At 41.4% G+C, this 71,663-nt stretch overlaps 7 protein-coding genes across 7 annotated transcripts; 1 reads left to right on the top strand and 6 right to left on the bottom strand.

Moving 5' to 3' along the window:
• Positions 1 to 1,634: 1,634 nt before the first annotated feature.
• Positions 1,635 to 2,630, bottom strand: LOC116221751 (P2Y purinoceptor 13-like). The gene has a single exon (XM_031572888.1). It carries the CDS (start codon positions 2,628 to 2,630, stop codon positions 1,635 to 1,637), a length of 996 nt encoding a protein of 331 aa, XP_031428748.1.
• Positions 2,631 to 11,795: 9,165 nt separating this feature from the next.
• LOC116221948 (hydroperoxide isomerase ALOXE3-like) lies at positions 11,796 to 22,893 on the bottom strand. Its single transcript, XM_031574175.2, has 15 exons — positions 22,768 to 22,893; positions 22,366 to 22,517; positions 21,203 to 21,404; positions 20,505 to 20,586; positions 19,684 to 19,806; positions 19,242 to 19,345; positions 18,958 to 19,127; positions 18,417 to 18,560; positions 16,630 to 16,833; positions 15,802 to 15,888; positions 15,419 to 15,588; positions 14,638 to 14,759; positions 13,416 to 13,516; positions 13,163 to 13,333; positions 11,796 to 12,129 (listed from the first exon to the last, which is right to left on the bottom strand). The coding sequence occupies exons 2-15, from the start codon at positions 22,504 to 22,506 to the stop codon at positions 11,950 to 11,952; spliced, it is 2,001 nt and encodes a 666-aa protein (XP_031430035.1). The 5' UTR covers positions 22,507 to 22,517; positions 22,768 to 22,893; the 3' UTR covers positions 11,796 to 11,949.
• Positions 22,894 to 34,129: 11,236 nt separating this feature from the next.
• LOC116221752 (P2Y purinoceptor 13-like) lies at positions 34,130 to 35,131 on the bottom strand. Its single transcript, XM_031572889.1, has one exon. The coding sequence runs from the start codon at positions 35,129 to 35,131 to the stop codon at positions 34,130 to 34,132; it is 1,002 nt and encodes a 333-aa protein (XP_031428749.1).
• Positions 35,132 to 37,276: 2,145 nt separating this feature from the next.
• Positions 37,277 to 38,254, top strand: LOC105909706 (P2Y purinoceptor 13-like). The gene has a single exon (XM_031572890.1). The coding sequence runs from the start codon at positions 37,277 to 37,279 to the stop codon at positions 38,252 to 38,254; it is 978 nt and encodes a 325-aa protein (XP_031428750.1).
• A 13,097-nt stretch (positions 38,255 to 51,351) lies between these two features.
• LOC116221753 (P2Y purinoceptor 13-like) lies at positions 51,352 to 51,891 on the bottom strand. The gene has a single exon (XM_031572891.1). It carries the CDS (start codon positions 51,889 to 51,891, stop codon positions 51,352 to 51,354), a length of 540 nt encoding a protein of 179 aa, XP_031428751.1.
• An 8,167-nt stretch (positions 51,892 to 60,058) lies between these two features.
• On the bottom strand, positions 60,059 to 60,523 carry LOC116221754 (P2Y purinoceptor 14-like). Its single transcript, XM_031572892.1, has one exon. The coding sequence runs from the start codon at positions 60,521 to 60,523 to the stop codon at positions 60,059 to 60,061; it is 465 nt and encodes a 154-aa protein (XP_031428752.1).
• A 4,056-nt stretch (positions 60,524 to 64,579) lies between these two features.
• Positions 64,580 to 70,956, bottom strand: LOC116221755 (hydroperoxide isomerase ALOXE3-like). The gene is made up of 10 exons (XM_031572893.2): positions 70,917 to 70,956; positions 70,633 to 70,802; positions 70,095 to 70,238; positions 69,705 to 69,908; positions 68,854 to 68,940; positions 68,467 to 68,636; positions 67,686 to 67,807; positions 66,459 to 66,559; positions 66,206 to 66,376; positions 64,580 to 65,125 (listed from the first exon to the last, which is right to left on the bottom strand). Exons 1-10 carry the CDS (start codon positions 70,954 to 70,956, stop codon positions 64,946 to 64,948), a joined length of 1,389 nt encoding a protein of 462 aa, XP_031428753.2. The 3' UTR covers positions 64,580 to 64,945.
• Between the last annotated feature and the right edge of the window lie 707 nt (positions 70,957 to 71,663).

Below are 71,663 nucleotides of genomic sequence, written 5' to 3' on the forward strand. Positions count from 1 at the left end.
ACCTGGCTATTAACTATCCTAGCTATCTCTAGCTTAGGGAACCATCTTAACAGTTTGCAGTTGCTTGTGTGTGATTAACTCATGTTAATATGTGTGAATATGAACTTGTTAACATAAACTCGTTAATATGAAGCTGCACAGGCACCCTGAGGGGTAACCATAGCAACCCAGAAACTAAATGTTCGCTGAAAAGTTTAATTTCCCAGCTCACCAGTAAAAGACTTGAATTCAAAGTGATCACAACTTTTAGTGTGGACGGAAGGGCTAAACGGAGAAATATTTATGAGTTTCTATATTTACCCGGGATAGTTTGCTGTAACCTCGTGAACCAAAAGCTCTAATTCTAATTTTAACTCATCATCCATGGTGGCAAGAACACGCAGGCTCTTTCTTCCCTATTTTAGCTGCGCGCTAAATAACACTAATGGGCGGGGTTAGGCGCTGATTACGCTGGTAAGGCATCGACACATTCAGATGAGGTTCTTGTTTGATAAATACGATGCAAAATACCGTGCGCTATGCGGGTTGGCAAAGGCGCAGATTTCGCTGCGGTCGCAATGTTAGTAAATGAGGCCCTCAGGGCGGTTGCAAGTGCTAGCCAAAATTAGGCTACTAGTGCCATAAAACGCATATTTTGCTTAAAGGGACAAATACTGTACTAACCAACACATGCTTGCGCAGATTTGAAGATTATTTTGTATAAGCAGAAAGTTCTGTCTGGCGGGGCAGGCACAGCTTACACAGCATTATAGCTGTTGCCTCTTTTACGTTGGAAGGCAAACTGCTTGCTGAGATGTGGCCAGGGGTTTTCTTCATCTTCTTTAATTTCAACTGGCGAAAAGTTCGGTGCTTCAGCTTTTTTGGTCATCCGCAGCTTGTTGGTAGTCCGCACATCTCTATCTCTCGTGACTCGGCACCGGCGGCTTGCATCGACTCCATCATCCACTCTATGCAGCATTCACCACTGCAGTGAGAATTGCCGTGCGCGATTCCCGCCTTTCGGTTTCCGGCCTTGAACTATGTTTTTTTTTTTTTACTCAGTAACTGATGTAATTTCCAATGTAGCGAAGTAGCATACTTCATTCAAAATCTACTTAAGTAAAAGTAAAATGACCGATTTCAAAAACTACTTAAAAAATTTAATTTGCCATTTTTCATATCACATTTTCATTTTGATTCTGAAATGCTTCCATATTACCCTTGCCTTCTGGATTTTCTTCCAACCTTTCAAGACTGCATATTTATAAAGCATGTCAAAGGCACATTTACTGAGCCCCAGTCAGTTTGAAAGATATTACTAGGTCTCTGAAGCATACTTCCATACATCCTATGAGCATGATCATGTTCTTTGAAGAGGATGCACAGCGTTCTGCCGGTTTGTCTATCACCTTCCATCTGACCACAGGTTTCCTCTCAAACTTTTCTGTTCACCATCTATGAGTCTGCATTACATCTCTTTAAATAAACAGAGGAAGCCCAAAATGGTCATTATTATCATTTTATTATGTTAAAAATACATTGCTTTTCTCTTTTGAATGAAGATGTTCAATTAAAAAAATGAATGAACATGAATAATGATTACTCAATAGCTATTTCATTTATTATGTAAAAGTTCAGTCTGCTTTTGCTCGTCTTCACTGATTGCTCAAGTCTTCATCGGTCCCTGAGCCAGAGCTTGAGAATCTCTTAAGAATGCCAAGGTCAGACAGCTTCTTTCGAAAGCTTTTGCACAGGAGGAAATAGATGAGTGGATCCAGGCAGATGTTTGTGGTTGAGAGCCAGAGGGAAAAGTCCTTAGCCACCTTCAGTATTTCCCATGCGCAACTGTGCTGGTTTTTTACCTGCAGCTGAGTGTAAGGGATCCGTATAATGTGGTAAGGGGCGAAACAGACCAGGAACACAGCAAGCACGATGAATACCTTTGCTTGGGTCTTATGCTTCCCTTTTGTGTTTGTGCTCCTGGAGTTGCGGTGCGACTGGACCACTGTCCTGGCTATGCATGTGTAGAAGAACCCATTCAGAACCAGAATGATCCAGAAGATCAAGTTAAAGGCCCAAACGACTGCCTTGTGGAAGTCCCTCCCCGCCTGGCTCTTCATTTCCATGCAGAGCTCGGGGGAGTTGTCCAAGGGCGTCCTGCTGGTCAGGACCATGGTGGGCAGGGTGGCGCTACCTAGCATGACCACCCAAGTGGCGACGGAGACTGCCCTGCCAAAGAGTAGGTTCTGGCCGGGCATGCTGCCGCAGGGCCGGACGATCTTGAAGAAGCGGTCCAGGCTGATGAGGCCCATGAGGATGATGCTGATGTTCATGCAGGTGTAGAAGATCACGCTGGAGAAACGACAGGTGAAGACCCGCAGCCCCAGAGCTGCGCCTGGTAGCTCGCTGGCCGCCTTCACCGGCACAGTCAGGGTCATGAGCAGATCGACCGCCACCAGGTTCTTCAGGTACACCATGAAGGTGGACTTGGTCTTGAGCCGCAGTTGGGCCCACATCACCGTGACATTCAACACGAGTGCCGGGACAAAGATGAGGAAGTAAAGACTCGACAGAACCACATCAACCACGCTATGACTGATGGTGCAGTTCTCCTGTCCTTGAGCTGACGAGTTGTACTCAGATGCATTCATCATATCTAGACAGCACAAGAGTCAAATAAAGCCAAATTGTATCTACAATAGTATGAGAAGTCGTATGACCTGATGAATACAGGTTGTATTTGTATAAAAATATTTGCAGATCTATGTACAGTTTAGTGTACTTACATGCCTTTCGTTAGCTGACGGAAATAAAAACAACCTGTCTCTTGTGAAATGAGCTGCTTGTGTATGTGTGTGGCTTTTTGTGTATGTGAGTCTTTGAGTGGGTGTGATTGCACACTTCCCGGAAATTCTTATCTGGGACAATAATCTACTTACACTTGCAATCAGTCTCTAAAATCTTCTATAAATAATTTACAACACTGTTTAGAAAATTGTTCATATCTTACTAAGGTCGATTTCTTGATCAAGTGCTGCATTTCAACTAAGGTAGTACACTTCTCTACAAAATCAAGATAACAAGCCTCTACCCTGAACATTTACGCAATGTTCTGTGAAGTCTTGTTGTTTGTGCATTGTCATCTGATGGAATATAATTTATACCATATATTGAAGATTCAGTCTTAGGTTTTAGTCAGTCAAGATCCAGGTTTTAATCTTATACAGTGGTGGCCACCAAGGGAGACAAAGCCTGAACGTCCACTCATAGCTTCACCTCAGACTCATCTGATTTATTCCTTGTAGGATTTGCTCTTAAAAGCTGGGTTTAGGGGTGTTACCGTCTATTCAAATGGGCCATGGGTGCAAGGGCTTTTTGTCTCGACCTGGGGGGGGAAGGTGAGTCTAATATCACACCTCACTCCCCAGGTCAGCCCAAGAGTATATTCACCCAGGAACTGTAAACATGCTAGTTAAATCCAAATAAAAGTAACAATTATAACTAGGTATAATATCATTGAATTATTGACTATGGCATATTCGTATGACCTATGCCGGTCCCTTCACATCTCACATTGCAAGAAAATGCTGTAGAGTGACAAAGACAAACCTGTACAGGATAAGTGACAGAAACATTCACAAGTTTATGTTCCAAATTTGCCTTTTGGCAAGCTCTGTGGCCAGGGACCTGAAAGGCCTTGCATGGTGTTGTGGAGGGACTAACTGCACAGGCAGGGATCTTGCAACCACACAGTGCAAACCCCCCCCATGCATTCCCAACTGAGGAAGAAGTCAGGCGGTGGTGATAGGAGAACCTTTTAGGGGTGCCATATATGAAGCAAGTGAACCTTTTCTTCAAAGAGTCTATGTGTGCATCAAAATCCAGATAACACAGCGGATGAGGAAATCAATATAAAAATATGAAAATGTAATATATGAAAATATTGGATGAGTCGTGTTGTTGCAAACTCACTGATGTAGGGAGGCATTTTGCTTGCTGAGTAACAAGCAAGTTCTGAATGCATGACGTCGTATTTTGTTACCTCGGATAATTGAGTTGTTGTGTTAAGTTGGGGGTTGGCAGTGACCCAGAAAAACAAGGATATTTCAGTCCACCGATTTTGCTCCACTCTCGGACCACCATATTCTTTCATGTAACTGAAGAAGATATTAAGAAAGTAACATGAAATGTTAGCAGGAATTTCTATTTAAAACATCAGTCACTAAACAGAAGTTCATGGTACTTGTGTTATGCACTGGTTAAACATGTTTTGAAAGTGAGACGAAGTGAGATGAAGCGTGGGCTGTTTGTCTGACACTCACCAGCAGACAACCCTAAATATGCTGAGCTAAAGGCTAGCGGACTGCCAGCTCTGCTCCCAGTGGCTGACAATGGTCCACTGGCCTTTAGCTATCAGGGAATGAAGGCTGATGAACTGTCCCAATACAAGAATATTGGACAAGGTGCAGGAAAACTCCACAAACTATGTGTCACTATGCATTTAAAGTTAAACATATGCATTGGGATACCAAGATGGCGCATTGGGATACCAAGATGGCGCCGCGGATGGTCGACACGGTGGTGCGCTCTCTTGTGCTTTTTATGTTTTTGTTTATTTGTACGGCCTTCAGTAATCCTTCTACGATTACTTTTTCAAGAGAAGAACTCATGAATGTTCGACATTCCTTTCCTCATACCCTTTCACCGGACTTTACAGACCCAGAAACTTTTTGGGAGATTTTGGTTGGTGGAGCAGCAGCTCTCTTTGGAGCTTGGAGGAGACGCAGGCGAGGGAAGCGCGCCGGAGCGCTGGTTAGACTGCGAGAGCGGGGGTTCCGAACTCCGCTCCCCTCGTTACATCTGGCAAATGTCCGCTCTCTGCCCAACAAAATGGAAGAACTGCTGCTCCTCAACAAAATAAACAGGGATATATCAGGATCTTCCGCCCTGTGTTTCACTGAAACATGGCTTGGTGAGTACATCCCTGACAGCATCCTCCATCTGCCGGGAGGAATCTGCTTTTATATCAATGGTGTACTGATGCCACCAGGGCCGGCTTTAGCCCTTTGGTTGCCCTAGGCGAGATTGAGTTTTGCGCCCCCCCCCCCCCAAACATCACTTTACTTTGCATAGCAGTTTTTTCACCCACTTATAATTCTACTATTCTACATTGCAGTTCAACAATAAATGTTGCATGGACAACAAACACCAGAATAGTTTCAGAACATTTTCTTTTTTATTATTTTTAATAATTTATTACACACTCAAAGTTTTGATTAAATTAACTCCATAAACTGTGCAAAACCATAAACTGTGCAAAACACTCTTAAGCACCTGTAAGGACATTTAAGCAAATTATGACCCTCTATACCCTAACTATACCCTCTACAAACAAAAGTGATTTTATGGATACTGTACGTACCACTACAAAATATCTCAAATACCTCACTACAATTCTTCCAGTCATTTAGGCCACTACTAATGAGGTGGTCATTTTTCTGTGAAAAGGGCTTGCAGCAGAAGCAATACAGAGTATTGTTTTCCCTTGAATATACAAGCCAGCTTCTCTTGATTTTCTCCCCATTTACTAATTTCCTGTAGAAGTGGTTGTGGTGGCAGCTTCTCCCATCATCTCTTTTTGGAAATGTAAAGTCTGGACTGGTCTGGTATGGTACTCTGCAAACTAACTCTGCCCTTACCGGATCACAGAGGGCTGGCCAGTCAGCAGGATCTATAGGTTCTCCCTGAATATCAGGAATTGTGGAGGGTGAGGTGTCTGCAGTGTAGTTTCACTGGTGCCCTGAGTGCTTGATGTGGTCCTGGATGTCCCTTCACCTTCACCTGTATTCAAGCATATTGTATAGCCAGACAAGCAGTTTAATATAATAAGTGAAATGATCATGAATGTGGTTGAACTTCTTTAAGAAAACAAGCTATTGTATTTAATCCATGCTAACATGTTTCTATTGTACTTTAAAGTATGGATGTGGCTTGAAAAAATACTATTAAATAGACTCACCTGATGCAGGCTGTGTGTTCCTGGCCTGTGTGTTACTGGCCCCTTGAGTACTACTGGATGTCCCTTCTCCTGAAGCTGTATTTAAACACAGAGTTCATCCATGCTGTTCCTTACACAGTTGCATTTGGTCATTTCTATCATCCCACCACATAGTTGCATTGTACAAATACATTTTATCTGACCATGTAACTTGTAGTAGATCAATTACAATTACTGCCACAAGGCTAAATAATACTAGGCTACTGATTACAATTAGTAGTATTAATGTGATGTGATTATGAAAGTAATAATTGCTAATACTAATAACAAAAACAGCAACAGTAGTACTATCTAGTTGTGTAGGCTACTTGCAAAGTTCAGAGGTAGGCGAATCAGGCGTCCTTTCTCCAGCAGGTGCCGGCCTCTGCAAAAATTGCCTGAGTGCATCTGGCCAATTTAAAACAAAAATAAACAAAAAATGTAGTATATTCCTGGGGAGGAACTGTACAGAAGGGTGAACACCACCACTATCCCCAAAATGGTTACTGTGTGTGTATGCACCTGCTAGTTGTGAATTCACTAAACAGAACTTATGCCATTTATAATGAATCTAGACAGCAACTGCACTTTCAATAACTAGCATACGTTATCCAGATACTGGTCTTTTGACATTTACATCCATGTAGGTTATCAGTGAAGTTACGTTTGCTAGTAATAGCCTACGTAGCAAATTAGCAAAGTAACAGTCGCTAGCTAGCTATAGCTAGCCTAAGTGACAGCAATGAAACGTGATGCACAATACTACATTTGTTTCATTTGACACCTTGATGGCTGAGATGAGAAGACTTACCTCTATACTTGGATTTCTTTTCCGTTTTCGTCCCTGTGCTCCAGGTGGTTTAGACCGCTTCATTTTTGCGAATGTCACGTAGCGGACACGCCCACCCCACCCTGGGCAGTGTGCAGGAGCCCTCGCGTAACTAACGTAACGTAACTTAACGCAACCGCGACAAATGATCGACAATAACCATCAATTCAATCTAAAAATCAGGTTGACAAGTAAACGTGTGGCTGAAGGGGCGCCCTACGATGATCATGATTAATAAACATGTTTTAATTTGCTTGTTATTCTAACTATGATTAATGGGAAGTAGGTCCAAGGGCGACACTAGGGCGCCCCCAACCCATTTGTCGCCCTAGGCAGTCGCCGGCCCTGGATGCCACAGTGCTATGGAAAATATGCACTCCTCACCTAGAATCCATATTCATTAACTGCAAGCCATTTTATTCACCGCGGGAGTTTTCCTCTTTCATTCTGGTCGGTGTCTACATACCACCTCAAGCCTGCGTTAGCGAGGCACTACGGCACCTGGCTGACCAGATAACCAGCACGGAGCGAAAATACCCAGACTCTCTTCTGATTATACTTGGGGATTTCAACCAAGCAAAACTCAGCCGCGAACTTCCGAAATACAGGCAGCACATTAAGTGTCCCACCAGGGACAAAAACACACTCGACCATTGCTACACAACACTGAAGAATGCATACCGCTCTGTTTCGCGTGCAGCTTTGGGACTCTACGATCACTGCCTGGTTCATCTCCTCCCAAGCTACAGGCAGAAACTTAAATCTGCAAAGCCTGTGGTGAAAACTGTGAGGAAATCGACCAACGAGTCAAAGCTGGAGCTACAGGCCTGCTTTGACTGCACTGACTGGAGTGTTTTTGAGGCTGCATCTACATCACTAGACGAACTCACTGACACTGTGACGTCATACATTAGTTTCTGTGAAGACATGTGTGTACCCACCAAAACGTACCGCATCTTTAATAACAATAAACCGTGGTTCACAGCAAAGCTCAAGCAGCTTCGTCAAGCCAAAGAGGAGGCCTTCATGAGTGGGGACAGGATCCTGTACAACCAGGCCAGAAACACATTGACTAAGGAGATCAGAGTAGCAAAGAGAAGCTACTCTGAAAAGCAGGTTTTCAGCTAACGACCCTGCGTCAGTGTGGAGAGGCCTGCAGGACATCACCAACTACAGGAAATCCTCCCCCAACCCCATGGAGAACCCTCAACTGGCTGACGACCTGAATGTGTTTTACTGCAGGTTTGATCACCCCACATTCACACCCCTCACCCGCTCCAACTCAGACTTCACACAATCATCTGCACCCCCTGTTATCACCTCCCCTGACTCCCCACCGGCATTGACGGTCTGTGAAGAGGATGTGTGTCAGCTCTTTCAGAGACAGAAGACAAGGAAGGCAGCAGGCCCAGACGGTGTGTCACCCTCCTGCCTGAAAGCCTGCGCTGATCAGCTGGCTCCCATCTTCACACGGATCTTCAACAGATCTCTGGAGCTGTGTGAAGTCCCCTCCTGCTTCAAACGCTCCACCATCATCCCGGTTCCCAAGAAATCCTCAATCACTGGGCTGAATGACTACAGGCCCGTCGCCCTGACGTCTGTGGTCATGAAATCCTTTGAGAGACTGGTATTGACCCATCTGAAGGGCATCACAGGCCCCCTGCTGGACCCTCTGCAGTTTGCCTACAGAGCAAACAGGTCAGTGGATGATGCAGTCAACATGGGGCTGCACTACATCCTGCAACACCTCGACTCCCCAGGGACCTATGCAAGGATGCTGTTCGTGGACTTCAGCTCGGCGTTCAACACCATCATTCCAGAAGTCCTCCTCACCAAACTCACCCAGCTCACTGTGCCTGCCTCCACCTGTCAGTGGATCACAAACTTCCTGATTGACAGGAAGCAGCAGGTGAGGCTGGGTGAAACAACATCCAGCACCCGGTCAGTCATCACTGGTGCACCTCAGGGATGCGTGCTCTCCCCACTGCTCTTCTCCCTCTACACAAACGACTGCACCTCAGGAGACCCATCTGTTAAACTCCTAAAATTTGCAGACGACACATCAGTCATCGGCCTCATCCGTGATGATGATGAGTCTGCATATAGGCGGGAAGTTGAACAGCTGGTCCTGTGGTGCGGTCGCAACAACCTAGAGCTGAACATGCTTAAAACCGTGGAGATGACAGTGGACTTCAGGAGGAGCCCCCCAGCACTGCCCCCCCTCATCATACACAACAGTACTGTGTTGGCTGTGGAATCCTTCAGGTTTCTGGGATCCACAATCTCCCGGAATCTGAAGTGGGAACCCAACATCAACACCATCATCAAGAAGGCCCAGCAGAGGATGTACTTCCTGCGCCAGCTTAGGAAGTACAACCTGCCTCAGGATCTGCTGAGCATGTTCTACACCGCAGTCATAGAGTCTGTTCTGTGCACTTCAATCACTGTCTGGTTTGGATCGGCCACCAAACTGGACAAGAACAGACTCCAACGGTCAGTCAGGTCTGCAGAAAAGATCATTGGTGCCAACCAGCCCACCATCCAGGACCTGTACACCTCCAGAGTCAGGAAACGGGCAGGAAAAATCACTGCAGACCCCTCACACCCCGGACACAAATTATTCAAACTCCTCCCCTCTGGTAGACGCTACAGATCACTGTTCGCCAAAACCTCCAGACACAAAAACAGTTTCTTCCCCCTCGCCGTCTCAATACTGAACAACTAACCCACTGTAGCATATATATTTATATTTATATATTTATCCCTGCACTTCTCGCACTCTCCACTTCTTCTTTGCACTACTGTTGCGCAACATTTCACAGCTACTGTATATAGCCATTCCGCCTTGTACATACTTTTTTAAACTCCTTAGTCCATTGCACTGTTGCACTGTTTGTTTGTTTGTATTGTATTGTATTGTATTGTATTGTGTTGTATATTTTGTGTAAGCACACTGAGAGTCACTTTACCAAGTCAAATTCCTTGTTTGTGCAAACTTACTTGGCCAATAAAACCTGATTCTGATTCAAAGCTGCGGCTATGGCCATGTATCCTAATCTTAGCCTCAACAACACTGATGGCTCTAATCTCACCATATTGCACCACTAGCCAAAAGTAACACATTTTGTATGGATGTTTACTTACCAACAAATTCAGATTGGATGAACATGAATATTTTTTTTTAACTATTGCAAGGAACTAATTGCATGCTATGCTATCCAGGGTGTGTTTTACAGTGTTCCTGATCACACTTCCCACTGTCTCACACAGACCAAACATGTTTGTGTGGAAGTGTTATAAGTTGTGTTGTCTTCTCGGTGTGGTTACGAGGTGCAGTCCGTGGGGTGCTTTCAAAGGCAGATGGGTCAGGTGGACCTAGGGGTGGGCGATATGGCCAAAATCTTCTATCACGGTATTTGTAATTTTATATCACGGTTTCGGTATATATCTAGGTTTATTATATGTAGGGTGACCAGATTTGAGTTTGTGAAAAAGAGGACACTTCAGCGGAGGCGAAATGTGTCCACAGACATAGGCTATACAGTATGATCATTTGTTTATTGACCCTTAAGAACACTAAGGTACAGAATCAATACTGCCTCAATAGGCTATTGGCCTGAGCAATAGTGGCCAGTATAGGCCTACTTTGTACTGAACGTTTCCATTGAATCTTTAAGCCCAAATACAGTGTAATGGGACTATAGGCTTTTACAGACATACAGTATGTTACATGTTACTTCTCTCCTAGTTAGTTCATATAAACTTAACAACAAATTTGGCGAATTAATATGCAAGTACAATTCGGTCAAAAAACTGCCATTACGTCATAGGTATGCAAATATGTAAGGGACAATGTATAGTCCGGTGGTCATTATCTGAGCAAGAAAAATCCCGACGGGATGAACAGCGCAGCAAATTTCCGTGATTTCCGCTACGAAAAAATGTTTTTTTACGCAAATAGATATTTAAAGTTTCAGGTGTTGCGTATCAACCCATTACATGCTGACTTCATGTTACAATGACTTTCCGTTACGTTAAATGACCGGACTACTTGCGGAATGATATGAAAGATGTGAATTAGAACACAAAACCATTATATAGAAATTATAGACCTGCGAACATTGGGCTGGCCTATTCAAATCAACGGAACCTTTTGGAACATTCTGAAGAGCTGTATAATAATACAAATTAATTGACTTTCTAAAGAACGCAACGCAACAGGAAATTCGACCAAGTTGTTGTATGTATGCGAGAATGTAGTAATGGTAAACCAAAAATAGATAGGCCAGAAATAAACAAAATGATGTGATAGAATTATGAACCTGACAGAACATATCAAAACGACATCACATACTGTAACTATGAATACGAAAACACATTCAATATATTCGTTGGTGATTTTACATATTTAATGGCTTTGGTTCTGGTCTGATGTAAGACAACTATTTTCTCAAATTGTCATACCCCAGTCATTATTTAATTAAATTAGACTGAATTGATCATTTTGATTCACACAATGTGATACATCTCTTTTCCACTAAGAGCAGAAAGCATTGGTCTACTTCATATGGCCACAGTGTTGTTCACTTGTTTTTTTCTTTGATATACAAGATATACAGCAAAGTGAGACATTATCAATAGTATTGCACATTATTCAATATTTCAGAGGGAAAGCGATTGTTTGTGTTACGAACCAGCTAGGCTGAAACGCAACAAATGAAGAGAAAACAGAAGGGGCTCGTGTCTTGGGGGTTTTAATAACAAAAAGGCGAAATAGAACACAGGAAAATTTCAAAGTCAAAATAGGACAACGAGGAAGGCCCGGATAGCGTGGCTGCACGCAGTTGAATGAGACCGTTCTGGACGCCATCCCGGCCTTAAAACGTATCGGGCTTCGCCCCCGGCTGACAGGCAACACCTGCACACGAACAAAGCAGTAGGCGAAGCAACAGAAATAGGAACAAGGGAAAACAGTGACCCCTAGGGGCAGGAGGACGTAACATGGGGTAAAAAGACTTTAAATCAAATCCATCAAATCTAAACTGATGGTGATGAGCAGACACAACATGGCACAGCACTCTTCCCAGCAGCAGGGTGAATCATCTCAGATGGCCACACTGTTGTCCACATAATCAGGGTCCAGGAAGGTATAGGGCAGCTCAAGTTCGGCGTTCCTCTTCTTAATGAGGCCTGACAGTGACTTCAGGTCCTCCTTAAACTTCTTCATGAGCTTGCAAGGGACTTCCTCCTCAAACCATTCTTCATGGAAAGACCCCAGTGGATACTGTGGACAGTTCAATAGCATCTTTATATTAACATTAGAAAAGTATGTGTGTCTGGAATCATGTGTCACCAGCAATGATAATCATTGTGTGCTGTAATCACACAATACAAATACTGCATTATCAGACCTCAGAAACAATATGATAAGCCTACAGAATAAGCAGACCCATTGAGGTGTTCATCCAACAAAATCATCTGTCTCTGTATTCAGATAGAATACCGGATGTGGGCATGGTTAATACAGGAAGTTGCGTTAAATTAAACAAACATTGCATTTTCCATCCTAATACTTTCATCTCTCTCTCATTTTTATCTAAGCTAAGTGTCATGAAATGTCTGATTTGATATGTGTTTCACATTTCTTCCTCTGCCTATCGTGGCCTTGCACAATTTGCAGATCACATTAGTTGTGTCAGTTGGACTGATTGTAAAGTGCTCCCAGATAGCACTGGTTCTCCTGAGATTTTCTGCAGAGTCAGTTGCTACCTTCACAGATAACTCATTGCTGTCACATGAACTTGTTGCTGTCTGTTTAAGTAACCAGGGAAAAACTGAGGGGGAAGGAAAGGGGGGGCACAGGAGTAAGAGAGCAAGTGAGAGAGGGATGGAGAGGGTAGAGAAGAAAAACGGAGCGATAAAGTGTGTGTGTGTGTGTGTGTGGGGGGGGGGGGTTGTAGGAGAGCACAAGAAAGATAGTTTTCCTATTTGTACTCCTCTGTGTTTCTGTTAATGGACACTTAGACAGCCTTAGTCTGCACCCTGCTGTGTGCTAGGGGCGACTACAGAATATAGCCATCACTTATAAAATAATGTGTAGTGGCCTAAATGAAACAACTAGTTGGTGAAGTCTGATGCCAGAAACAGAATGGACATGTTTTTCATCTTCCACAATGGTATGAATTTACATGAGGAAACATAGTTGTTGAGGCAATAATAGCGCATATTTTCAGGTAGAGGAAATATCTGTTTCCATGGCATTATTCGTGCGTTCCTGAAAAATGTATTCAGATTCGGGAGCATCCCTACAGACTCACATGGTCGAAAGAATCCCCGGACAGCGTTTTCAAGACATTCACTGTGTTCACAGTGGTGCCCATATCAGGTAGGGTCTCCAGGATGATGTCCTCAGTGGTCTGGCCTTTGTGTTTGGGAGGGGGCTTTCTAAGGGCACTGGGGAAGTTGGGCATCCAGCCGCCAAAGTCAAACTGCATGGGGATATTTGACATAAGAATGTTAGACATGGGACAAAAGACCTGCATCATAAATGCGGTCATGTTGTTAAATTACCTGGCCAGTGTTGACAGAAGCATGCTGGCCTGACACAGTGAAAATCACCATGGTGACAAACTTGATGAGATCTTTCATTGTGTTAAAGGACTGTGGTATTCCTGAGAAAAAGAAAAACAACCACGTCAAATATTGAACAAGAAAGCACATAAAACCCATGCCACCCTGTATTACATTAGAGTGAATAGTGACTGGTTGATTAATTAACACTGTAGTTTAAAGGTGACTACATAAAGACTTTGTAATGTATTCATAAGCCCTGAATAACATATTTATGAAGCTATTCATATGCGTTTGTGAAGATTATGATACAATAATCATCCCTTGAGACAATGCAATATAATTTTATTTCATAAAAGATGTTCAGACATCATGCAAATACTGACATGAGCTCTTCGTAAGCACATGTGTCACTTTTTAAAACACATTTTTCAATGCTTCTGGATGTGATATAAAAGTTAATGTGTAGGCGCTCTTCAACTACTCTTGCTTTTGATTATGTTTCATTAAGGGCCACAGCTATAGTCACACAACCATTCTATAAACTTCTATTGGCAATAATACATTTTACAGTAAAACTATACTTGACCCCAATTGAACTCTGTCATAAGACATATCCAGGTCGTCAACATTAAGTGGCATGAAAATCACGACCGATGATATGACAATGTCGTTTTTCCATTATTGGTAATTGTTATGAACGTTCTCCAAATTCTGACCTAAAATACTGACCCAACACAGTGGTTTTGGTTGGTAATCAATTTAGAATACATTTTGATACTTTGGGGTATTTTGACGTATTCACAGCTAATAATGTGGTATATATATACATATACATATATATCAGACATTTTCCTTCCTCCCGGCTCCCTCTTTGCTCCCTGACAAAAACAGTGAGTGTCTTTTGACTATCCACAGAATAATAAACACTGGGCTAATGAAATGTTTGTCTAAATAATAACAAAGGATGTTAAATTATGTTATAATTAAACATTTAACTTAATTTAAATATAACTTAAATTATGTTATATTTCCACAGGGTGATAAACACCACTGGGCTAATATGAGTGCTATAGCAATGCTACTGTAAAGAGTCACACTCTGGCGTGCTTCGGTTTAAAGTCCACAGGAGCGTCTGAAGCTCATTTTAGGTTGTGTGTGGTTGCTGCTTTAAATAAGAGTCACTGTACAGTGTGCAAATTATCACTGCTTCAAAACAGACCTGTGCTTTTGTTTTCCAAGAATCCGTTGGCAAAAATCTCACGGATCCACTGCTGAAGCTCGTTGTCCCTCTGGACACAGTGATCAGATTTGTAGAAGTGCGTCAAGACCCCCTCAACGAATCTGTAAAAAGCCACATGGGCCGTTAGAGCTGCTTTGTGTTCATCCATTAAACAGACATTTTGATGAAAAGTGGCACAGATCATGGACCAAATCTGACCTTTATGACCTGTGACCTGTGACCTTACCTTTATGGGGCTTAGGCCTACTGAGTCAACTGTATCTGTGTAGGCTAATGCATAAGGTCACAAAGCTATCATGTTGCAAGTTGCAAACATCCTCAAATTCCTTTAGATTGTAGTGGATAAACTATAGCTGTGGCTCGCACAATTGTCACACAGTGGTGCAGGTGATGTTGTATTGTGGTCAGAGCAAGAACTGGGCTTTTGCATCACAATAGCAGTACATACATTGCCGAAATACATAATTTAGCAAGCTAGCTAGCTTTGACCTTTGCCAGTTGTGCTGCGTTTGCAGGGAAATCTAGTTAGGATGTTAGCTAGTTAGCATTAGCATAAACTGCTGAAATACATCAGTTAGCAAGCTAGCCAGCTTTTAGCTGTGGTTGGTGTTTGCAGAGTAAAAATCATGTGAGAATTTAGTAAAAATGTGAATCTTAAAAACAGTAGTATGAGTTTAGTCCTCAATTTCTAAATCACATGCAGGCATATACATTACATTAGAAAGCACTACAAAGCATGTTCATCATCACGTATTTGTACTTGTCTATGATGTTCCACAGTTTAGTGCCATCCTCTCTGTAGTAGTAGTTGGGAACGTCCCCCAGGCCCCTATCAGAGATGTTCTCAGGCAGACAGAGGGAGCTGTAGGTCAGGGAGGCAGTCGCAAGCCTCAGCAACTTTGGCAATGAATCTCCACCTACTGCTGTATACTAGAAGGAAGTCATGTAAACACAGAATGCGGTGAGTGCTTACATAATACTTACTTCCCTTATGTGACTGACACTCAAAGGGGGTGTAGTTTCAAATGACAATGATGTTAGGATTGCATTACTTGGTTGGTTAACCTTTTTCAAGTTCAAGTTCAAAGCATTAATGTTTTGTTTTTTGATGAGTGATTACATTACATTAGCAGTGTTACATACCTTTGAGAAGTGTCCTTCCTTGGATATCAGCTTATTCCGCGCCATGATGTTGATATGGAGTGTGTATCGAATATGGGGAAACAGGAGCTACAAAGGAAACAATCAATTAAAATGTAATGCATGTGCGTGTTTAGAAGTTCTTAAATCTCCAACAGCCTTTTAAAACTCTCTGCTCTTGCTGAGTAATAAGCTCATAGTGTCTTTGTCAGTGTGAATGTGTGTAAAAGAGAGAGTGTATGGTTTCGGGTATATAAATCCGGATGTTAAACCCTAATATGAAAATGACCCACTACGACTACAGACACATTCATCATTAATTAACTGTAAATATCTCATTAATCCTTTAAAATAGGTCCCTTGTAAAGTGAAGGCTATTTTCTAATGACTACGTAAAATGGATAAAATCCTTGTGTGTCTTTGAAATTTCTCAACACACATGACATGCGTCCAAAGTACCCTACCACACCCCTCCAAAGTAACCATCTTGTGTTTCCACATGAGAGACCTTTTCCAAAACCTTAAGCCTCCATCAGGCTCAGACAGATGTCTCTGTCTTATGTCTTGGTTATTATGGATGTACCAAGAATAAATTACCTAATCAATGAGTATACAAAACTAGTGAATACTGGCCTAATAAATGATTAATGTTGCTAAATACAGACCTTATTGGGCACTCATACGGACACCAATTAGTTATGTGTTAATGGCTAACATTTGTTCCCTAAATTAAAGTGTTACCATCACACTCTCTTTCACATGTGGAAACATATACTTAAATACACGCAAATTACTACACACACACACACAAACACAAATCAGTATTGATACCTTAAAGAGCGGGTGCATGGAGGGAAGGTTGCGTAATGTTGCCATGGTGAACACTTCTGCCAGCAGGTGAGTTCTCAGCAGGTGGAAGTGGACCTCGTGAAGGGCAAACTCCGCATTTCGGACAAAGATCTTGGCCAGAAGCCAGTCATGCTCCAAGTCAGTGGGGAGAAAGATGGGGTTCTCAGTTCCGGGCTTTTGCATTAACTGTACAGAGATGTAGAAGACACGCATGCTAATAGTGCGACTGAATGTTGAAACAACATTTAGTTGAGTCCAGACTAACAGTACCAGAGTTGGTTGGAACATCTTTGGAAAGAAAGATGATGAACTGATGGTCTTCCCAGCCAAACAGGTCATCCACCACAACATCAATATCAATACTGACTCTTTATCTCTTGTTCCGTCCAAAACAGCAAGAAACCTCGGGGTCATTATTGATGACCAACTGACCTTCACGGCCCACACCGCCTCTGTCTCCAGGTCGTGCAGCTTTGCGCTATACAACATCCGCAAAATCAGGCCGTACCTAACCCAGTATGCCACCCAGCTGCTGGTGCAAACCTTGGTGAGTTCCCGCCTTGACTACTGCAACGCCCTCCTAACGGGCCTGCCGGCTTGCGTGGTGAAACCACTACAGATGATCCAGAACGCGGCGGCGCGTCTGGTGTTCAACCAACCGAAAAGGGCACACGTCACCCCGCTACTCATTGAGCTCCACTGGCTGTCAGTAGCTGCTCGCATTAAGTTCAAGTCACTTATGCTTGCCTACAGAGTGCTTGCTGGTTCTGCTCCCACCTACCTAAATGCTCTTGTAAGGGCAAATGTTACACCCAGGACGCTGCGCTCATCTAGTAAGCGTCGTTTGGCACTGCCGTCTGTGCAAGCACGGCAATCCAGACTATTCTCATTTGTAGTTCCACGTTGGTGGAACGAACTGCCTAGTACTACCAGAGCAGGGGCGTCCCTCTCTACCTTCAAGAAGCTTTTGAAGACCCAACTCTTCAGAGAGCACCTCCCTTCCTAACTGGCACCTGACTAGCGCTTTACTTGCACTTCAGCAGTTACATTCCTGCACTTCTTTTTCCTTTTTTCTAGGTCTTTGTTTTCTAATTCTCATGTAAAGTAGTATTTATTGTTACACCATGCTTTTTATTGCTCTTAGCTTGACTGTTCTCTCCCTTGTACGTCGCTTTGGACAAAAGCATCTGCTAAATCAGGGGTTTTCAACCAGGGGTCCGCAGCCCCCTGGTGGTCCGCGACGGCATTGCAGGGGGTCTGCGACATGAGCCTCTGTTGATCAGTTCACCATTGACTTTTTTTATCTTCATAAATATACCTGGGCCTGTAGACATATTTATGTCAATCTAAATAGTCTGAATAGCCAAGGCGCATTGCCAAAAATACTGATGTTGACCCATATTCAGCGAGGAAATTACACTGACAAGTGCTATAGGCAGAATACGTGCGGGGGGGGGGGGGGGGGGGGGCGTGGCAGCGGCGGTTAGTTGTCTACCCTGATAATTTCACATATTTAAGTGTTATAGGCAGAATATGTGTGCAGGGGGAGGGGGCATGGCAGCGGCGGTTACAAACATGAAAAGAAGGGTACGGGACTGTAAAATGCTTTGAGAATCACTGGCACATCAGTACTTTCTAGTCAGAATGGTGGTCCATGGGACAAAACCAGTTGAAAACCCCTGTGCTAAATTACTAAATGTAAATGTAAAGCCAGGCCAAAAGGTAATCTACAAAAAATGGTTTATTACACTTGGTGGCCCATATTTTACCTGAATGGCGATGGGCAGCATCAATCCCTCTGGGATGTTGTAGAGTAAGACCAATGGAGCAGTGAGAAACTGCTGCCTGCCATGGACTTCATTTCCGATCAGTCCATCCAAGATCTTGTAGTCACACAGGAAGATATGCCCATTCTAGATGATTGTGTGGGGCAGGTTAGGATTAAAAAACATTATATTATTAAATATACGTATGAATCCATCCACTATCAATTCTCAGTCTAGTGCATCATTAATTCTGACGTCAATTTTTACATCTTACATTTTACGCTTTATACCCACAATCATAAACTCTATGAAAGTCAAATGAATCTGATAATTATAAACTGGTACGCGTTATCAGCACTAGAATACTGTGAAGACAATATTTTACTTGATATACTTTTCTTATTCTTTTTCAAGATACCTAAAACACAAACTATCATAGCAATCAACAACCGAATGAGGCCAGGTGTCCGATTTGCTGATTACATTTACTACCAGAACTCTGAAGCCTTTGGGGGTCATGGCCGTAGCCATCCTAGTTGCCTACCTGCATCTCCTGCTTCAAGGTGCTTCCTCTCAGGGAGTCTTTGACCATCTCCTCTGTGACGGGGAAGTTCTCTGGCAGCTTTGAGCAGCGCTCGATCATCATTGGGTTGATGCCATTCAGAAACTGGTAGCCAAAGAACTCGTCCTCTGCCCAGTGGTTCCGAACGTACTCTGCAAGACAAAACCAACAGAACTTGTGTCAGAACCAACAGAACACGAACAGAGTTTTTGATACACAGAAAATGTAATCTACTCAGTTGTCTTTCATCTTCTTAAGACAAGTACCGTAGGTGGGGCTTCTCGGTTCACAGAAGGCTTGATTCATGTCACTGTAGCTTTTCCACTGTTCTGTTGAATCACCTAAATGTTTTAGCATCAATGAAACTGATCTGTAGGAAGAATAACAAAATGAAAATGATGTAATGTCCACATATACTCTTCAAACACTAAATATGACACTGTACTGGTGGCCAAACCGAATGGTGAACAGCTTGTGTCACTGTTGCTTTAGTTATCCTGTCATTAGAAAATACTTTCGCTTGGAACCTAAAACTTGCCATTTCAGACTTCAATTCAGACTTTCAGACTGCATTCAATTATAATTATTATAACAAATATAACAATTATACCTATATTCATGTAGTTGTGGAAACAGCATGAATTAAATGTATGCTACATTACAGGTTTAGCTGCGGGTGTAAAATGCATGACTGAGGCAGTTTCTTACCCTTTAGCCACATTCCAAGAAGATTCAATGGGCTCGGAGAACGAGAACCGAACCTCTGCAGGAAGATCACTGGCTTCGTCAGCATCGACAGTTTGAGGCAAACCCTCAACGTACACCCTCCATCTGTGGGCATAGAGAAATATATAGAAATGTATAGAAAGATTTCATAGGACTGAACGTTGAACTCTCAAGACTACTGCATGAAACAAGCCATTTTTATGAATATAGTAGAAGTCCTTTATGGTATAAACTATTTAAACTGTGTATTCTCTATCTCCTTTAATGGCAGTGTAATGTAAAGAAAAAAAGCAATGATAAAGTTGTATTATATTATACATCCAACCTTAAAGAAGTTAAGGAAGGTTTGACATTATTAATGACTGTATGTGTCTTATGGAGGTTTAATATCCTTACTGAGTTGTAAAAAGTTGAATACAATTACACCTTTTCAATTACACCTTTTCCCTTAAAGTGGTCTCACCATTTAAACAATAATATTTTCAGGTAAGCAGTTTAGTTTTCCTCAATTTCTATGTAAACTCTACATAAATACATTTTTGACATTTTTCCAAATAAAAAAGCCTTTTCTGTTGTTGCTGTCATTGTTGTTTTTTTAGAACGCCGTCAGAATGATTATATTGGGCAAAAGATATTTGGCCCCTAAAATAGCAGATAGGCCTTACGTCACACAACCCTGAAATTTCCTTTGAAAGTTTTCCGTTTGCTAGTGTTAGTGTGCCCCGTGTACAGCTAAGGCAATACAGTAGCAAATGCATGATATGAAAAAGTGAAGCTCCCTGATGTAAACTTCAAGGACTGACCTGAAGTTCCTACGAGACTCCTCCAGCGCCCTCATCCTTTGTCTCTGGGCTATCGGATGAGTGTCCTGGAATTGGAATTTCGCTTTAAAGTGAAGAATACAGAAATAGATTCATGATTTTGGATTTCGTAGTTTGTTTGTTAAGTCATGAAAGGAAACATCAAAACCATGTGGCATTTGGTCTGTTTCAACGTGATGTTAATGGTCTCTATGTGTGCATCATTAATATGAACTCTGTGGACGACGCTGACTCGTGTCTAAAGATTCACTGTAGGCAGTCGTTCATTTTTAGCACAGTCCCGATATAAACAGGGTTTACACATTGAAATCATGGAAAAAGTCATGAAATTTAGCGAATTCTTTGAAAATCTTGGAAAAGGCATGAAATTTGATATTTTTTTTTTTTGCATGTAGGTCTAATGAAACCAATTACCATATGTTATTGTTCTTTTCCATTGATAATTATTCCATTGGAATTGATATAGCCTAACTAGCTTTTTAGAAATGGAATGAAAAAGGGTTTATCAATCAGAATCAGAATTGTTTTTCATTCAATAATTAGGCCCAACCCGTTGAGTAAACTAAACAAGTTTGTCAACTTGTAGGTTGTGAAAAAGTTAAGGACATTTAATTAAGGTTCTTGTAAAGTTTTGAAATCTCAGCAAAAAAGGGTTGCAACCCTATAACAAACACTCATACCTGTGGCAGGTCTTAAAAACACCCTTGTTTTGTCGTCAAGCCAGCGGTACATTGGAAACAAATGCGTATCACCCTCGGGGGTCATCACAGAGATCTTGTCACAGAACCAGTCGTTTTCAGGGATGAGGAATGTCTTGGAGTGCATCTCCATCGTGATGAGGTCTCCCAGTGATGCAGCACAATGGACGTCATACTGGTGCACCTGCAAATACATAGTTAATACAAACACACACATACAATTCTCCACATCCTTCAGTACATTTAGTCTCTTCTTTTAATGAACTATGTCATATAGGGATTGCATCGAAAATATTGACAGCTTTCGGGCAACTTGCTTTGTGTCAGAAACCAGAGAGAGAGAGAGGGTCTTCTGAATGCATGATGTGTCCATCAGGAAGCTATTGAAAACTGACAACATTTCCCATATCCTCATTTCTCAAAACTGAAATATGTCTTTATTTCCACTGTCTGGTGCTAACTGTTACTTTTGCATTTACTTAACAGAACGGAATGGAGTTTTTGGCGAAAACTGTCTAAAAGCTAAAGTATTTCCATTGACAACAGAAATTACTCTGGCCATATGAAGCACATAATTTGCCCTTTAAATGAATAATTTCCATCGTTACATTTAGCAGACGGTTTTATCCAAAGCGACTTACAAGGATGAATACACATTTTACATTTACACTGATGGCACAGTGCACATCAGGAGCAATTAGGAGTTCAGTGTCTTGCTGAAGGACGCTTCGACAGGGAATCGAACTGGCAACCATCTGATAACAACGACTTATCTACCTCCTGTACCACTGTCGTCCCCGCTGTACCACTGTCACCCCATTGTGCATCGTTCCTTCTTATGTAGGCCTATGTCTTGAATTATTGCATGAACTACTTCATTTGCTGAGTCAAGGGGCACCTGCTCTACTCTTAATTAAAACCCACAAGGAAAAGGAAGCATAATTGAGCTTGTGATATGTTTGCGATAATAATAATAAATCGTTTAGGTATCAAAAAAACATAATATAAAAAATAAATTCTTCTCATTTAGTTTCCTCTTAATACATCAAAAAGTATTCCACGCCAACAAAAAAAATCTCTCTCCACATATCAAATTAATTTCTTCCGGATGATGCAATGTAAAATGAATGCAGAAATGTACCCACCGATCTTGGAAGTAATTTACAATCACTCAGTTGGGTTTCTTCACTTGCGCCCTCAGTCCCACGAAGAAGCACATAGATGATGTTAGAGGTACCTGCTAAAACCCTGTCTCCAGTGTATACTGTCAGTGTGTAGACCACCATGTTTTCTTTTTCTGAAAGAATTTATTTTTTTAAGTATATATATGTATATGTATATATATATATATATTTTACTTCTCTGACTGGATTATCCAAAGACAAATGTAAACATGACAAAATTAAATAATGTGAATAAAATGCTTCAAATTATGTATGAATATGTAAGAAAAAGCTGCACAGAAAGTACACAAAGATTGTTGAAACAAATTGCTTTTACAGAACATCACAAGAAAGTTAGACAAGAAAGTTGCATTTCATGCTTACCTTTGTGGACAAAACCCGATGGACACCCTTCTGTGTGAGTAGAAGAAACAAGTGACTGGTCCAGCAGTGAAACCTAAGGAGTGAAATAGTCAAACTTTCAGACGGCTTTTTATACAGCTGATAATCTTTTGGGAGTTTGACCTGCAGTAAATACTATGGTTTACATAAGCCCAACCCAAGTTAACGGGAAATCGCCCACGCAACAAAGAACAAATATGCCCACAATCACTGAAAAACAGTATCTTAGCAAATTGCTGATTGCTGAGTGCCTTTCGATGCGCGACAGCTCAGTAAAGAACAGTTATCTGCAAGCATATATGGAGATGATTATGAGACATGATTCGAGCAGTTTCAGTAGGCATACATTTATATGATTATAAGACATGCTTCAAGCAATTTCAGAAAAGCATACATTTGTTATATGATTATCAGTATGATTTAAGCCTAACATGCATATGGATCCATGTCGTGGCTGTCGGTTCCATCTTTATGCGATTCACTCAACATTATATATTCATATAGATAAAATATATAATAAACCACTACCAAAACATCTACTTCACTCATTGCTTTCAGTGACAACATTAAAGTTCTTGGGAGCACTCCTTCCACATGATGGTCAGCTGAATACAGTAATCCATTCAGACAGTTCAACATTTTCAAACATAAATGACAAAAGCCTGCAATTATTTTGCCTAAGACATTGACATCTCTGCTACACAAAGCCTTGCACTACATTAAAGGAAGCTTTATCCTAATGACTTCAAAAAGCATGATCCTGGTATATGGCAAAGCACTCCTTGGCTCATTTTCTGCGAAGAACATATATCAGACCACATTTTCATTGACCGCACACCGTAACCCCCCCTACACATTTGTATTACATACAGGGTGTCCAGGCCCAGGTCCATTGGACCCGGGGCAAATAAAAGTGTGGAAATTGTAGGTCCTGTGTACCTTCAGTCTGTCCTCTGCGCCTCCTCCTGTCTGGGCCTGCTGTAAGTGTGTTTTTGTGTGTGTGTTTCGTGTGGTGTGTGTGTGTGTGTGTGTGTGTGTGTGTGTGTGTGTGTGTGTGTGTGTGTGTGTGTGTGTGTGTGTGTTGTGTGTGTGTGTGTTGTGTGTGTGTGTATGTTTGCACGCACGTGTATGTGAGTGGGCCTGCTGCAAGTTTGTGTGTGTGCGCACACGCGTATGTGTGTTTGTGTGTATATGGGCCTGCTGTAGGCTAAGTGTGTGAGAGTTTGAGTGTAAGTAAGAGTATTGTGTTTCTGCCCCTGCCGCTGATGCCATTTAGGGGCCTCTGCCCCTTTAGACAGTATATACCATCTAAACCTGCAAAATATGGTATAAAGATCTGGGCGGCCTGTGATGCGACTTCCTCGTATACTTGGAACTTACAAGTCTACATAGGGAAACCTGATGAGGATGCCCTGAGAAAAAATCAAGGAATGAGAGTTGTCCTGGACATGGCTCAGGGACTCAGTGGACACAACATCACATGCGACAATTTTTTTACGGGAGAATCTGTGGCCTGGAGCATCAGAAACCAGAGATCATCATGGACTATAATGCCACAAAAGGAGGGGTGGACAACATGGACAAGCTGGTGTCTGCCTACAGCTTCAAAAGGAGGACCCTACGCTGGCCACTGGCAATTTTCTTTAACATATTGGACATCCCGGCGTACAACGCCTTTATCACCTGGATGGCACTGAACCCGGAGTGGAAGAGAGGGAAGCTCCAGAGGATGCGCCTTTTTCTCGAGGAACTGGGAAAGACACTGGTTAAACCTTAAATCCTGAGAAGACAACATGTTCTAAGAACTTCAGCCTCTGCAGCCACCGTGAGCAGGATTTAGGAGGACAATGCTGGTGCCCCATCCACCCATGTTGTGCTATGTAAACTGACCTGATTTCAAATGAAATTCAATGAAATTTAAATAAATAAAATAGTTATGAAAAACCTTACTTCATTTGTAAATGTGTTGAATTTTGTCCACTCATATGTTGATTATAATGGATTTTCTTGATTTTATATGAAAAAAAAAACATAAATGTGATATACCAAAATTAAAGGGCAAATATGAACCATATTTGCTGGTAATATTGCTTCTAATTGAGACGAATTAAACTGTTTAGTATTTTAACATAAAATTGTTTGATTGTGTTGAATTAAAAACCCAAAAATACAGCGGGTCCACCAGACCCACAACACCGGCTGTGTTACAAAAGAATGAACACCACACAAGGGTTAAGTGATTGTCTGCCTTCTCAGTGTACAACAGCAAGAGATGTCACATATGATGTTCTTTGTTGATTTCTACATGCTTATATTTTCTCATGCTTATATTTTCTTTTGAGTCACAGAGATAAAGAGTAAGATTCCATTTCGCTTGCATAGCCACCTCCTCAGCTCTACCTTTTCTCTTGTATTTTGTCCTTCGTGGCGTTCCCAAGATATGTGATTGTGCATTTTTCCACAGAAATTCACAGTAGGTTTATCATCAAGGCACTTTTACATCTGATGCTTCTTCCCTTTGAACTTTATGGCGCTTTATGGCCGGTGTCCTACTTCTAGATGGTGTGGTAGAGAAACACTGATTGTGTCACTGCTATTGCTATCACCCCATGTAAACTAATGCCAGAAAAAAACAACAGGTGGTGGCGTGATCATTTATTTCATAAGCATGAAAAAGCTTTAGACTTATTCTCTGTGAATGCCACCCCAGCCAACAGGGAATACATTTAGTTCTCATGAAACAGCCTTCTGAAAGCAATGCAGGGCATGTAGACATTTCATATGTTCCCCATCTACGTAAAAGGATTTTAGTTTGTCATGCCTTGACACTTTCATACTTTCGAAAAAAGATTGATCCCAAAGTGCTACCTGTGCTACTATTCAGCACAAACTCTGCCCGAGTAATCTGAGAGCAGTGAGAATGTCATTATTTCGATTTTTGTTTTAACAGGCCGCAAGGTGAACCACGAAAAGTCCTTTAGAAATCGAATCCCGCTCCACAGGCGTGCATCTACACAATATTTAGTTCATAAAAAAGAAAGAGTCGTGCTTAGCTACCAAAAAAAAGTTTGTCGCTGACGTTCCAGTCGATTTTTGGTGCGTCTATGTTTTATGCCGAACTAGTTTCTTCAGAGCGTAATAGGATCTTGGTCGCGAGTGCCGGCACGTTTCGACACGTGATAATGCTACACCAATAAGGTAGCTGCTTTTTGTCAACAGAGTTGCAAGATGGCGTCCACTATGCCTTCATCGAGCAGTACGGAAGACGAAGAAAATACACCGGAATGTCTTAATAAATAAAAAAACAAACATTGTTTTATGCATATTACTTCAGTCAAGCACGAAGAGGTACATTATTTCACCACTACACGATGGAATACATACAGGACAAGCCTACAAACGTGGCTCGGCTCTGGAGGTGCAGTACCACAAAGGCTGTTATAATCAGTACACCAGGTTTTTGACGAGGCCTGAAAAACCAGAGAAAGTTATTTATTAAATTGCATTTCAAGGAGCTACTAACTTAACATTATATAAGTAAACATTCAATCTGCATTCTGCTGTATGTGCACACAATCACAACCCTTATTCATTTCTTTCCTTCTCATTTATATGTGTTCTAGGAATGAGCCCACGTTTGATGTCAGCTATAAGTTATTCTGTGAGAGAATCATTCGCCAAAGGCTGCTTGTCAACCAAGAGGTGCAGAGAATGGGCCAGCTGAGGAAGGCCTTCATTGAACTGGTGAAAGCAAATGAAGGTCTTGATGCTTCAAACTACAGGTAACTGCAATGCATTTTTCTCTCAAGTCTTATTATTTGTCATGTGCAAGTCTAGCTTTACACAACATGTGTGTGACAGGCCTGAGAAACTGTTTTTTAAGTCTTGCTGTTTGCACAGACATGTACCAGTTGGCAACAAAGAGAAGGTGTGTGGTGTGTGGTGTGTGGTGTGTGGTGTGTGTGTGGTGTGTGTGTGTGTGGTGAGGTTTGTGATGTTGTGTGCCTTTCTTGGGCATCTTTGGTGTTAAATGTGCTGTATGGCAGATACAGGTTCTAGCCTGTAATGTCTTGTACCACTTCCACCACTCTCTGCTTTTCATGATACTCCTGTGACTCTTAATTGTCACTGTTTTGTTGTATTGCAGACAGGATATGTTGAAGAAGAGGCTGACTCGTGATTTCCCCCATCAGTATCAAAAACCTAGAACGGTCATGTATAGAGCTGATGCAGGGTCACAACGCATGCAAATCTTTGGCCCGGATCAGAGGACCCCAACCCAATGGAAAAAGTTTCTCTCAGAAGGAACAAATAAGGAAGCACTTGCCGAATTCCTGTATGTTGTATGGAAAAATGCAGACCTTACAATAGTGGGCAAAAACCTCTGCTTGCACATACAAATCAATGTCACTGTGTGACTGTTAAGGAGGGTGTACAGTCTGTTTGTGTTGTTGAAGACCTGCAGTGTGATCATGAAGAATGTGACACAAGGGTGTTTTTACATGCACAACATGCTGCACGGGAGCATAAAGCTGTCATTATCAAGAGCTCTGACACTGATGTGGCAGTCATTGCTGTAAGTGTGCAGACAGATTTGCCATGCAGTTTATATGTTTTCACAGGGACTGGCAACAGGACACGTATCATTGACATTACCAAGGTGTCATCAGCTCTCGGAACCAGTGTGTGTTCAGCCTTGATCGGAATTCACACATTCTCTGGGTGTGACTCCACAAGTGCCTTTTATGGCAAAGGAAAAAGAAAGACATTTTCTGTTGCATGTGAGAAAGATGAGTACCTAAAGGCTTTTACAAGTTTAGGTACTAACTTTAACTTGGAGCAGTCAACATTTGCACTTCTTTGACAGTATGTATGCCACTTATATGATCAGCCAGCTGCCGATAATGTAAATGAAGCTAGGTACAAGGCTTTCTGTATAGCATCATCAGCCTTGCCAGAATTATGCATTCCCCCTACTGCTGATGCCCTCCATCAGCATTGCAAAAGGGGAAACTACTAGGCTGCAATAATGAGGTCCTGTCTCAAACAAAATATAAGTGCTCCATCACCTGCTGGATATGGTTGGCAAATAGAGGATGGGACCTTGCACATCACCTGGATGACCAGAAACCCTGCCCCTGACTGTGGCTGCAAAGGTGCCTGTGAGACAGGCAGATGTTCCTGTTTTTCTGCAGGATTGTGTTGCACAGACTTATGTCGTTGCTGTAATTGTGCCAACACAAAAGAAACTGAGAAACTGGAAGATAACTGTCCTGACACTGACAGTGAGGACTGAGTGTCCTTAATCTGTTATTTCTTATTTAGTTTTGTACAGTTTTATATATCATATTTCATATTTTTCATAAAGATTGTTTTTATGGTTCATCAGTGTTGTTTTCATTTGTGAATGAATGAATGAATGAATGAACGAACGAACAAATGGTCATTGGTATAAGTACAATTACTGCCTTTTATTGATACAAGGAAGGAGGTTTTTTTGTCACATACATAGAAATACTTACGTAAAGCATGTAGTGAAATTTCGTTTGGTGTTAAGCTTTTTCTGTGCGAGTGTGAGTGCGAGTTTATTTTCATAAATAGCAAGAGGGAGTATAAAATGCAGTGTGTGTACAGTCCATGTGCAAGTGTGAAAAAAGTGTAATTGCTGTTATAGTCATTGTGTGTGTTCAGGATACGGAATGCTTGAGGAAAGAAGCTCCTTCTCAGTCTCTCTGTTCTGGTCTTGTAGCAGCAGAGACGTTTGCCTGACCTCAGTGTTTAGAAAAGTCCATGGTCAGGATGTTAGGAGTCTTTTACAATACTTTGGGCCCTGGTACGTAGTCTTCTCTTGTAGGTCTGTAGGGAGAGGTGCTCTGATGATGCGGTACTGCTGTCACAGGCTGTACAGTTCCCATACCAAGTGATGATGCTGTCAGGACACACAGCTGATGGGTGCTGATGCTCTGAACTTCCTCAGCTGACGTAGGAAGTACAGTCTTTGCCTTGATTTCTTCAGTGTGTGCTGGGTGTTCACAGTCCATGTTAGATCGTCAGTAAGGTGTATTCCCAGGTATGTCAAACTTGATCTAAATGACTTAACATAAGCATGACATTATCGTATTTTTGCCTCATTGTTCTTCTTGGACGCGGCTATGTATACAGCACTATTTAGAATCCATTTAGCCCACTTTTGAGGATGTTCGGGTGTTTTCCTCTTGATCGGTAACGTTGAATCTAACCACGGGAGCCGCCATCTTGCCATTCTGTTGACAAAAAGCAGCTACCTCATTGGTGTAGAACGATCACGTGTCGAAAAGTGCCAGCACTCGCGACCAAGATCCTATTACGCTCTACATTTACATTTAGTCATTTAGCAGACGCTTTTGTCCAAAGCGACGTACAAGGGAGAGAACAGTCAAGCTAAGAGCAATAAAAAAGCATGGTGTAACAATAAATACTACTTTACATGAGAGTTAGAAAAACAACGACCTAGAAAAAAGGAAAAAGAAGTGCAGGAATGTAACTGCTGAAGTGCAAGTTAAGCGCTAGTCAGGTGCCAGTTAGGAGGGGAGGTGCTCTCTGAAGAGTTGGGTCTTCAAAAGCTTCTTGAAGGTAGAGAGGGACGCCCCTGCTCTGGTAGTACTAGGCAGTTCTTTCCACCAACGTGGAACTACAAATGAAAATAGTCTGGATTGCCGTGCTTGCACGGACGGCAGTGTCAAACGACGCTCACTAGACGAGCGCAGCGTCCTGGGTGTAACATTTGCCCTTACAAGAGCATTTAGGTAGGTGGGAGCAGAACCAGTAAGCACTCTGTAGGCAAGCATAAGTGACTTGAACTTAATGCGAGCAGCTACTGGCAGCCAGTGGAGCTCGATGAGTAGCGGGGTGACGTGTGCCCTTTTCGGTTGGTTGAACACCAGACGCGCCGCCGCTCTGAAGAAACTAGTTGGGCATAAAACATAGACGCACCAAAAATTGACTGGAACGTCAGCGACAAACTTTTTTTTGGTAGCTAAGCACGACTCGTTCTTTTTTATGAGCTAAAGATTGTGTAGATGCGCGACTGTGGAGCGGGTTGAAACGAAAACAGTGTTCACCTTACGGCCTATAATCAACAGTAAGCATATACTTTGATACATCAGACCTAAAGGTCATAAATGATAATCAGTGTGGTCATTCAAGTGTGGTTTGTATGGTAAGACTGGAAACCTTTTATTTATGACGGCTACATATAGGGCATTAAGACATGCGGTTGTTTGCAGGTTTGTCGAGGGGGTCTTGACAGACTACTGCAAATGTGATGAAAATGTGCAGAGAGACACCGAGCTGCAGAAGTGGATCAGAGAGACATTCATTGAATGACTCCTGGGAAGGAAGAGCACAGGTGTACACAGTCAAGCTGTCTTATAGGAGTTAAAAACAGAGGTACAAGATCTCAGTCATGCTGTCTTATAGGAGTTAAAAACAGAAGTAAAAGATGTCAGAAACAGAAAATGTACAAAGCTACACAAAACACCCACGAGAGGAGCACATTTATGAGGACTAAAAGTCAAATACAGCAATGAAAAAAAAGCAGAGCACCGCCACAAGGAGGTAACACTTTTTGAATTCACCAACAAGTGATAATTAAGTGATTGTCTGCCTTGTATGGTGTTCGGGTCCGTGGGACCCATTTTCTTTTTTTATCAAAACAAAAATAATGTGATTAATTATTTTTTCAAACTCAGACTCATTGGCCTTGGCTCATTTTCTGCGAAGAACATATATCAGACCACATTTTCATTGACCGCACACCGTAACCCCCCCTACACATTTGTATTACATACAGGGTGTCCAGGTCCATTGGACCCGGGGAAAATAAAAGTGTGGAAATTGTAGGTCCTGTGTACCTTCAGTCTGTCCTCCTCCTGTCTGGGCCTGCTGTAAGTGTGTTTGTGTGTGTGTGTTTCGTGTGTTTGTGTGTGTGTGTGTGTGTGTGTGTGTGTGTGTGTGTGTGTGTGTGTGTGTGTGTGTGTGTGTGTGTGAGTGTGAGTGTGTTGTGTGTGTTGTGTGTGTGTGTGTGTGTGTGTGTGTATGTTTGCACGCACGTGTATGTGAGTGGGCCTGCTGCAAGTTTGTGTGTGTGCGCACACGCGTATGTGTGTTTGTGTGTATGTGGGCCTGCTGTAGGCTAAGTGTGTGAGAGTTTGAGTGTAAGTATTGTGTTTCTGCCCCTGCCGCTGATGCCATTTAGGGGCCTCTGCCCCTTTAGACAGTATATACCATCTAAACCTGCAAAATATGGTATAAAGATCTGGGCGGCCTGTGATGTGACTTCCTCGTATACTTGGAACTTACAAGTCTACATAGGGAAACCTGATGAGGATGCCCTGAGAAAAAATCAAGGAATGAGAGTTGTCCTGGACATGGCTCAGGGACTCAGTGGACACAACATCACATGCAACAAATTTGTACGTCGTACAAGCTGGGACAGGAGCTGACCATGGTGGGAACGAAAAACAGGTCTGAGCTCCCACCCCAACTGCTGCCTACAAAGAACAGACCACTGCACAGGGATGGGAGAATCTGTGGCCTGGAGCATCAGAAACCAGAGATCCTCATGGATTATAATGCCACAAAAGGAGGGGTGGACAACATGGACAAGCTGGTGTCTGCCTACAGCTTCAAAAGGAGGACCCTACACTGGCCACTGGCGATTTTCTTTAACATATTGGACATCTCGGCGTACGCGTTGTACACTCTTTTTTCCTTTCTTCTTTCCTTCTTCCACTCTTCTTTCCTTCTTCCATACTTTCCTTCTTTCACTCTTCTTTCTTTTCTTTCCTTCTTTCACTCTTCTTTCTTTTCTTCTTTCCTTCTTCCACTCTTCTTTCCTTCTTCCACTCTTCTTTCCTTTCTTCCTTCCTTCTTTCTTTTCTTCTTTCCTTTTTCCACTCTTATTTCATTTCTTCACTCTTCTTTCTTTTCTTCTTTCCTTCTTCTACTCTTCTTTCCTTCTTCCACTCTTCTTTCCTTTCTTCACTCTTCTTTCCTTCTTCCACTCTTCTTTCCTTTCTTCACTCTTCTTCCCTTTCTTCTTTCCTTCTTTGACTCTTCTTTCTTTTCTTCTTCCTTTCTTAACTTTTTCATGCACTGGTATTTGCATTTTCTAGTTATAATTGATTTTCTTGACTTTATAAAATAAAAAAATAAAAAACGGGTAGCTTAAATTCATAAATGTGATAAAACAAAATTAAAGGGCAAATCGTATTTATATTCAAGGGTTTATGATCTACGTGGAGTACTACATATGTTACTTAGAATCTCGATAGTTTGACTATAATCGCCATACACATATATACATACATGTATATGTCTATGATAATCGCTGCTAGACGCTCACTGTTCTTGTGCTCCCACAGCTCCTTCACTTTGAAATACTGAAAATAAATCTAAACTATCGAAATAGTGCATCTTTAACTACTAATATTGGACCATCATTGAGAAAAATGGAACAGAATCTGCAAATAAATGGCTACTCTAGACACTTTCCAGTCCATGTTTTTCAGTAGATTGAATCTTTCCCAACAGTCGAGGATTACTCAACAAGTAGGCATGACAGTCCTTGCAGGTCATGTGCTTAAAAATTGTAGAATGTTCCGAATGTTCCAAAAAGTTAAGTTGATTTGAATGGGCCACCCCAACGTTTGCAGGTCTGTAATTTCTTTATATTCATTCACTGCTGCGAAAAAGTAATGACCATCATTGGCAATGGGTTTTGTGCTTCTAATCCACGTATTTCATATAATTCCGCAAGTAGTCCGGTCATTTAACGTAACGGAAAGTCATTGTAACTTGAAGTCAGCAAGTAATGGGTTGCTACGCAACACCTGAAACTTTAAAGTTCTATTTGCCTGAAGAACATTTTTTTCTAAGCGGAAATAACGACGAAATCAAAAGGCAAAACAATCGTTAAAGAGGTATCTTGGAGGAATGTCTTCTTATTGTTTTGGCGAGTAACTGTATATGGATGATGTATAATTTGGAGGTCATTATCTAAAAATAAATCGATTGGATTTCAAAATAAGAGTATACCGCAGTTGAAACGGTATAGCCAAATCTCTCCCGGTAGACACATTTCTACTGTTGCACGGTATAAACTGTCATACCGGCCAGCCCTAGGTGGATCCATACCAGAGCTCAGCCTGATCCGACACAGGTGCAGATACCATCTAGGTTCACCGTGTGTAAAGCAAAAGTACCCTGAAAGGAATCACGGAGTGCATCTTTGAAGCAGAAAAGCAAAGGTTTACTGTGCTGGTCTGTAAAGCACTAGCGACGCCATCTGGCCAGGACTTGAACTACAGCCTCTAAGAAAACTATCCCCAGCTGGTAGAAACACTAACAGATGTACGCTATACCTTTGCTCTTAATCAATCTGAATGAAAGTGTACGCAAAAGTGTAAATAAATGAATAAACTCATGATTTGGTGAAATGCCCCTGGATCCTCCCACCATGGTTCCAGGAAGTAAAGTGTCTTAAATGATGCTGATTCTACACTTCTCTCCTTCTACACACATCTTTCACATGAAGAGGAAGAGACCAAGGGAAACCCCATGACATTTAAAATTCAGAGAATAATGTACTTTGAGACTTTGAGACTGGGCCTCTGCTATTATGATGAGCACATCCAAATATAAATTGACCAAATGCCAAAGGCTATTGGACTTGTGTAGGGCTAAATGTTAAAACACGAATGGGATGTATGTTAATTAATGGCCAGGGGAAAGAAGACGTGCTGGCGATACTTCCATGAGTCAATGATTCAGAATGATAATGTATTTAGCGAGTTCTTTGAAGAGGATGCACAGCGTTCTGTCAGTTTGTCTATCACCTTCCATCTGACCACAGGCTTCCTCAAACTTTTCTGTTCACCAAAACTATCTATGAGTCTGCATTACATTTCTATAATCAGAGGAAGCCCAGATTGGTCATCATTATCATTTTATTATGTTATAATACATTGTTTTTCTCTTTTGAATGAAGATGTTAAATTATAAATATAATACAAAATGTGAAACTCTCATATACAAATGTGGCATATTTACATTGAACCAACCTGTAGATGGAAACACTACATTTCGCTCTAACCAGCTTATATTCGATTGCACCAGAAAGTAAAGCTTTGGTGTTATTTATTTTGGACTCCTAAAAATACATAGCACAGTCCATTTAGACTATAAATACAAAAAATACATCTTACAATCTTTGCATTTTGTATTTCATCAATGAAGATGAATAATGATAACTCAATAGCTAATTAATTTATCATATAAAAGTTCAATCTGCCTTTGCTTGTCTTCACTCATTGGTCAAGTCTTCATCGGTCCCTGAGCCAGAGCTCGAGAATCTCTTTAGAATGCCAAGGTCAGACAGCTTCTTTCGGAAGCTTTTGCACAGGAGGAAATAGATGAGTGGATCCAGGCAGATGTTTGTGGTTGAGAGCCAGAGGGAAAAGTCCTTAGCCACCTTCAGTATTTCCCATGTGCAACTGTGCTGGTTTTTCACCTGCAGCTGAGTGTAAGGGATCCGTATAATGTGGTAAGGGGCGAAACAGACCAGGAACACAGCAAGCACGATGAATACCTTTGCTTGGGTCTTATGCTTCCCTTTTGTGTTTGTGCTCCTGGAGTTGCGGTGCGACTGGACCACCGTCCTGGCTATGCATGTGTAGAAGAACCCATTCAGAACCAGAATGATCCAGAAGATCAAGTTAAACACCCAAACCAATGCCTTGTGGAAGTCCTTCCCCGCCTGGCTCTTCATTTCCATGCAGAGCTCAGGGGAGTTGTCCAAGGGCGCCCTGCTGGTCAGGACCATTGTGGGCAGGGTGGTGCCACCTAGCAGGACCACCCAGGTGGCGACGGAGACTGCCCTGCCAAAGAGTAGGCTCTGGCCGGGCATGCTGCCGCAGGGTCGGACGATCTTGAAGAAGCGGTCCAGGCTGATGATGCCCATGAGGATGATGCTGATGTTCATGCAGGTGTAGAAGATCACGCTGGCGAAACGACAGGCAAAGACCCGCAGCCCCAGAGCTGCGCCTGGCAACTCGCTGGCCGCCTTCACCGGCACAGTCAGGGTCATGAGCAGATCAACCGCCACCAGGTTCTTCAGGTACACCATGAAGGTGGACTTGGTCTTGAGCCGCAGTAGGACACACATCACCGTGACATTCAGCACGAGGGCCGGGACAAAGATGAGGAAGTAAAGACTCGACAGAACCACATCAACCACGCTATGACTGATGTTGCAGTTCTCCTGTCCTTGAGCTGACGTGTTGTCTTTGTACTCAGATGCATTCATCATATCTAGACTGCACAAGAGACAAATGAAGCCGAAATGTATCTACAATAGTCTGAGAAGTCTTAGGACCTGATGAGTACAGGTTGAAAATATTTGCATATGTATGCAAAAGATCTATGTAAAACATGGAACAGCATCCCCTTATTGTTTAGTGGTAGAGAGGTCCCTGTTATTTTTGACATATTTGTATCACATATTAATTCTATTTTCATCAGACTTCTGAAACACTTAGAGATACAATATTCAGAGACCAGAATAGAGACTAAGGGAAATAATAAAGTTTGGTATACTTACATGCCTTTCGTTAGCTGACGGAAATAAAAACAACCTGTCCCTTGTGAAATGAGCTGCTTGTGTATGTGTGTGGCTATTTGTGTATGTGTGTGTGTGCGTGCGTGTGGGTGTTTGTGTGAGTGTGCTTGTCAGAAACACTTTCCGGAAATTCTCATCTGGGACTTACAATCATCTTCTTACACTCCCGGCATGCGAAAAGCATCCCTCTTTGTTTTATACTGATTTGATAAAGATGTGAGCCATCTCTCCTATTATACATACCTACCAGTACCTACCAATTTCATGTACGATCCAAATAATTCAGTATTATACGCAAGGCTATTCCCTCTGGTATCATTCAGTTAATGAAATACTGAAATATGTCTTCTCGAGATGTATCTTGAGGAATATCTGTTGTTGTCTCTGGTAGTGGCATGTATCCTAACCCATTGTGAGTATGGAGGGGGGTGGGTCTGGGACGCCAAACACCACTGTTGAGCCTTCTGGAGGTGTTGGGGGCCTAATTCAATGAAACACTAATGAAGGAAGGTGTCTGCTTGACAACATTCGGTGTTGTGGCTGTCACCAGTTATTGTATCGTGCTGTCTGAAAATATGTTTTTCTTTTCTTTTTATCATGTTTTCCCTAGGGCCACAGCAACCTATATTACACATTAGTTTTCCTATTAATTCTCACATCATCCATTTTTTCCCCCGTACATTTTATTTTAATGGGAGAGAAGAGCGCTTTGGAACTTTCAGTGACGCATGTATAAAATACATTTCTAGAATTATAAAAGACCTATATCTGAGAACAGAGAGTCCACACAGTGTGAATGCGGAGTTCACTACACTATGAGATAGAGCTCTGCATTCTTGATCATGAGGGCGGCCTCAACGCTTGTTGTAGGGTTGACAAGTGTCATATTATCAGCCGGTTACTTCCTGTTAAGAAGTTCTTACGGAAATGTTGCTTCAAACTGAGACTAGGTCAGTAGAGTTGTGATACAAACCACTACTGCAAAAACACTTTGCACAAAACCATAATATACAAACAAACAACTCTGACGATGTAACAACATTTAGTATACTTAACTATTGTACATGAAGCATCCTATAACGGTTTGTCTGAACTGTAAATCAAGAGTGGGCTGCTCTTAAGCAGTTACTTTGTAACATGTACAATGATAAAAGTGGCAAAACTTTAGCATCCATGGAAGAATCATCAGGATTTTTATCATCTTAGTTATACTGGAGTATTTCCCCAACACCTTGGAAACAATGAGCTGATTTCAAAAACTCTCAGTAGCCTACCCTAGGTATAGCACAGACTTCTTCTGAAGTGTAATCCCTACTCTGACTAATATTAATACCGTTTCAGTAAACCACAGACTTGGCCACTTCCTGTCAGGCAAAGCTAATCGTGACAACTTGTTGACGCCTGACAGTCTGAAAGTCTTCTCGGGAAATGCAGACCCTAACTCCATAAGGTTATATACAAGTTTTTGTTGTTCAACTAAAATTAATTATTAAAGTACGCAATTGCACATTTAGTATACATCGTATTATTGTACACATGAGAGGGTTTTGAGTAGTTTAGTTATAAATGTTCTGGTTTTGCGATATAAAACACTGTAAATAAGTATGAAAACGTTGGATTGTGAATGCATTTTTAAATATTGCATATGTGCATATTACATAAATGACAGCACAACATGTGAAATACAAGTCATTGATTAGTAAAATATCAGATCTTTGCACATTTGTGCTTTGTTAAAAACATATAGCATATTTAAATCAACTCCCACTGTCCTACTAAAATGTTCTAAAGACAATGCACATGTTATCCTTGACCACACATAGCACTGCAGACATGAATTCACCTTCTCCACTGCTGGACTGTGGCATCGACCATGAGACCATCAGCCTTGTGGTTTTATGTCTCAACTTTGTTTTGTTCGTCCCCGCGCTTCTGCTGAACGTCATGGCAGCCTGGATCTCCTGGCACCTTAAGACCAAATCCTCATTCGTTGTGTACCTGAAGAACCTTGTTGTGGCCGACCTTCTGATGACTTTGATCATCCCACTGAGGGCTGGTGACCGTCTTCCCGGGTCACCATGGGGACTACAGGCGTTTAACTGTCAGTTTGGCAGTGTGCTTTTCTACCTCTGCATGTACGTCAGCGTCGTTCTGATGGGTGTCATCAGCCTCGACCGTTTCTTCAAGATCGTACAGCCTGGTGGGAAACTGTTTGGCCAGAGCGCCATTTTTGGTAAGATGGTCTCTGCGATCGTCTGGGTAGTGCTATTCAGCATAAATACCATACCCACCATGGTACTCACCAATGGGAAGCCTGCTAACAACACTGCTGAAAAGTGCATGACCATGAAGAATGATCTGGGGAAACGGTACCATAACGCGGTGACTATTTTCTGCAATATGATTTTCTTAGTTGTGTTAATTGTCATTGGATTCTGCTACACGTGCATAGCGAAGAGGGTCGTTGAGTCTAACCGAAACTCAGGGAGCACGAATGTTGAGGGGAATCGAAAGATCAAAGCCCGGGTGTTTATCGTTCTGGTGGTGTTCCTGGTCTGCTTCGCCCCCTACCACATCACACGCATCTCTTATGTCCAGCAGCAGGTGGCGAACAAGATTAACTGCTACTGGGCTGCACTGAAGAGTGCTAAAGAAATTATCTTGTGGCTCGCCACCACCAATGTCTGCCTGGACCCACTCATCTACATTTTGCTGTGCAAAGCCTTCCGGGAGAAATTGTGCGAAGTCAAGCAGCTTCGGCAATTGTTTTCCTCTACAGCCCAGGTCAACAGTGAGGATACTTCTCTTTGAAAAAATGGAATACCCAGCTCACTGTGGACATAGCTTTTCTGTATGTAAGACTGTGACTGCATTAATTACTCACATTGAAAGTCTACATTTACTAACAGTCTATGAGTGCAAGTGCTAATGCAAGTGTATTATGTCATCCAGTTGGCCTTTTGTAATAGTATTCTGCTAACCTTTTGATACGTTGTCTTGTTGAACTTTTCAACTTCTACTTTTAATGAAAAATGTCATGTCAAACTAATTATTCTATGTTACATCTGTGTGTAGATATTCTAAAGCACACATTTTCAAATGAAATACAGCTAATGTGATTTCTCAAGTATTTCTGTCACACCCAAATCAGTTATCTTCAAGCACATTTATTTATTATTACATACATGTTGGTTTTTGTTGCTGCCGCAAGGAATTGTGGGACGATATTATTTCCTTCCTACCCTTTCAGATGGTCCAGTGTACCCTTATACTAAAGGTGATACGAAAGGAAGCACCGTTCCTAAGCATTTAGAGAATTCAACCAGCTCTTATGGCTGCCATTTAGATACTTCTGGGTCGTTTCACTCTGTTAGGATCCTTCCTAAGCTGCCGCAGGGCTGGACGATCTTGAAGAAGCGGTCCAGGCTGATGGCCCATGAGGATTATTCTGATGTTCACGCAGGTGTAGAAGACCACGCTGGCGAACCGGCAGGCGCGAAGACCCGCAACCCCAGAGCTGCGTCTGGCAACTCGTTGGCCGCCTTCAACGGCACGGTCAGGGTCATGAGCAGGTCGACCACCACCAGGTTCTTCAGGTACACCATGAAGGTGGACTTGGTCTTGAGCCGCAGTAGGACCCACATCACCGTGACATTCAACACGAGTGCCGGGACAAAGATGAGGAAGTAAAGACTCGACAGAACCACATCAACCACGCTACGACTGATGTTGCAGTTCTCCTGTCCTTGAGCTGACGAGTTTTCTTTGTACTCAGATGCATTCATCATATCTAGACAGCACAAGAGTAAAAAAAAAAGTCAAAATGTATCTACAATAGTCTGAAAAGTCGTAGGACCTGATGTAAACAGGTTATATTTGTATGAAAATATTTGCAGATGTATACAAAAGACCTATGTAGCACATGGAACAGCATTCCCTTATTGTTTAGTGGGAGAGGTCCCGGTTATTTTTGACATATTTGTATCACATATTAATTCTCTTTTCATCAGACTTCTGAAAAACTTAGAGATACAATATTCAAAGACCAGAATAGAGACTAAGGAAATAATAAAGTTTGGTATACTTACATGCCTTTCGTTAGCTGTCGGAAATTAAAACAAACCTGTCTCTTGTGAAATGAGCTGCTCGTGTATGTATGTGGCTATTTGTGTATGTGAGTGCTTGAGTGGGCGTGGGTGTGCTTGTAAGACACACTTCCCAGAAATGATTTTCTGGGACAATTATCTCCTTACACTTGCAATCAGTCTCTAAAATCTTCTATGAATAATTTACAACACTGTTTATTTTTTTTTCATATCTTACTAAGGTCGATTGCTTGATCAAGTTCTGCATTTCATGCTACACTCTTACAAATAAGGGTTCTTGGGAGTTCTATATAGAACCTTTTAGTGGTGCCATATATGAAGCAAGTGATATAACCATTTTTGGTTCTATATAGAGCCATTTCTTCAAAGAGTCTATATGTGCATCAAAATCCAGATAACACAGTGGAAGAGGAAAGCAATACAGAAATTCTTAATGAAATGTTTGTGACATGCTTTGGTCAAAACACCACAAGCGTGAAGCACCACAGCCTCCTTCTCAACGATGTCTAAAAAGCCCTGGTTTGAGCACCTGTTCCTTCTCACGATAAGAGCCACTGAATCACGATAAGTTCAGAACAGAATCAGAGATCTTGTGATGAGAGACGGAGACAGCAGACTTAATAATTGTATAGTATCAGACTTCTTTAAGCATGTTCCTCCCGTAGAAGAGGATTCGACCAACTTCAGGAGATATTTTAGTAATCCTGTCGCTGCTAAGCGTCATTATCTGGTAAGTAAACAGTGTTTTTAGGTGTTTGTTGCGACAAAATTGCGGGAGCAAGTGAAATTGCGATAAGAAGTGGCGAATTTCCCTCTTTGTAATTATTATTGAGTAATCACGTTTTGGCTGTCAAGTAGCAAGTTCAGTTGCACGACTGTTGGCGCTGGCGGCTAGGAAGCTAAAGAGCTAGTTAGTGGGTTATTTCCCCCCAAATATGTTCATGTGCAAAGTAAACAACAATCAATTGTTTATGTTGAAAACAACTCATGTTCTACAGAAACACCATATAATTCATCAGCATGCTAATGTTATATGTAACTTTTTAGCAGCTAGCTAGCTTCTATGTGTTTTAATGGATCTGATGGATAAAAGTGTTAGCAGCAAGCTAACAATAATGGTCGAGAACTTCAGTTAAGACCTACAATATTCTTTTTGCCCGGACAGCATTCGTGTTGCATATAAACAACAAACCGATTTGATGTAGACATATAAGAAGAGGAGTCAACCAAAGGAGATATTTTTGTGTACAGGCAGAAGGCATCACGGACTGGCAAGACAGCAGAGGTGCTACGGGAGATCCTTGAGGCTTATGACCTTCAGGTATGTCTAGGATTAACTGCACAACAGTGATCACATTTTGTTTGTTACTAAAACTTTAATATTAGTTGATACTATGTATTATTAATTGCCGAGGAATCTGTCAGCTGATAGTGATCATACATCAGAACATTGACACATTTATGAGTTATTGTTGAGAGGGCCTAGACAGCAGTGAACAAGTTCAAATATATTCCTGCAATAATTATTATTTTAATTTGTCAATCAAGGAAGAACATGATGTCAATTTGAGACGCACTTTGTCCCTTCGTGCACTTCCTGTCTACCTGCGTGAGGATGTTTCGGTGTTCAAGACCTGCAATGTAAGCCCTGTTAATATCCATAAATATAACAAAATCTGAGTGTGTCTTCAGGTATTTTACATAATGAAAATAATTCCAGAATATATTTGCATTTTTGTTTCAAGTCTGTCTGTCATGTTTCCATTGAAACTCTCCTGGTAATTGTATTGATGGTGTTTTGCAGGAGGAAGAGGAGCCAGATTTTGATGATGCTCCTGTTGCTCTCCTTACATCGGGTCCCGACCCCTTCAGCTGCGAGAACATCTTTGAATTGGGTGCAGAGGTTTTCTGAGGCATTTATGTTGTTGTTTGGCCTGACATATGCTTTCAATTTAGAATATCCCAAAAAACTCACGCACACATTCTCATACAGAACATTTTTATGTGTCTGGATGACAACAAACTTCTGAAACCGTCCTTACTCACCTTAAAAAATTATTTGTTGAAATAAACGATTTGTTGTTGACTTGTTAACTTTGTAACGCTGTTCTTTAAAGCTTTGATGTAATCTTTTATTTTGTCAGTTGTTTTACAAGAAATATAAATTATGTGATACCTCTTAAGTTTTTCTCATCTCACAAGTAAATTAAAACATTCACAGGGTTCAAAGTTCTGGGTCGTCAGAAATGAAAGGGTTCACGTAAGTCATAGTCAGTCAACGTCAAGTCAAATTGTCCTACCACTGTGAAGTGAGGAGGGAAAAAAGAAAGTTCCAGTTCCAATCCTGGGTATCTGTACGGGAAGCTCGCCATCAAATATCATCCATTCCTGTCTCCCAGCAGCCACCGTAGCTCTGGTCCTGCTCTGCCACGCCCAGAGTAGCACTGTTGAATGGCTGTTCATTCATTAGCCCAAAGTGCTGCTACTATATAACAGGCTCACCAGGCAGGATAGTATGTCGCTGGGTTTCCACATTCTACTCTCCGTTCTACTGCTGACACAAGGTATGTGCTATGGTTCTTTCCCACGGTTAGCGTGAAGCTGTATGACCACTCGTATCTAAGTTATTGTTTGGCAACAGGTGTTTATAGTTCACGGAAGCTTCCGGGTAGCATGCCGTTCGCTACTGAAGGTCCTGGTGGAAAGACACCGAGTGAGCACACCCACGGTGGCAAATAGGAAGACGGATCGAGGTTGGTTGGGAGACGCCAGGAGGCCCTACTTCCAGTGTTTGTGTTGTCCGTGATGCATAAAGATAACATGATACAATGTTGATGTATGCATGATAAATTCCAGACATGCTTATTATGCATCATCCTGTACATAATATATGTTAATTTATTGGGTTCTTCCTTTAGGAAGATTTGCCCACTGTCGTAAATTTAGCGTGATTTCAGCTTCTGCTTCTGTTGTTTTGGTTGCTTTTGTATTTGTTTGTTTGACCTAGCCTAAACCTAGGTGTGAGCTAGGTTTAGCGTGCTACTTTTTATTACTTTCATTATTGTCCCCTCTCCTCCCCGCGGTGCTAGAGTGATAGGTGTGGTACTGGCTGCCCCAGCGTTCTCAAAGATTGAACTCAGCCTTGCTCACGTCAACTAGGCTTAACCTCAACCTTCTTCTCTCCTCCCTAGAACACTACAGATAGTGTTGCAGCTGTTCTACGGGGCAGGTCCCCGGATCTGAGTCCTCTTCTTCGTGCACTGCATGCAGTATTTAAGAGTGTTAACGTGCACCTCACCATTTGCAGTGATTCCTTTTGCAGTGCCTGTGCCTAGGTGTGTGTGTGTGTGTGTGTGTGTGTGTGTGTGTGTGTGTGTGTGGACGTGCGAGTAGGCACCAGGATCCAGAACACGGGTGGCGTGGTGGTCTCACTCCCTTTTCCAGGACAGGTAACCCCTGAAACAGCTGCTCCCTATATCCCCTACTATTCTGGTGGCAGCCATTACCCACTCTCTTGCCGTATTTTATCATTTAGCCTTGTATTAATAAATACTGTTAGTTTTATACTGAAATACCTCGTCTCTGTCGTTACTGGAACGTACCTGGGTGAGAGCCCGCTTGTCTCTGTCAAAAGGTACAATTCTTACACAACAATATATCTTGGTGTGAAAGTCACCAGGTGGCGTAGTCGTATTCAGGGATTAAAGTATTCCGGCACCGTGCCGGATTTCCGGCGTGCAGCGTTTGGCTGCGAAAAAAAACACGTCTCGATATCATCACCATCACTTTCGAGTTTATGAGTTCGTCTGCCAATGAAATGAAAGGAGCACAACTCTCCCGCTCTCAAAATAACATTATTAGCCAATCAGAAGTAGATTGGGGCGGGTCTTGGGAAAATGTGCTTCAAACACCGACTTTTCTCTATCGCTCTGCCTAGCGTAGATGCCCGAGTAGAGACATCACACCAAAGGAGAGTAGGATGGAAAGTAAGTTCATGAAAATAAATGGCGCTGGGCATGGATAGAAGAGATGGGAAGGGAAGGACAGTAAGCCTTTTGGTAGCTGTGTAAGAAGTTAAGAGAAGCAGGTGCTTGCTTCTGCACTTTGTGCTCGAGAAAACTAATATATGGAACTAGCTCTCCAACACACAACGCCTTTACCGGGAGCAACATCCTCAGCTGATGTACCGGCATCAATAACTGACCGTGTGTGTGACGTGTGTTTGACTAAACTGTCAATATCTAATCAGCATTTCGCTATTTTAACACACGGCATAACACCAGAGTTTAAAAGACGTATTTCGGAAAAGCTAAAAATGTCGACGAAGCCACCAACAAGTACATGGACAAAGTCCTGTTTTTTTTATTTATTTCCCAACATTAGTTACCAGTTCTTGTAACATTTTAATGTTTTGTTTGTTATTTATTTTATTGATATATTTTCTATTAATGTCCTAGTATTTAATTTACGATTATTTCTTTTGAACAAAGTAATTATGGAAATGTTGCAATATAAAACTACATTATTATCTACAGTTCACTGTTGCACTTTAACAGTTTAAAAAGTAAATCGCTGTCCTTTTTCATATATCCTCAATTAAATGGTTGCAAATCAACTCTTCTTCCACTGACATACCCTTATTACATGTCACCTTGTGATTGTAGGTCATCTTGTAACCTTTCAAGGACAAAGCTTAGCAGCTAAACTTGATATCAAAAGAAATCGTAAATGCTACATGTGTTAGTACCATATTGTAGTGAGGTGGAGTACTATTGCTGACCTTTCTTGGGATTGCAGTTTCAAAAGTCTCACCATAATCTACAATCATTCATTTCTAAATGTTTGTTTGTTTGTTTTTTTTGACCCTGCGAATGTCCATGCCACTGGACGACCCCCCCCCCCTCCCACACACAAAAAAAAGTTCAGGCTCAGGATTTTTTTTTGCTTTAACCCCTGCGTATTCAGAGCCAAGACCTAACTACCACTAGGTTACATTGACCTGTACATTTACAGGCCAGAACAATTATGCATCTCACATTTTACTGAAATCAACAAATGAATAAAAAAAAAAACAAGTACGTTTGATCCCAGTTGGTCTACGTAACCATGGGGAGGTATGCTAATATTACGTTTGGTTTTGTTATTTCTTGAGATGTTCTGGTATCTATGGCCATAATTACATCTGCATTAGTATTTATTTATTTTTTTGTATCTAATCGTTTTCTTATCGTACAGTTCGTTTAGTTCAGGGGTTTTCAACCAGGGGTCCGTGGCCCGTGTGATAACTAACCAGGTGGAACATGTGGAGGGACTAACATCTACTCGGCGCAGACAATGGATTTCTGCCATAAGTAGAGCGGAGAAGTTGGAGAATTAACGTGTGTGTGGTAAACACTTCGTGTCTGGACAGCCTAGCAAACAATGGGACCAGTTTAATGTCGACTGGGTACCTAGTCTCAACCTCGGGCACAGCAAGATAAAAGAGGCCGGGAGAGCCGGAAGAGCCGAACGAACAGCTCGGCGCAGAAAACATCGTGAAGAACATCTCCAGCGTGATGTTGTCATGAAAGTCAAAAGGTTAGAAAGTGAATCAAGGAAATGTGAGCTTGAAAATTCAGAAAAGCCTGTGTACGTGCCTGCTTCAAAGGTTCTCGCTGCTCCTGAGGAACAAGACAACGCTACTACTGGTACCAAAGAAACACGGACAACTTCACATCATGCAGAAAACCAGACTCCATCCAGTTGTACGGAACTCACAGGTACAAGCACTTCTGAAAAATCTTCCCAGACATCTGAATTTAACTATCTGTTCAAGGAAAGCAAGATGCAGTCTTTTACTCAGGAGTATTTTTCAAACTGTCATGACAGTGATGACAAGGTACGATTTTACACAGGCTTGCCCAGTTTTGATACATTGAATACAGTTTTCAATTTGGTTGAGGCCCATGTGTCAAGGAGGACCAAAACCTTAACACCATTTCAAGAGTTTGTGATGGTTCTCATGAAACTGAGGCTCAATGTGCCTCAGCAAGATCTGGCATATCGATTTGATGTCAGTCAGCCTACTGTCTCAAGGATTTTCTGGTCATGGATGATAGTGATGGATGCACGACTCTCACCCTTTCTCAAATGGCCTGAACGAGAGGAGATCATTCGGACAATGCCAGCATGTTTTGGTGACTTAGTCATGGCTGATCGTGGTTTCACAATTCAAGAGAGCCTTGCCCTACGCCAAGTGAAACTGGCCATTCCTACATTCACTCGTGGTAGCAAACAGCTTGACCCAGTTGACATTGAGCACACAAGAGGAATTGCCAATGTGAGGATACATGTTGAACGTGTGATTGGACAGTTGAAACAGAAGTACAAGATGTTACAGGAAACCTTGGAGATGGGTTATGTCAGCCTTACTGGTGGTTCCACCGAACCGATGGTAGACAGAATTATCAGAGTATGTGCTGTGTTAACAAACATGTGCCCATCAGTTGTCCCCTTAACTTGAATTGCAGATCCAACCATTACATGATAAGGACACTGTTTTTTATTTGATATACTGTTTTGAATTCATATTCATACTGTACAGATAAGGATAGTAATAGATATACTGTTTTTATAAACTATTTTTTATTTGATATACTGTTTTGATTTCATATTCATACTGTACAGATACAGATAGTAATAGCTATACTGTTTTGATATACTATTTTTTATTTGATATACTGTTTTGAATTCATATTGTACAGATAAGGATAGTAAGATATACTGTTTTGATATACTGTTTTCTATTTCATATACTGTTTTGATTTCATATTCATACTGTACAGATAAGGATAGTAATAAATATACTGTTTTGATATACTGTTTTGAATTCATATTCATACTGTACAGAATAGCGCTAAATCAAGTTTTAGTGCAGATACTACCATACAAATTGTGACAGTGAGAATGCAGCAATGCATCTTGAATTTATTTCCATCTTTATCCAAATGACTTAGATCATTCATTGCCCCAAATAGTGATGGAATGGGGGTGAACGGGCGCATGTTGACCCTTCATTTCTGTAGAGTTTTTTGTGGTGCTCAGTCTTCAGGAACAAAACCTCACAACTCCAAGGTATGTGGGGAGGGGGGCACCTGCAGCACTGTATGACTTTATTTAGCCTTGCACTGTAAACAGGGGGAAGGACAGTAAAGGTTACTATGGTAACAAGAATTACAAACAACGACATTATCTCCAGGTTAACCTCAAATGTAAAATACAAAAACTTTCCCAACCACGACGTATTTCCCATCAAACCGTTTTCCCTTGACGCTTTGTACAAAGCCAGAGACGACGTAGTTGTAAGCCTGCAGACTTGTGTACGCCTTGAAACTTTCCTGTGTGTAAAAAATTGTCTCCAGTACTAAGTACGACGCAAGATCCATTGCCTCGTCTGGCGGCAGGCGATCCGCGTCTAACTGCTCATCTTGAATCAAAAAAGGATCGATTCCAACCGCTGAAATCTTTCTTTGGTAACGCAGAAGGACATGAGGTTGCAGGCCTCTCGCATAATCAGACAGCGGGCACGCTAGGTCAACTTCTTCTGATATTTAATAAGTGGACCCCAAGATGGCGCCACGCGAGATGCTGACGTCACGTGAATACGCCCTATAGGCAGAATAGCAGAATATCTGTGCGGGGGGAGGGGGCGTGGGGTGGCGGTTACAAACACGCACGCGCGTGCAGGCACATCAGTGGGCCGCAAATTACTTTCTATTCAGAATGGTGGTCCCTGGGACAAAACCAGTTGAAAACCCCTGGTTTAGTTTGATAATTACCTTCAATTCATTTAATCAATATTCAGGCAATCTCCGGTCAGGTTTTGTGTGTTGTCTTCTCTGGGGTTCTATATCAAATCGATAATGTTTAATTTATTCTAATGTTTAACTTATTCAATTATTTAAATTTAAAGTGTTCATAATAATTATTTACCTGTTATTTTCTATTTAAGTCCTCTACTCGTTTTCTTTCACTCGTTCAACTCTTTCACTGCCAGTGTCTGTCTGTGTTGGGTCAGACTTGGTTGCCACAGTAACGACTGAGCGCAGCTCTGATTGGTGGTGTGAGGTTCTGAAGGTTCTATGGTTATTAACCCTTTGTTGTCTGGGCTACAATATGGCTTCTCCATAATGTCAAAAAAGAAGCTGGTTGTATTCAAGCACAAAAGTTTTACTTCTCTTATTAGGTTCCAATAAGCGTTTAAAAATAGTTTGGCATTATGCTATCCTTTATGCTAAACCTTTCTTTGGTTTTGTTATTGTACTTGAGCATTCTTGTATCTGTTCAGAACTACATTTCAGCATTGACTTGAGAGAACAAGATTTACTCTGACTGAGAGTTTTACCTGAAGGTTTTTACATGGCTTTGGCAATGATTTCATGGAGAGCCTAATTTTGTGTTAAATTGTCATCCCTTTATTTTAATTAATAGGCAATAATAGCATTAACATTTTTAGCATCAATATTTGCAAGTTAGACATATCTAAGACCAAATGTGGTAAAGAGAGTTGACACAATTATGACTTGTTACCTGCAGTATATAGGCCATGTTCGTCATGACAAAGTCAATGAATAATATTATTATTGCTAATGATGAGGATCTTATTGTTGATTTTATTGAGGATATTATTGTTCAGGATCAGTCCTCGATAACAACTGTATGTACTGAGACTTGAATTCTTGATTATGTGATGTACCGTAAAACTGTAAAACTCATCTCTGTCTAATCACTTACATGTGTCACTGCTATTGCCTTGGGGCCACAGGTTTCACTGGGGGGCTGTTGTAAAAACTACTGCAAATAAAATGAAAATTGAAGGGGAAAATACTTTTGCTTTGCCTCTGATTTGTTAATCATTCAGGCATTCCAGTATGTGCCAGATTCCGATAAATCTACCTTTTAAACCTTATTGCATCCTCTAAGACAATAACACACAATAACGCCAACAGAACTAGAGGAAATTCTTCAAGACCACATACACCAACATAGACAGACAAGTGGCTGCCATTAGAATTGCCTTCCGGATTTAATGGAGAGCTGTTTGCTGACTGTTGTGATGGACTTATTTTGCACAGCCACAAATGGACCATCATTTATGGCAGACTAGGAACTTTAGAGAGAGTGAAACGGTTGAGAACTGTTGAGACAGCGACTGAAAGATCATTCGGAAAGGATGTTGTCAGTGAATAGCCATACGGCAAAGACTGAAACACTGTAGGTTTATTTCAATCTTGTTGATCAGCACTGCAGGACCAAGACAGATGGAGAGTCTCGATACAACTTCTTCAGTGTTCCTGGATCCTGATCACACCTCCCACTGTCTCACACAGACCAAATATGTATGTGTGTGTGTGGAAGTGTCTTAAGGTGTGTGTCTACTTGGTGTGGTTGCGCGGTGCAATCAGTGGGGTGCTTTCAAAGGCAGATGGGTCAGGTGAACCCATACCAGAACTCGGCCTGATCCAAAACAGGTGCAGATACCAAGCAAAGGTTTACTGTGCTGGTCTGTAAAGCATTAGCGACGCCATCTGGCCAAGACTTGAACTACAGCCTCTAAGAAAACTATCCCCAGCTGGTAGAAACACTAACAGATGTACGCTATACCTTTGCTCTAAATCAATCTGAATGAAAGTGTATGCAAAAGTATGAATTAATTCATATTCTACCTGAAATGAAATGCCCCTGGATCTGTCATATTTGGGTAAAATCTTGTGATATTACTCTACCTTGTCAGTCTACATACTTCGGCTTCTGCCATTGTCTTTAACAGTTTCATATCTTTCAGCTTGTAAACAAATACATGTGTGCACTGTCCTTAATAAAAGAACATTTCATTACATTTATTGTGTTGTTATTGTTGTAGAGATTTTCACGTCTCAAGTCATTTTATTTTGAGGAGGCCGGACTTCCCCTGACGTCTTCCAGGAGTCGCTACTGGTCTTAATTACATTGTAGGACAGTGCATTGAAATAAAGGCAATAGTTTTATTATACAATACACCATTACATAAATTAAGCTAGGTCTATTATACTATACATGTGTAACGGGTCCTTCTGCGTTGTGTTCTTTTCTTCAATAAAAGGACCACGAACTGATGTTTTTGCTCATTTATTCCTGTACACACACACATAACATGTAGTTATCCCATATGCTAGACATTAGCCTGCTCTCTTCAATTCAGGAACCACTGACTCAAGACTCTTACAAGAATAAACCTCATGTGAAAGCACATAAAATATAGCATAAACTCTTCACACATTAGAACAATAGAGGAAACAATACATAACATACACTGAATTCAAACATACCTGTACACACACATAACATGTAGTTATCCCATATGCTAGACATTAGCATGTTCTCTTCAATTCAGGAACTGCTGACTGAAGACTAAACGGGGTTACCTACAGACTAAACCAAATCTCTTAAAGGGACAGTACAGGTTAGTACTCAGTGTGTTCAATCATCAACATTTAATATATACAAGATAGAAAAGAAAGACATAATCAAATCAGAATGTGGTTACATTTCATTAAATAAATGCAACCAAAATAATACATTTTAACTTCGTTACACATGCGTAAATCACCTAGAACGTTGGTATAGTCATCAACATATAGGCTTAGACAATAAATAATTAGGACTACATTAAGGCTATCTGAATGAAAATAAAGGCGATCAGAATTTGTATAGGTTACATCGTATGAATGAACAGTTTCTATTGACAGTGTGACGGGATTCAGATGAAGCAATAATGAAGTTGCAGAAAACAAGCTACCTAAACGTCAGCCTACTTCTTCGTGTTCGAAGCGACCTCATCATTGTAATCAGTAATATCTCAGTTTAAAGCGTTCACTTCGCACAAGCCTATTGCATCATGCATAAACTTGTTTAGAGCCGTGTGGCGACAGATATTTATGACTGACATTTTCTCTCCTTCTGCTCAGCCAAAGATTCATAAGCGTTGCTGCGACAGACTCCGTGTTAAGTCTGTGAAGATGAGCTCATAATATGATTCATGGTGTCATGTTGCATGTTGTAATATGATGAATGATGTATTAGGTGGGGTTATGTGTCATGTTGCATTATGATTAATGATGTGTTAGGTGAGTTATGTGTCATGTTGCATGTTGTAATATGATTAATGATGTGTTAGGTGAGGTTATGTGTCATGTTGCATGTTGTAGTAATATGATTAATGATGTGTTAGGTGAGGTAATGTGTCATGTTGCATGTTGTAATATGATTAATGATGTGTTAGGTGAGGTTATGTGTCATGTTGCATGTCTGCTTTTCCTCGTCTTCACTCTTTGCTCAAGTCTTCATCGGTCCCTGAGCCAGAGCTTGAGAATCTCTTTAGAATGCCAAGGTCAGACAGCGTCTGTCGAAAGCTTTTGCACAGGAGGAAATAGATGAGTGGATCCAGGCAGATGTTTGTGGTTGAGAGCCAGAGGGAAAAGTCCTTAGCCACCTTCAGTATTGCCCACGTGCAACTGTGCTGGTTTTTTACCTGCAGCTGAGTGTAAGGGATCCGTATAATGTGGTAAGGGGCGAAACAGACCAGGAACACAGCGAGCACGATAAATACCTTTGCGTTGGTCTTATGGTTCCCTTTTGTGTTTGTTCTCCTGGAGTTGCGGTGCGACTGGACCACTGTCCTGGCTATGCATATGTAGAAGAACCCATTCAGAACCAGAACTATCCAGAAGATCAAGTTAAACACCCAAACCACTGCCTTGTGGAAGTTCCTCCCCGCCTGGCTCTTCATTTCCATGCAGAGCTCGGGGAGTTGTCCAAGGGTGTCCTGCTGGTCAGGACCATGGTAGGCAGGGCGCTACCACCTAGCAGGACCACCCATGTGGCGATGGAGACTGCCCAGCCAAAGAGTAGGCTCTGGCCGGGCATGCTGCCGCAGGGCCGGACGATCTTGAAGAAGCGGTCCAGGCTGATGATGCCCATGAGGATGATGCTGATGTACATGCAGTAATAGAAGATCACGCTGGAGAAACGACAGGTGAAGACCCGCAGCCCCAGAGCTGCGCCTGGCAACTCGCTGGCCGCCTTCACCGGCACGGTCAGGGTCATGAGCAGGTCGACCGCCACCAGGTTCTTCAGATACACCATGAAGGTGGTCTTGGTCTTGAGCCGCAGTAGGACCCACATCACCGTGACATTCAGCAGAAGTGCCGGGACAAAGATGAGGAAGTAAAGACTCGACAGAACCATATCGACCACGCTATGACTGATGTTGCAGTTCTCCTGTCCTTGAGCTGACGAGTTTTCTTTGTACTCAGATGCATTCATCATATCTAGACATCACAAGAGTCAAATAAAGCCAAAATGTATCTACAATAGTTTGAAAAGTCGTAGGACCTGATGAAAACAGGTTGTATTTGCAGATGTATACAACATATCTATGTAGCACATGGAACAGCATCCCCTTATTGTTTAGTGGGAGAGAGGTCCTGGTTATTTTTGACATATTTGTATCACATATTAATTTTCTTTTCATCAGACTTTTGAAACACTTAGAGATACAATATTCACAGACCAGAATAGAGACTAAGGAAATAATAAAGTTTGGTATACTTACATGTCTTTCGTTAGCTGTCGGAAATAAAAACAACCTGTCTCTTGTGAAATGAGCTGCTCGTGTATGTGTGTGACTATTTGTGTATGTGAGTGCTTGAGTGGGCGTGGGAGTGCTTGTAAGACACACTTCCCGGAAATTCTCATCTGGGACAATTATCTACTTACGCTTGCAATCAGTCTCTAAAATCTTCTATGAATAATTTACAACACTGTTTAATTTATTTTCATATCTTACTAAGGTAAATTTCTTGATCAAGTCCTGCATTTCAACTATGCTACACTCTTAAAAATAAGGGTTCTTGGGAATTCTATATAGAACCTTTTTTGGGGATGGCTTTTATGCCTTTAATCAGATAGGACAGTAGAGAGAGACAAGAAGCGAGCTGGAGAGAAATTGGGAGAGGGATTGGGAAATGAGTAGGGCTAATGTTAAAACACAAATGGGATGTATCTCTGTTAATTAGTGGCCAGGGGATACAGATTTTTTAAGACATGTGCTGGCGATACTTCCATACTTCCTATGAATCAATGATTCAGAATGATAATGTATTTAGCGAGTTCTTTGAAGAGGATGCACAGCGTTCTGTCAGTTTGTCTATCACCTTCCATCTGACCACAGGCTTCCTCAAACTTTTCTGTTCACCAAAACTATCTATGAGTCTGCATTACATTTCTTTAAATAAACAGAGGAAGCCCAGAATGGTCATTATTATCATTTTATTATGTTATAATACATTGCTTTTCTCTTTTGAACGAAGATGTTAAATTAAAAAAGTTATCAAATATGTGAAAATGTCATAAAAATGTGGCATATTTACATTGAACGAACCTGTAGATGGAAACATTACATTTCGCTCTAAACAGCTTATATTCGATTGCACCTGAAAGTAAAGCTTTAGTGTTATTTATTTTTGACTCCTAAAAATACATATCACAGTCCATTTAGACTATAAATAATGAAAAAGAAAAGGGAGAGGTGGCTGTGGCTGCCTCCATCTTGTTGTTTTTTGCGGTTATGGGCGGTTCTTCTGTCACGGAATGGCAGGACGACACGGTTTGTAAGGAAGTGGAAGTTTATTTATTTGTATTTATAGAGCACTTGTGTATAATCTAAACTGTGCGCCGTTGCGCGGGACCGAACTGAGCAGGGGCGGTTTTTCCTACAGGCGGTATAGGCGGTCGCCTAGGGCACCACTCAGAGGGGGGCGCAAAAAACTGCGCCAGCAAAAAAAAAAACAAGAATTGTGTTTTTTTTTGCTGGACAGAGGTTTTTTTGCGCCCCCTTCTATATCTCCAACCAATATTTTGACATAAAAAAAAAATCTAACATTAGGGTAAAATGAGCCAAAAATCGAAAACGGAAGGGGTAGGCTACATACGTCCTTGGTGTTGTCAGAACATGCTAGCACAGTGAGGCGTTTGGTTAGAGTGTGCGTGTGTTCAAGAAACTTTGAAGAACAAAATAATGAAGAGGCAAAAGCCATCCGGAGCGCAATTTAAGAAGAAAAGAAAGGAAGAAGAAGAGAGAAAGGTAAATCCTTAAATCCTGTTCTAGGCTAGAATGAATTCCAGATAAGAAAACGTTCACGAATGCGTGAATTGCCCCCGGCACTTTAGTGGAGTTAAGAAGAAAAGATGTACCTTATCATTGAAAGTTTTCCTACTCCCTGTCACATAGTTCTTTAAGGATTTTACAGAGGCGGGTACATATCAAAAATGATAGGTCCATTTATTCTACATTATACAAAAAAACACATGATTAAAATAGGGGCGCACATATAAAGCCAATAGCCAGTGCAACAACACTACACATATCTTACTCGTTGCACAGCACACCCATTAAGGAAGCCAAACACGGCAACTTGTCAACAAGTGAGGAATACTGGTAAAAATCCAAGTGTTGTATTGTCAACTTTAGCAAGTGGATTGTACGTAATCTTGCTAGTTAGCTAACGCTAGCTAGCCAGTGACTTGTGACGTTCCTTGTTATTGCCATTCAGTCGAAACATCAGTTCAAGTTCAGCTGTACCGCAATTTGCGTCATTTTGCGTCATAAAAATTTGAGTAATCAAATTTGGACAGCTTTAGTTTAGGTGGAGCGAGCTAGCCAGGTTAATTAGACATGATTCAACTATTCAAGAGCTATGCATCTTGGAATAAAAAATGTCAGGCTGTCCAAATACACCAACATGCTTAATAACTACATAATAGCTACCTTTAACAAATGATGATAATACATACTTTTGTTAAATCATTTTAGATTCCCTTTTAGAAGACTAAGAAAACATTATTTGCAGGTGATTGGGAAGATGACGTGGAGATGTGTGTGTGTCCATAAACAGTTGAACAGGGGGCGTGGCTCGAGCGTAGTCCAGCACAGGCGTGACATTTTCTCAGTGATTTGTTCTTGAATTACTGTTTGTTCATCGTCGCCATCGTTGTTGTGTTTATGTGAAAGAAATTCAGTCTTACAGGGCAAAATAGCGTTTGAAAGTTGCAATTCCGTTTTCGTGGGGGAAATTCCAGGAGTGAAGCTCGCCTAGAGGGCCAAATGTGCTAGGGCCGCCCCTGGAACTGAGAACACGACGTGGAAGTCGTGGCAAAACCGAAACTAAACCGCGCTGTAGCACGGGAACAGACTATGAGTAATACGACCTGGAAGTCTTGTCGAACTCCCTGCTGTGTCGCCTGCAAGTGTTTGCTGCCGAAAGCCTGTCCCCACAGACGAGCACGTTGCTATAGCGCTTTATAAACTCGCAACATGCGCAGAATACCGTGTTGTGGGAGAAACTTTTGGCGTAAGCAAGACTACTGTCCATAGATGTGTGTATGCAGTATGCTTTGCCATCCGTGAACAAGCCAAACAACAAAAAGTTACCCGACCTTGGCGAGGCGCAAAAGATTGCTGACCGCAACAACCGCGCGCACCATGTCCCGCAGGTGTTTGGTGCACTGGATGGAACTCACGTTCCCATACTTCCCCCAGCAGCAGGCTATCGGGATTTTGTCAACCGTAAAGGATGGTCTAGTATCATTCTTAAACAGTGCCGCTGCTAGCCATTTTGGTGCCCTAAGCATAAGTCCTTTATGATGCCCCCCCCCCCCCGAGAAAAAAAGTTTGTTTCTGCCAGTTTAACATTTTATTAAAACGAAAAAGAACAACTTCCTCAACCCCAAGTGAGGGACACTTTCTTCCAGGTGTGCGCGCGCGCCAACAGCTGACCAACAATAATGAAAATCGCAAGGTTTCGTTAGCCATACCATAAACCTATTAATTTCAGTGTAATTTTGGCAAACCACTACTGTACTTGTTTGGATGTATTGTTCATAGTAATAGTCATGACAATTATTACAAGTTTCTCTCAAATTTCATGTTGTTTTCTTGAAATAGCATTAGACCAAGGCTGCCCAATTTGGGGCCCGCGCTCCGATCAGAATCAGAGTCAGAACGTCATTCGTCAGCATTTTAACCCATTTCGAACAGGGCCTGTCTCAACGTCCTATGTAACTCAGACTGGTTGCAGTTCACTGCCTGGCCATAGTTTTAACATTGTTTTAGATGGGTCAAGGGGGGGCGCTATTTACCTCTTGTCAGATCCATAACTTTGCAGCTAAAGTTGTAATTCCTGGTTGCTAAGGCTATGTTAGCTAGCTAAGGAAACTTTTAATAACAAACGATTTAAATGGAAGATTTCCGTTTGCATGAAATGATAGCTAGTTATCTAGCTAATGTTATAGTCTCCTCGATTTAACTTCTACAATTATAATGGGCGCCTGCCTGTGACACTTCGTATGAACGAATTCATATTCATGAGTTCATATTCACACATATTAACACCAGTTCATTATGTGTAAAGAATGCTGATATGAAATATGAAAACAACCAGTAGTCAATGTGCAAGCTTCCAATTTAATCTTGATTTAAGAGACTCTATTTGAGTTGGGGCAGTCTGTCCTTCAGTCGAGGCATGATGATCTCTCGCTACAAGTTTCACCTGTTCGTGTTGGCGTAACAAATGCTTGTGGAGTCAAGTGCAGTTGAGAGGCGCTTGTCTCCAGGGCACAGATTACACTTAACTGTTATATTTTTCTCTTTTCACGGATACAAATAAAAAAGGCTGTGATTAGAATACGGGACTGAAGCTGTCCCTGACGGGACAAATCAATATCACCCATAATATTTCGGGATGTCCCGGACAATTCGGGACGGTTGGCAACCCTACTTGCACCTAACATATAACATATTTGAGTGTGCTAACATTAGCAATAACGTCAGCTAGTTCGAGGTGTATGCATAGGCTAACCATTAAATTAGCAGCACATTTCCCGTATTTAACAATGATTACACATGGACTTACCTGAAAGTGATGCACGGGCATCATCTCGCAGTTTATTTCTCTTTCTTTTGTCTGCCCCTGACTCCTGTTGTCTTTTTGAGGCCATTTTCGAAAAGCTGACCTAGCCTACTGTCAAAGTTCGTCAGGCCACTGAGATAGGAAAGGGCACCCACGGCAAGCTTGGGAAGTTGAGTGTGTGTGGGGGGGGGGCACCAGCGTAACTTTTTTTAAGCAATTAAATATATCTCTTGTTCTGCCTGTTTTGTGATATACATGCCTAAAAGGTCCCTAATATTTCTATACTGAAATAATATCGGCATTATAATTATTATAACTATGATGATTTTTCAGTTGCCTATTTTTTGGTGCCCCCACAGGAGTTGGTGCCCTACGCACAGCGCGTAGTGTGCGTTATGGGAGCGGCGGCACTGTTCTTAAAGCCCTTGTTGATAAATTGATATTTAGAGATCTCTGTGTTGGAACACCCGGTAGCGTGCACAATGCTGCTGTGTTCGCCTCCTCCTGGCTTTTCAGGTAGGCTAAAGGTTTTGGAACCATTTGTTTAATTTGATATGATAGTAATAATAACGATAGCCTAATAATAAAGGTAGGCTACAGTTAACCAATATACCTTCAAAGTTTGCACGTAAATCAAGTTCATCGGTTAGCCTACAATAAACTAGGTAATGATGATGATGATGTCCATGGGCAATGAGGGGAAACAACACACAGCAAACATAGATATATTATACTAGTAAATAACAACAACTGCATATTCTGCCTGAGGTGTGGTGTATTAGCTGGCAGTCTGAGAAGCAGTAGAGGAACATCACATTCGGGGCAGCCAGCAACACGGTTGTGTCTCACTGCAACAGGACGTAGTCTACAGTCCAACTCCAAACATAAACATAAACACAAATGACGCAAATCGCTCGAATAAACTGTTTCCATCTACGTTAAGCCCATTGACTTAATTCAAATAACTAGTTAAACCTAGCCTGACGATGTCATACTCATAATTCTAGTCAGAATATGAGTCTGATACCACTCCATTGGGCTGTGATTATGGGGCGTGTTTCAACCGAACCAGGAGAAAAAATGCCTCTTCGCTCAATTGACCTATGGCAAAGCCCCGCCCCTCGAACGCAGACGAGCCAATGGCAGTTTAGTAACAACTGCACTCGGACATCTTGAGTTTACAACTCCATAGAGTAGCATTAGAAACCGTGATTCTTCACTTGTTTTATAGGGTTTGTTGTTATGTCAGTTGAACAAAAATGGTCAAACGATGTGCATGGGGTAGATACAACACTTATACGAGGTATCATGAGAGGATAGGCAATGGGGTATATTTTATCCCATTTCCCAAACTAAAACAAGGCAGGGCCAAATGTCTCCGGTGGATTAAGTTGTGTGGCAGACCACACAGTCAACTACGTTCATTAGCTATCTGCCATACTCTTGTTAGGTTGGAATTTTCCTCTGCTAAAGCAATCAACTAAGCTTACATGATCATAGGCATACTCATTATTCACATTATTGTCATTGACAGTACCGGCTTACTTTCACCACTGATGTTATACTAGGCTTAGGCAAGTTATCTCTGGCTAAAACGAGCTAACGTTAGCTATTCACTAGCTGCGCTAGCGTAACTATGTCAGTTATCGGACAGTTTGTTAAAAATCAGCCATTCTATTAAACAATCAATATGCACAAGTATACAAAAGTTTAATAATGAATTAACATGACAACGTGAACATTTGCCGATAACACACGCATGCCGGTTACAATAGCTAGCTAGACAGTTAGGACACTGTCCTGTCAGGGGCAGGTTAATGCTAGTTATAATAAACTTAGGTCTACATCTCAGTGCCTCTCCAGATTAGTTAAATTAACTGAAGGTAAATTAATTAAATCTTTCCCTGCGGTGCATGAACAATGCTGGTATTGGATGTATTTGACTGCAATCGTGATGACCGTGGGATGAGGCTTCTACCCTTTGCATAGTGATCTGTACACTTTCGCCTCAAATGTAAGCTTGTTATACCATATCTAGTTTTACATTTTATACATATCCCTCCATTGCATAATGAAGTCCCCTTTGAAAGCTTCTAGACGAAATCAGGTTCTTTTGTCTCCAAAAGTTGTCTAGAGCCTCTTGGGATATCGTTTTGACACTGATAGCTGCCATTGTAAACTTTAGTCAGCTCTGATAACTTTTCCGAGTTAGCAACAGTAACTAAGGGGGGCGGGGCTTAGCCATAGGTCAATTGGTTCCCTACAACCAATCAGAACAACGTAGTATGTGGCCAGGGCCAGCTGATAAATTAAACTTTTACCGGATCCCGTAGGAAGGAAGGCAAAAACATCTTTTCGATTGACAAATGCCTCTATCGCGTTTCTCTGTTCCTCTTTCAAAATGAATGCACTGTCAATGTCTAAATGGACTCGAATCTATACATTTCAGCTCTCCAGCAGCAACCATGTTTGTTGAAAACGAATTCAACCCGTGTGTTGATTACGTTACTGTTGATCATCTGTCCATCATCGTATAAAGCCCGCCTTGACAATTTGATTGGTCCGGCAATTTCTTGTCCGGAGATAATTTCTCCCCAACGGAGCGACACCAGACCGAACTTCCCGACTTCAAATGTTGTGGGCGGGGCTAAGTTCGGTCTGGTATCCAGGCTAAGTTAAACCACCTCCCTCTGGCGAATCGAATATTATCCGCATTGGGGAAGTTAATGCGCATCGCACGCGTTTCCAACCAGGATTAAATATTCGCAAAGAGAAAATGCGCATTAAAACATGGGATGGAAACCCACCTAGTGACGGAAGGGGGCGTGGCCGGAGCTTGGTTCAGCACAGACGTGACAGTTACTGTGTACACATGCACATTAGGTGAATAACATTTTTATCGTCATTTCTACACCATTATTTCATAAAGTCATGAAACATATTAATCCAGTTTGGAAAATACATTTTAATTTCAATAAAGCTACTCAGGAAGCATCTAAATCCCTTTGTAAATTAAATGGCTTATGTAAATTGAATTTTCCATTTTTCATATCACATTTTCATTTTCATTTTGATTCTGAAATGCTTCCATATTACCCTTGTATTCTGGATTTTCTTCCAACCTTTCAAGACTGCATATTTATAAAGTATGTCAAAGGCACATTTACTGAGCCCCACTCAGTTTGAAAGATATCACTAGGTCTCTGAAGCATACTTCCATACTTCCAATCAGCATGATCATGTTCTTTGAAGAGGATGTACAGCCAGCTGGTCTATCGCCTTCCATCTGACCACAGGTTTCCTCTCAAACTTTTCTGTTCACCATCTATGAGTCTGCATTACATCTCTTTAAATAAACAGAGGAAGCCCAAAATGGTCATTATTATCATTTTATTATGTTAAAATACATTGCTTTTCTCTTTTGAATGAAGATGTTCAATTAAAAAAATTAATGAACGTGAATAATATTTACTCAATAGCTATTTAATTTATTATGTAAAAGTTCAGTCTGCTTTTGCTCGTCTTCACTCATTGCTCAAGTCTTCATCGGTCCCTGAGCCAGAGCTTGAGAATCTCTTAAGAATGCCAAGGTCAGACAGCTTCTTTCGAAAGCTTTTGCACAGGAGGAAATAGATGAGTGGATCCAGGCAGATGTTTGTGGTTGAGAGCCAGAGGGAAAAGTCCTTAGCCACCTTCAGTATTTCCCATGTGCAATTGTGCTGGTTTTTCACCTGCAGCTGAGTGTAAGGGATCCGTATAATGTGGTAAGGGGCGAAACAGACCAGGAACACTGCAAGCACGATGAATACCTTTGCTTGGGTCTTATGCTTCCCTTTTGTGTTTGTGCTCCTGGAGTTGCGGTGCGACTGGACCACTGTCCTGGCTATGCATGTGTAGAAGAACCCAATCAGAACCAGAATGATCCAGAAGATCAAGTTAAAGGCCCAAACCAATGCCTTGTGGAAGTCCTTCCCCGCCTGGCTCTTCATTTCCATGCAGAGCTCGGGGGAGTTGTCCAAGGGAGTAGGTTCTGGCCGGGCATGCTGCCGCAGGGCCGGACGATCTTGAAGAAGCGGTCCAGGCTGATGATGCCCATGAGGATGATGCTCATGTACATGCAGTGATAGAAGATCACGCTGGCGAAACGACAGGTGAAGACCCGCAGCCCCAGAGCTGCGCCTGGCAACTCGCTGGCCGCCTTCACCGGCACGGTCAGGGTCATGAGCAGATCAACCGCCACCAGGTTCTTCAGATACACCATGAAGGTGGACTTGGTCTTGAGCCGCAGTAGGACCCACATCACCGTGACATTCAGCACGAGTGCCGGGACAAAGATGAGGAAGTAAAGACTCGACAGAACCACATCAACCACGCTATGACTGATGGTGCAGTTCTCCTGTCCTTGAGCTGACAAGTTTTCTTTGTACTCAGATGCATTCATCATATCTAGACAGCACAAGAGTCAAATAAAGCCAAATTGTATCTACAATAGTATGAGAAGTCGTATGACCTGATGAATACAGGTTGTATTTGTATAAAAATATTTGCAGATGTATGTACAGTTTAGTGTACTTACATGCCTTTCGTTAGCTGATGGAAATAAAAACAACCTGTCTCTTGTGAAATGAGCTGCTTGTGTATGTGTGTGGCTTTTTGTGTATGTGAGTCTTTGAGTGGGTGTGATTGCACACTTCCCGGAAATTCTTATCTGGGACAATAATCTACTTACACTTGCAATCAGTCTCTAAAATCTTCTATAAATAATTTACAACACTGTTTAGAAAATTGTTCATATCTTACTAAGGTCGATTTCTTGATCAAGTGCTGCATTTCAACTAAGGTAGTACACTTCTCTACAAAATCAAGATAACAAGCCTCTACCCTGAACATTTACGCAATGTTCTGTGAAGTCTTGTTGTTTGTGCATTGTCATCTGATGGAATATAATTTATACCATATATTGAAGATTCAGTCTTAGGTTTTAGTCAGTCAAGATCCAGGTTTTAATCTTATACAGTGATGGCCACCAAGGGAGACAAAGCCTGAACGTCCACTCATAGCTTCACCTCAGACTCATCTGATTTATTCCTTGTAGGATTTGCTCTTAAAAGCTGGGTTTAGGGGTGTTACCGTCTATTCAAATGGGCCATGGGTGCAAGGGCTTTTTGTCTCGACCTGGGGGGGGAAGGTGAGTCTAATATCACACCTCACTCCCCAGGTCAGCCCAAGAGTATATTCACCCAGGAACTGTAAACATGCTAGTTAAATCCAAATAAAAGTAACAATTATAACTAGGTATAATATCATTGAATTATTGACTATGGCATATTCTTATGACCTATGCCGGTCCCTTCACATCTCACATTGCAAGAAAATGCTGTAGAGTGACAAAGACAAACCTGTACAGGATAAGTGACAGAAACATTCACAAGTTTATGTTCCAAATTTGCCTTTTGGCAAGCTCTGTGGCCAGGGACCTGAAAGGCCTTGCATGGTGTTGTGGAGGGACTAACTGCACAGGCAGGGATCTTGCAACCACACAGTGCAAACCCCCCCCATGCATTCCCAACTGAGGAAGAAGTCAGACGGTGGTGATAGGAGAAGAGTTCTATATAGAACCTTTTAGGGGTGCCATATATGAAGCAAGTGAACCTTTTCTTCAAAGAGTCTATGTGTGCATCAAAATCCAGACAAATCCATCCAACACAGCGGATGAGGAAATCAATATAAAAATATGAAAATTTAATATATGAAAATATTGGATGAGTCGTGTTGTTGCAAACTCACTGATGTAGGGAGGCATTTTGCTTGCTGAGTAACAAACAAGTTCTGAATGCATGACGTCGTATTTTGTTACCTCGGATAATTGAGTTGTTGTGTTAAGTTGGGGGTTGGCAGTGACCCAGAAAAACAAGGATATTTCAGTCCACCGATTTTGCTCCACTCTCGGACCACCATATTCTTTCATGTAACTGAAGAAGATATTAAGAAAGTAACATGAAATGTTAGCAGGAATTTCTATTTAAAACATCAGTCACTAAACAGAAGTTCATGGTACTTGTGTTATGCACTGGTTAAACATGTTTTGAAAGTGAGACGAAGTGAGATGAAGCGTGGGCTGTTTGTCTGACACTCACCAGCAGACAACCCTAAATATGCTGAGCTAAAGGCTAGCGGACTGCCAGCTCTGCTCCCAGTGGCTGACAATGGTCCACTGGCCTTTAGCTATCAGGGAATGAAGGCTGATGAACTGTCCCAATACAAGAATATTGGACAAGGTGCAGGAAAACTCCACAAACTATGTGTCACTATGCATTTAAAGTTAAACATATGCAAAGCTGCGGCTATGGCCATGTATCCTAATCTTAGCCTCAACAACACTGATGGCTCTAATCTCACCATATTGCACCACTGGCCAAAAGTAACACATTGTGTATGGATGTTTACTTACCAACAAATTCAGATTGGTTGAACATGAATATTTTTTTTTAACTATTGCAAGGAACTAATTGCATGCTATGCTATCCAGGGTGTGTTTTACAGTGTTCCTGATCACACTTCCCACTGTCTCACACAGACCAAACATGTTTGTGTGGAAGTGTTATAAGTTGTGTTGTCTTCTCGGTGTGGTTACGAGGTGCAGTCCGTGGGGTGCTTTCAAAGGCAGATGGGTCAGGTGGACCTAGGGGTGGGCGATATGGCCAAAATCTTCTATCACGGTATTTGTAATTTTATATCACGGTTTCGGTATGTATCACGGTTTGTTATATGTAGGGTGACCAGATTTGAGTTTGTGAAAAAGAGGACACTTCAGCAGAGGCGAAATGTGTCCACAGACATAGGCTATACAGTATGATCATTTGTTTATTGACCCTTAAGAACACTAAGGTACAGAATCAGTACTGCCTCAATAGGCTATTGGCCTGAGCAATAGTGGCCAGTATAGGCCTACTTTGTACTGAACGTTTCCATTGAATCTTTAAGCCCAAATACAGTGTAATGGGACTATAGGCTTTTACAGACATACAGTATGTTACATGTTACTTCTCTCCTAGTTAGTTCATATAAACTTAACAACAAATTTGGCGAATTAATATGCAAGTACAATTCGGTCAAAAAACTGCCATTACGTCATAGGTATGCAAATATGTAAGGGATAATGTATAGTCCGGTGGTCATTATCTGAACAAGAAAAATCCCGACGGGATGAACAGCGCAGCAAATTTCCATGATTTCCGCTACGAATTTTTTTTTTTTTACGCAAATAGATATTTAAAGTTTCAGGTGTTGCGTATCAACCCATTACTTGCTGACTTCATGTTACAATGACTTTCCGTTACGTTAAATGACCGGACTACTTGCGGAATGATATGAAAGATGTGAATTAGAACACAAAACCATTATATAGAAATTATAGACCTGCGAACATTGGGCTGGCCTATTCAAATCAACGGAACCTTTTGGAACATTCTGAAGAGCTGTATAATAATACAAATTAATTGACTTTCTAAAGAACGCAACGCAACAGGAAATTCGACCAAGTTGTTGTATGTATGCGAGAATGTAGTAATGGTAAACCAAAAATAGATAGGCCAGAAATAAACAAAATTATGTGATAGAATTATGAACCTGACAGAACATATCAAAACGACATCACATACTGTAACTATGAATACGAAAACACATTCAATATATTCGTTGGTGATTTTACATATTTAATGGCTTTGGTTCTGGTCTGATGTAAGACAACTATTTTCTCAAATTGTCATACCCCAGTCATTATTTAATTAAATTAGACTGAATTGATCATTTTGATTCACACAATGTGATACATCTCTTTTCCACTAAGAGCAGAAAGCATTGGTCTACTTCATATGGCCACAGTGTTGTTCACTTGTTTTTTTCTTTGATATACAAGATATACAGCAAAGTGAGACATTATCAATAGTATTGCACATTATTCAATATTTCAGAGGGAAAGCGATTGTTTGTGTTACGAACCAGCTAGGCTGAAACGCAACAAATGAAGAGAAAACAGAAGGGGCTCGTGTCTTGGGGGTTTTAATAACAAAAAGGCGAAATAGAACACAGGAAAATTTCAAAGTCAAAATAGGACAACGAGGAAGGCCCGGATAGCGTGGCTGCACGCAGTTGAATGAGACCGTTCTGGACGCCATCCCGGCCTTAAAACGTATCGGGCTTCGCCCCCGGCTGACAGGCAACACCTGCACACAAACAAAGCAGTAGGCGAAGCAACAGAAATAGGAACAAGGGAAAACAGTGACCCCTAGGGGCAGGAGGACGTAACATGGGGTAAAAAGACTTTAAATCAAATCCATCAAATCTAAACTGATGGTGATGAGCAGACACAACATGGCACAGCACTCTTCCCAGCAGCAGGGTGAATCATCTCAGATGGCCACACTGTTGTCCACATAATCAGGGTCCAGGAAGGTATAGGGCAGCTCAAGTTTGGCGTTCCTCTTCTTAATGAGGCCTGACAGTGACTTCAGGTCCTCCTTAAACTTCGTCATGAGCTTGCAAGGGACTTCCTCCTCAAAGCATTCTTCATGGAAAGACCCCAGTGGATACTGTGGACAGTTCAATAGCATCTTTATATTAACATTAGAAAAGTATGTGTGTCTGGAATCATGTGTCACCAGCAATGATAATCATTGTGTGCTGTAATCACACAATACAAATACTGCATTATCAGACCTCAGAAACAATATGATAAGCCTACAGAATAAGCAGACCCATTGAGGTGTTCATCCAACAAAATCATCTGTCTCTGTATTCAGATAGAATACCGGATGTGGGCATGGTTAATACAGGAAGTTGCGTTAAATTAAACAAACATTGCATTTTCCATCCTAATACTTTCATCTCTCTCTCATTTTTATCTAAGCTAAGTGTCATGAAATGTCTGATTTGATATGTGTTTCACATTTCTTCCTCTGCCTATCGTGGCCTTGCACAATTTGCAGATCACATTAGTTGTGTCAGTTGGACTGATTGTAAAGTGCTCCCAGATAGCACTGGTTCTCCTGAGATTTTCTGCAGAGTCAGTTGCTAGCTTCACAGATAACTCATTGCTGTCACATGAACTTGTTGCTGTCTGTTTAAGTAACCAGGGAAAAACTGAGGGGGAAGGAAAGGGGGGGCACAGGAGTAAGAGAGCAAGTGAGAGAGGGATGGAGAGGGAAAAACGGAGCGATAAAGTGTGTGTGTGTGTGTGTGGGGGGGGGGGGGGGGGGGGGGTGTAGGAGAGCACAAGAAAGATAGTTTTCCTATTTGTACTCCTCTGTGTTTCTGTTAATGGACACTTAGACAGCCTTAGTCTGCACCCTGCTGTGTGCTAGGGGCGACTACAGAATATAGCCATCACTTATAAAATAATGTGTAGTGGCCTAAATGAAACAACTAGTTGGTGAAGTCTGATGCCAGAAACAGAATGGACATGTTTTTCATCTTCCACAATGGTATGAATTTACATGAGGAAACATAGTTGTTGAGGCACAGATATGTCAGTCATAGAGCTAACCCCCCCCCCCCCCCCCCCCCCCAATAATAGCGCATATTTTCAGGTAGAGGAAATATCTGTTTCCATGGCATTATTCGTGCGTTCCTGAAAAATGTATTCAGATTCGGGAGCATCCCTACAGACTCACATGGTCGAAAGAATCCCCGGTCAGCGTTTTCAAGATAGCCATTGTGTTCACAGTGGTGCCCATATCAGGTAGGGTCTCCAGGATGATGTCCTCAGTGGTCTGGCCTTTGTGTTTGGGAGGGGGCTTTCTAAGGGCACTGGGGAAGTTGGGCATCCAGCCGCCAAAGTCAAACTGCATGGGGATATTTGACATAAGAATGTTAGACATGGGACAAAAGACCTGCATCATAAATGCGGTCATGTTGTTAAATTACCTGGCCAGTGTTGACAGAAGCATGCTGGCCTGACACAGTGAAAATCACCATGGTGACAAACTTGATGAGATCTTTCATTGTGTTAAAGGACTGTGGTATTCCTGAGAAAAATAAAAACAACCACGTCAAATATTGAACAAGAAAGCACATAAAACCCATGCCACCCTGTATTACATTAGAGTGAATAGTGACTAGTTGATTAATTAACACTGTAGTTTAAAGGTGACTACATAAAGACTTTGTAATGTATTCATAAGCCCTGAATAACATATTTATGAAGCTATTCATATGCATTTGTGAAGATTATGATAAAATAATCATCCCTTGAGACAATGCAATATGATTTTATTTCATAAAAGATGTTCAGACATCATGCAAATACTGACATGAGCTCTTCGTAAGCACATGTGTCACTTTTTAAAACACATTTTTCAATGCTTCTGGATGTGATATAAAAGTTAATGTGTAGGCGCTCTTCAACTACTCTTGCTTTTGATTATGTTTCATTAAGGGCCACAGCTATAGTCACACAACCATTCTATAAACTTCTATTGTCAATAATACATTTTACAGTAAAACTATACTTGATCCCAATTGAACCCTGTCATAAGACAGACATACCCAGGTCGTCAACATTAAGTGGCATGAAAAACACGACCGATGATATGACAATGTCGTTTTTCCATTATTGGTAATTGTTATGATCGTTCTCCAAATTCTGACCTAAAATACTGACCCAACACAGTGGTTTTGGTTCGTAATCAATTTAGAATACATTTAGATACTTTGGGGTATTTTGACGTATTCACAGCTAATAATGTGGTATGTATATACATATACATATATATCAGACATTTTCCTTCCTCCCGGCTCCCTCTTTGCTCCCTGACAAAAACAGTGAGTGTTCTTTTGACTATCCACAGGATAATAAACACTGGGCTAATGTAATGTTTGTCTAAATAATAACAAAGGATGTTAAATGATGTTATAATTAAACATTTAACTTAATTTAAATATAACTTAAATTATGTTATATTTCCACAGGGTGATAAACACCACTGGGCTAATATGAGTGCTATAGCAATGCTACTGTAAAGAGTCACACTCTGGCGTGCTTCGGTTTAAAGTCCACAGGAGCGTCTGAAGCTCATTTTAGGTTGTGTGTGGTTGCTGCTTTAAATAAGAGTCACTGTACAGTGTGCAAATTATCACTGCTTCAAAACAGACCTGTGCTTTTGTTTTCCAAGAATCCGTTGGCAAAAATCTCTCTGATCCACTGCTGAAGCTCGTTGTCCCTCTGGACACAGTGATCAGATTTGTAGAAGTGCGTCAAGACCCCCTCAACGAATCTGTAAAAAGCCACATGGGCCGTTAGAGCTGCTTTGTGTTCATCCATTAAACAGACATTTTGATGAAAAGTGGCACAGATCATGGACCAAATCTGACCTTTATGACCTGTGACCTGTGACCTTACCTTTATGGGGCTTAGGCCTACTGAGTCAACTGTATCTGTGTAGGCTAATGCATAAGGTCACAAAGCTATCATGTTGCAAGTTGCAAACATCCTCAAATTCCTTTAGATTGTAGTGGATAAACTATAGCTGTGGCTCGCACAATTGTCACACAGTGGTGCAGGTGATGTTGTATTGTGGTCAGAGCAAGAACTGGGCTTTTGCATCACAATAGCAGTACATACATTGCCGAAATACATAATTTAGCAAGCTAGCTAGCTTTGACCTTTGCCAGTTGTGCTGCGTTTGCAGGGAAATCTAGTTAGGATGTTAGCTAGTTAGCATTAGCATAAACTGCTGAAATACATCAGTTAGCAAGCTAGCCAGCTTTTAGCTGTGGTTGGTGTTTGCAGAGTAAAAATCATGTGAGAATTTAGTAAAAATGTGAATCTTAAAAACAGTAGTATGAGTTTAGTCCTCAATTTCTAAATCACATGCAGGCATATACATTACATTAGAAAGCACTACAAAGCATGTTCATCATCACGTATTTGTACTTGTCTATGATGTTCCACAGTTTAGTGCCATCCTCTCTGTAGTAGTAGTTGGGAACGTCCCCCAGGCCCCTATCAGAGATGTTCTCAGGCAGACAGAGGGAGCTGTAGGTCAGGGAGGCAGTCGCAAGCCTCAGCAACTTTGGCAATGAATCTCCACCTATTGCTGAATACTAGAAGGAAGTCATTTAAGGGAGTAAACACAGAATGCGGTGAGTGCTCACATAATACTTACTTCCCTTATATGACTGACACTCAAAGTGGGTGTAGTTTCAAATGACAATGATGTTAGGATTGCATTACTTGGTTGGTTAACATTTTTAAAGTTCAAAGCATAAATGTTTTGTTTTTTGATGAGCGATGTGCCATTACATTAGCAGTGTTACATACCTTTGAGAAGTATCCTTCCTTGGATATCAGCTTATTCCGCGCCATGATGTTGATATGGAGTGTGTATCGGATATGGGGAAACAGGAGCTACAAGGGAAACAATCAATTAAAATGTAATGCATGTGCGTGTTAAGAAGTTCTTAAATCTCCAACAGCCTTTTAAAACTCTCTGCTCTTGCTGAGTAATAAGCTCATAGTGTCTTTGTCAGTGTGAATGTGTGTAAAAGAAAGTGTGTATGGTTTCAGGTATATAAATCCCGATGTTAAACCCTAATATGGAAATGAACCACTACGACTACAGACACATTCATCATTAATTAACTGTAAATATCTCATTAATCCTTTAAAATAGGTTCCTTGTAAAGTGAAGGTTATTTTCTAATGACTACGTAAAATGGACAAAATCCTTGTGTGTCTTTGAAATTTTTCAGCACACATGACATGCGTCCAAAGTACCCTACCACACCCCTCCAAAGTAACCATCTTGTGTTTCCACATGACAGAGACCTTTTCCAAAACCTTAAGCCTCCATCAGGCTCAGCCAGATGTCTCTGTCTTGTGTCTTGGTTATTATGGATGTACCAAGAATAAATGACCTAATCAATGAGTATACAAAATTAGTGAATACTGGCCTTATAAATGATTAATGTTGCTAATACAGACCTTATTTGTCACTCATACAGGCACCAATTAGTTATGTGTTAATGGCTAACATGTGTTCCCTAAATTAAAGTGTAACCATCACACTCTCTTTCACATGTGGAAACATATACTTAAATACACACAAATTACTACACGCACACACACACACACACACACACACACACACACACACACATTAGTACTAGTACCTTAAAGAGCGGGTGCATGGAGGGAAGGTTCCGTAATGTTGCCATGGTGAACACTTCTGCCAGCAGGTGAGTTCTCAGCAGGTGGAAGTCGACCTCGTGAAGGGCAAACTCCGCATTTCGGACATAGATCTTGGCCAGAAGCCAGTCATGCTCCAAGTCAGTGGGGAGAAAGATGGGGTTCTCAGTTCCGGGCTTTTGCATTAACTGTACAGAGATGTAGAAGACACGCATGCTAATAGTGCGACTGAAGGTTGAAACAACATTTAGTTGAGTCCAGACTAACAGTACCAGAGTTGGGTGGAACATCTTTGGAAAGAAAGATGATGATTAGCAAGGCCAAAAGGTATTCTACAAAAAATGGTTTATTACACTTGGTGGCCCATATTTTACCTGAATGGCGATGGGCAGCATCAATCCCTCTGGGTTGTTGTAGAGTAAGACCAATGGAGCGGTGAGAAACTGCTGCCTGCCATGGACTTCATTTCCCATCAGTCCATCCAAGATCTTGTAGTCACACAGGAAGATATGCCCATTCTAGATGATTGTGTGGGGCAGGTTAGGATAAAAAAACATTATATTATTAAATATATGAATCCATCCACTATCAATTCTCAGTCTAGTGCATCATTAATTCTGACGTCAATTTTTACATCTTACATTTTTACGCTTTATACCCACAATCATAAACTCTATGAAAGTCAAATGAATCTTATAATTATAAACTGGTACGCGTTATCAGCACTAGAATACTGTGAAGACAATATTTTACTTGATATATTTTTCTTATTCTTTTTCAAGATACCTAAAACACAAACTATCATAGCAATCAACAACCGAATGAGGCCAGGTGTCCGATTTGCTGATTACATTTACTACCAGAACTCTGAAGCCTTTGGAGGTCATGTCCGTAGCCATCCTAGTTGCCTACCTGCATCTCCTGCTTCAAGGTGCTTCCTCTCAGGGAGTCTTTGACCATCTCCTTTGTGACGGGGAAGTTCTCTGGCAGCTTTGAGCAGCGCTGGATCATCATTGGGTTGATGCCATTCAGAAACTGGTAGCCAAAGAACTCGTCCTCTGCCCAGTGCTTCTGAACGTACTCTGCAAGACAAAACCAGCAGAACTTGTGTCAGAACCAACAGAACACGAACAGAGTTTTTGATACACAGAAAATGTAATCTACTCAGTTGTCTTTCATCGTCTTAAGACAAGTACCGTAGGTGGGGCTTCTCTTTTCCCAGAAGGCTTGATCCATGTCACTGTAGCTTTTCCACTGTTCTGTTGAATCAGCTAAATGTTTTAGCATCAATGAAATAATTCTGTAGGAAGAATAACAAAATTAAAATTATTTAATGTCCACATATACTCTTCAAACACTAAATATGACACTGTACTGGTGGCCAAACCGAATGGTGAACAGCTTGTGTCACTGTTGCTTTAGTTATCCTGTCATTAGAAAATACTTTCGCTTGGAACCTAAAACTTGCCATTTCAGACTTCAATTCAGACTTCCAGACTGCATTCAATTATAATTATTATAACAAATATAACAATTATACCTATATTCATGTAGTTGTGGAAACAGCATGAATTAAATGTATGCTACATTATAGGTTTAGCTGCGGGTGTAAAATGCATGACTGAGGCAGTTTCTTACCCTTCAGCCACATTCCAAAGAAATTCAATGGCCTTGGAGAACGAGAACTGAACCTCTGGAGGAAGATCAACGGCTTCTTTAGCATCGACAGTTTGAGGCAAACCCTCAACGTACACCCTCCATCTGTGGGCAAAGAGAAATATATAGAAATGTATAGAAAGATTTCATAGGACTGAATGTTGAACTCTCAAGACTACTGCATGAAACAAGCAATTTTTATAAATATAGTAGAAGTCCTTTATGGTATAAACTATTTAAACTGTGTAATCTCTATCTTCTTTAATGGCAGTGTAATGTAAAGAAAA

The sequence above is a fragment of the Clupea harengus genome, chromosome 9, assembly GCF_900700415.2.
Source record: "Clupea harengus chromosome 9, Ch_v2.0.2, whole genome shotgun sequence".
Classification (NCBI taxonomy): Eukaryota; Metazoa; Chordata; class Actinopteri; order Clupeiformes; family Clupeidae; genus Clupea; species Clupea harengus.

What these genes read in the sequence shown, in the direction of transcription:
- LOC116221751 (XM_031572888.1), bottom strand. Translation starts at nt 2,630, where the DNA reads ATGAATGCATCTGAGTACAACTCGTCAGCTCAAGGACAGGAGAACTGC.
- LOC116221948 (XM_031574175.2), bottom strand. Translation starts at nt 22,506, where the DNA reads ATGGTGGTCTACACACTGACAGTATACACTGGAGACAGGGTTTTAGCA. An exon ending in CCATGCACCCGCTCTTTAAG is followed by an intron (nt 15,889 to 16,629) that starts GTATCAATACTG and finishes TTTCCTTTGTAG; the next exon opens with CTCCTGTTTCCCCATATTCG. An exon ending in CTGTGGAACATCATAGACAA is followed by an intron (nt 14,760 to 15,418) that starts GTACAAATACGT and finishes GGCTTTTTACAG; the next exon opens with ATTCGTTGAGGGGGTCTTGA.
- LOC116221752 (XM_031572889.1), bottom strand. Translation starts at nt 35,131, where the DNA reads ATGAATGCATCTGAGTACAAAGACAACACGTCAGCTCAAGGACAGGAG.
- LOC105909706 (XM_031572890.1), top strand. Translation starts at nt 37,277, where the DNA reads ATGAATTCACCTTCTCCACTGCTGGACTGTGGCATCGACCATGAGACC.
- LOC116221753 (XM_031572891.1), bottom strand. Translation starts at nt 51,891, where the DNA reads ATGAATGCATCTGAGTACAAAGAAAACTCGTCAGCTCAAGGACAGGAG.
- LOC116221754 (XM_031572892.1), bottom strand. Translation starts at nt 60,523, where the DNA reads ATGAAGAGCCAGGCGGGGAAGGACTTCCACAAGGCATTGGTTTGGGCC.
- LOC116221755 (XM_031572893.2), bottom strand. Translation starts at nt 70,956, where the DNA reads ATGGATCAAGCCTTCTGGGAAAAGAGAAGCCCCACCTACG. An exon ending in TGCTGCCCATCGCCATTCAG is followed by an intron (nt 69,909 to 70,094) that starts GTAAAATATGGG and finishes ATCTCTGTACAG; the next exon opens with TTAATGCAAAAGCCCGGAAC. An exon ending in CCGGGGATTCTTTCGACCAT is followed by an intron (nt 65,126 to 66,205) that starts GTGAGTCTGTAG and finishes AACTGTCCACAG; the next exon opens with TATCCACTGGGGTCTTTCCA.